Genomic DNA, 57,681 nt, shown 5'->3' with positions numbered 1-57,681 from the left:
GTTTTTCGTCGAATCTAGCTAAAAGATGGCATTACCAATATTCTTTATAATTTCGAATATCATGAGAACTAGGCGATATATCAAAAAATGTAGGTATTCATATTTTTCGTTTTGTCTTCACGCGCTCTGTGAGAATGCCTCAAGTTACGCCGCTACGTAAGCAAAAATTTGCTTCAACTCAAGCACCTTTTTCGGCCTTTTGATCTTTTTGTGTTAAGTGTGAATAAATTATGACAAATATTTCTATAACAATTTTTCTATTTATACGGCATTTTAAATCTATTTCGTGCATTTATTGACATCTGTATTGTACTTACATACACATATGTACTTATATAGTAGCTTTTGTAAAATTTAATTAACGAATGTGTTACAGTGCTTCTCAATTTGTAAACAATTTTTAATTTACTTATTCTACAGAAACTTTATTCTCTCTGAATATACTCTCATATCTACACCCGTATGCGCGTACAATTGAACTTTTTATACACGAGTATGTATTTAAGTATATGACATGTGTAAGTATATCACGCTCCCCACTTGACTCACATGTGGTCCAAAGTTGAAAACCTGCCAACTCAAAATTACTATGCATTTCCCTTTGCTGTTGGTATCGCACGCGCGCTCTTTCTTGCTCTCCCTCTCTTTTTCAATATCTTTCCCGCCTATGGCCTACAATATACTTAGTACAAATTGAATAGCTGATTTGTGTGGTCGGTTGATAGATGTCGGTGAGCTCCTATGATATAACGTCAGTTTTTAGCCATTGGTGCTTTACGTGAAAATGCATAGATCGCATTGTTAGTTTTTTGCAGTGTTTTCCAAACCTTCACCATATTGACATTATTCTTGCGGCTGACAACGATTTCCTTCACCAACCAATCACCGTATTTATTTGTGGCTTATTCCAAGTACATAAATGTGAGCTGTTTGTTTCGTAGTACAAATTCGCATAGGAAAATTTTGAAACTATAATTACAAAGTGGAAAAATGCACAACAATAATAATAATAAAATCTGTGGTTCCGCTAATGGCTTACGGAAGTGTTGTTAGTGATTAGTGGCTCATCGTAAACAAAACGACTAAGATCGTTTGTTGCCTTAAAATAAAAGTTATTTATTTGCGACATCGTCACCACCGGTATTTCTGTACTAATGCAATAACAAATAGCTTTCTAAACTTCGTGGACATTTAAATAGAAACAGAAGAAAGTTTTAAATGGTTATATAAAACTGGTTTATTTGAGAATTATTTATAAACCTTCGCTGACACAAGCAGATTCATTGACTGCATTGCATAAAACTATTTAAAATAAGTCGAACATTACGTTCCCTTTGCTTAACGTTTGGGCGAAACGAAGCGATCAAAAAGTTCAGTGATATTGCAGTGCCTCCTGTTGCCTGCTTGTGTTAAAGGTTGCTCACTTTATAAATACGGAGTAAATACAAAAACAAAAAACCGCTGTGTGGTTCATCGTTATCACTTACAATGTCAGACAAGGTAATTAAAGAAAGAAAATAACAAAAACAAAAATAATAAACCATAAAAAAAGGGGGGGAAAAATACAATAAACCAATAAAATTTCACTTTTGTGTTCAAAGTTGCTGGAAGTGCATGTGTTTTTTGAAATAAATTTTATGTTACATTATTACTGTTTTAGGAAAAAAGTATGTAAATAAATGTACGAATATGTAAGTAAATAATTAATAAACACCCTCTATTGAAAAAAAACAACATTTTCCATACAAGAGCACAATGACCTTCGAAATGTTTCAACCATATCCACAGCTTGAAGAAACTTTACACCTGTTTTTGAAATGGAACGACTAACGCTATAAAATAATTTGCAAAATTGTTGTGTTATGATTAAAAAAAATAATTGAAAGCAATAAAAAATTTCGCTTTTACCAAAATTTGGATATACCAACTATTAAATTTAATGCCAATGCCTCAAATATATATTTTTTGTAATAATTCCTAATCAGTATCTGAACAGAGTTTGGTTTGGGATCCACCACATCACCACCGGGTGAAGCGTTAACTGACAGAAGTTGATCGACATAACCACATCGAAATATGGCAATTTGAAGCACCAAGCTTTAGAAAAAAATTTTCATCTAAAGACAAAATTGTACCCAGTAAGTCATTGTTACTTAGCAGCGATGGCTACAATGTGCACCGCAAAGATCCCAGTGGTGTGGCCTAGTGTTCATAGTAAACCATACCGTGCCACCTTATCGATCGGTCCCAGGGGCAACACTTAAGAATGTAAAAATATTTGACACCTACACAACCTCTGTTACCTTAACAGTGGTGCAAACCGATTGGTAGGTAGTGACTTGAAGTCTCAGTGGAAGTAGTTGTTTTAGCAAACGAGCGTGATCGGTCTAAGGTCTTCGACCCAGTTAGTGTGGCCGTCACTCGTTATTTCCATTCTGTTTTTTAACCTCTATATCCCGAAGCTCACAAAACCACCAGAGGGGGTTTCCTTGACCTCATACGCTGACGATGGATCCGGCAATGACATTGATTAAAATTAAACGGCTATCACTCGAATGTTCTTGCTTCTTCCCTGCGAAGAACTCACTACTTTCCACAGAAAATCCATGGCAACCCTTTCTACCAACTGGGTGAAGGAGATCAAACTCCCACTGAAAGTAAAAGCCGTCAACACACCTATTCCGTTTGAGAATAACCGAATTTTCTGGGTGTAGCTTTATATAGTTTGCTCTCCTTCTTGATGCATACAATTGCGATCGTTATTAGGGTCCGCAAACGCAATAAAGTTTTCAAATCGGTAAATGTTAGCTTTGGAGTAAAGATAAAGAAACGTTGCTGGCGACATTTAAGGTCATCGCCTTAAAGAAGAAATAAGTGATACGCGGGGGATACAGCAGCAAACATGCCAAAATATTGCACTCAGGACAGCGATGGGATGTCGGTCTTCTATCCAAGATTTTCACATTGAGGCTTATAACGAGCATAACGTCATGTTCAGCATGCAGTTCTTGTTAGCTTACCACCGTAGGAGTTACCTCAACAAGCACTTCGTGGAGGTTGAGCCCGACAGCAAGAATCTCCATTGATGGACTGAAGAGATCCGCTTGAACCTTGCAGTATACTCGTATATATGCACAAGCTATCAGCGGCCTTCATCGACAATTCTTCACTACTTTTATGTACTCTTGCTTCCCTAATACCGTTATTGGAGTCCAACCATCACCCATAGTAGACGAAGAGCTTCAGCTGCCTCGTGTGACTCGCATTATCCTGGCACAATCACGTCCTGGATATTGTAGCAGGTTAAACTGCTACTTATTCAGACATACCTAACTTATGCTCGGAATGTGAAGTTACTATGCATCACACTAATTGCTTCTCCACATGTTAAACCTACTCGTTTAACGCATCGTTTGCCTCTGGTTCTACCCTGTCGAAATATCCTATTTCCTGGGCCTGCCGTTGGATGAAATAGGTGAGAATCCCCTAGAACTTCTCTGCGCTAGGTAGAGCTTTGAAAATGAAATATTTTTTTCGAACGCAAAGCAACGAGCCCAGCGGCATGGCTGTCGGAGTAGATACATCCCTTGCAGTAGTTGCAGAAGTAAGCAACCAATCCACTGCTACTTTAAGGGGTCCCGGTGGTCTAGAGCTCGAAAATTTAGGGTATTTTCAGGAATTTGTTTTTACAATAAAAAAAAATGAAAAATGATATTTACATTTTTAGGCTTTTTATTTAACTTCCTTTGCATACAAAAATGAATAAAAAAAATTTAATTTCAATTTGGACGGTGTTTTCCGAAATTTCAGACGATTCGGTTGAATTTTTTTTTTTAACAACACCAGGCCGAAAAAAGTAGTTTTGAGATAATTGAACACCTGAACCGGCCAGAACACCTCAATTTTATTCCGGCGCATACAGCGGCTGTTGTCGCTGTGATGCTCACGGCTACCAAATTCAGCATAGCGTTAAGCGCTAGCGTGGGAGTGGTCCGAAGCTCTCACTGGTTCCAATTACTGGGTCCGGCACTCGAAGTGTAACCAACTTCAGACTGCTCGCGCAGCTGATGCACGGACATCAGCTGTCTGGTAGTTAACTAAATGACAACCCAGAGTATTGTTTACATTTTGGCGAGAGTAAACGCGAAAAAGAAAATCAGTAATGGATTTCAAACGTAATAATGCGATTGCATTATATTTGGTAGGAAAATCACAACCTACTATTGTTCGTGAGCTCGAGCACCTTAAATTAAATAAAGTTTTTGTTTATCGCACCATTACTCCTTACAATGATACTGGTAGCATCGCGAAACGTCGTGGAGGTGGTCATCAAAAGACTGCAACATCACATGAAATAGTTCAAAAAGTGAAGAAGCGACTTGAGCGAAGTCCCCGACGAAGTGCCAATCAAATGGAGAAAGAACTGAAAATATCTGACCGTAGCATCCGCCGCATACTGAAAAATGATCTCAAAGTCAAGTCTTACAAGAGCCAAAATACCCATGATCTCACACTAAAGCAGCAACAAGCCAGACTTGAAAGAGCCAAGGAGTTGTTTCACTTGGACGAAAGTAACAATTTCCGAACATTGTGTTTTTTGACGAGAAAATTTTTCAATTTGAGCACTTCGCCAACTTCCAAAACGATAGGGTTTATTTGACCGACAGTTCATACGAGAATTTAAGATTGGCCACCAGGAGGCAGCACCCGCCACATGTAATGGTTTGGGCCGCTGTAACCGCAAATGGGGCTCTCCAAACGTTTTCATCGAGTCTGGCGTCAAGGTAATGCGAAATATTATCGGGAAAGTACTTTGGAGGTTTCTTTGAAGCCGTGGGCAGACAAACATTTCGGTGGCAGACCATGGACGTTTCAACAGGTCTCGGCATCGTCTCACAAAGCTCAAGTGAACCAAGAATGCCTAAAACACAACGTTCCGAACTTCATAACGTCCACACAATGGCTCTCAAATTCTTCAGACGCGAATTCGATGGATTATTCTCTTTGGGCCATTTTGGAGAGCAATGTCTGAACTAAAAGATTCACCGGTCTCAAGGAGCTGACAAAAGCCATCGTCCGCGAGTGTGCCAAAATTTCCGGAAGTCACATTCGGGCAGCTGCGATTCGTTCCTGGACGAGCAAAAATATATTGATTCTTAATTTGGTATTATTTTCACAGATTTTTTACTTTGATTTGAAAAAAAAAAGTAATTTTCCAAACTAAATTTATGGCCTTTTTAATTGGTTACATTTTGAGTGCCGGAGCCTGTAGTTTGATATTTACTTATAAGAAAATGGTATACTATTCCACTACAATACTATATGTAAATATACATACCTATGTATTGGGTACAAAAAATTTGGTTGAAATCAATCAAGAACTTTATCACAGGTTACAATTATTTTGAAATCTTGCAATTTTTATTTACATCACTATCAATTTCAGAATATTAGAAAAATAAATTGATGATGCGTCCATCGCCATGTCGGTAGTTCAAAGTCCGTTACGCGGCACGCGATGTCAATTAACGTATTGGAGTCAATACATTCTTAGAGAAGAAATTTTATACTTCGGACGCATATGTTTCCATATCTACATTTGTATGTGTTTATGCATACCGTCGCACGGCGATAAAAGTGTATTTGCAAATTTACTAATTTACACACAGATTTTAATTAGCCTGCGGATGGTTTTTAAATCGCGATAAGATTTAAGATTGTTTTTATGATGTTTATTATAATGAGCGCTTTATAAAGAGTAAATAGTAACAGCTCGTGCTATGCTCTAGGGCATGGTATGGTATGGTAAATAAATGTATTCTAGGCATAAAACAGTTGTGGATACAAATAACAATAAAGTATACCATGCAGTAGTTACAAAGTTCATTACTTTGTAATATTGGCAGCATGAATATCTGGCGTGTGGTGAATGATCAAATGAAAATTCCAATGTATAGTTGAGTTTTATTAGACCATAGTGCACTGCGATCTTTGATGTGGTCTATTGTCTATTGTGCTTCACCCGTACCTTTAACTGAAGGCTTCTAATGAATTTGAGTACTTCCTTCAGCTTTCTGTGCCATATTGCCAATTGATCCAGAGTTACACCAACTAGGTGAGTGAGTCTCCGTCGTATCGATCTAGTTTACAGATTTGCTCTAAAACATATTAGTGTGGAGAAAAAGAAATGTATTATTTTTGCGTAAAATTTTTGCGCAAATGCTTTAAAACTGCTTTACGGTCAATCTTTAGCCCCTGGGTGATACTATGACGATTATTTCTGTGATTTTATCGACATTTTCGACATTATCAACATTTTTTAAATCAAAGACTCCTCAACGGAATCGACAAAACCAAAATTGCACGTAATTAGCTGTTGCATTATTGGTACCATAAATACCATTCACAATTTCAGCGGCCTGACTTGCATTTTCGCCTCTATCAAAGAAAAATTGTAAAATGTACCGAATTTGTTGATTTCCATTGTTGGGTGTTTAGCCGAGCTCTTCCCCTTATTTGTGGAATGAGTTTTGATGTTGTTCCACACATACATACATATAAATGTATAGTCATTAGATGATGCTACATATATCGTGCCAAAAAAAAAATCAAATCAAAATCTTTTTTTCGGACATTCGTGATAAATGCAAAAAGAATATTCTGTTTCTACAGTACAGTTCTTATTCACCAAAACTCTTACGTATTATTTGTCGAGTTAAATTTTAGTGAAATAAATAAGAAAAAGTTTTTCTATATTAATAGTGGTCGCCCCGCGGCAAACCTCCGAGTGTATTTCTGCCACGAAAAGGCTCCTCATAAAAACCATTTGCCTTTCGGAGTCGGCTTAAAAACTGTAAGTCACTCCATTTGTGGAACAACATCAAGACGCACACTACAAATAGGAGGATGAGTTCGGTCAAACACCTAACGCGTTGCCAATAGACCTCTTCCATTCGCCATTTCCCCACTCGCTATCTCTACGCTCGATTAACTTAACGAAAAATTCTAATACGAAAGTAACAACAAAGTTATCGAGTAAGATTCGCAGCTAGCGAGTATGGTTATAGCTCTTTAGACTCAGGTATAACTCACATCTTACAAACACATGCAATTTAAGGCAGCGGTGCCAATATATGTTCATTTGTACCAGTTGCTCCATCTATTCGCCACATGCTAAGGCTTGGCGAAAAGAAGAGGCCTTATAAATCACCGATTAATTTATTGTTCGGTAAGTAAGGAAGTGTTCTAAAGCGCGGATCAAAGTTGAAAAGGATTTATGAAATAAAACTTCATTGAGGTATTTCAAATAAACAGTTAATATTATGGAAAAACTTCTTTTGAAAAATTTAAATAGGTTGAAGGACCACAATTAGTACTATAAATACTCTTATTTTTATTGAAGTGATTGAAAAAAATTTTAGTAGTAAAGTAATTTAAAATTGTATGGTATATTAAATATAAAGGATTTTTACAATGTATAATAATTCATTTAATTTCAGACTCTCAAGTATGCGAAATATTCACAATTCCATTTCTCAATTGCCGATTACTGTGTTTTCACGGCGATGCTCTTGTTGTCCACAGGAACGGGTATCTATTTTGGCTACATAAGGTATATAAAATACTAAAAAGTAAATAGTTAAATATATAACTGCGTTTGCTTGTTTCAGAAAGAAGCCAGTTAAACCAATCAGCGGTTTGCAGTTGAATAACCACAAAGAACCAGACTTTGGTTCCACAGCAATGAGTGAGTACTTGTTGGGCTCGAGACGACTGAAAGTATTCCCGGTGGCAATGAGTCTTGTTGCTAGGTTGGTTTGGTATGTTAATTTAGTTTCAATCAAATACTTATGAGATCTTTTCCGATATGAAAAGCTACATTTCCGGTGTCACTATGCTGGGCGTACCATCGGAAATCTACAGTTATGGCACTCAATATTGGCTAATTATTGTGCCGGTTATTTTGATGGCAATTGTAGTATCAAAAGTTTATTTACCTGTCTTCTCGACGCTCAACGTAGGTTCATCGTATGAGGTACATATAGATTTGATATATTTTTAATTTTATTAAAATTATTTTATGTTAGCTAATTTATAAAGATGTCATTTTAAATTACATTTTGCCCCGTTCAATAGAATACATCTTTCCAAACGACTCCAAAAGTATTAGTAAAGAAAATATTTTTTTTTTCTTCTTTATTATTCATAGGTACTATGCTAAACAAGAAACTCATATCAATTATCTTTGTTATAAACAAAATGGCTCAATATAGATTTGAGTTCTGTCATTAGGCGATGGACATTAGTTTTCGTTACGGTATCTACCGCTCTCTGATAATTCATTTTATACTACTACTCATTTTTAATCTCTTTTTTGGCTTTAAGCAAATTTCTTTTAACAATTGCCCAATGTTTTCCAATGGGTCGCAATTATAGAAAGTTTGGTTAGTTGTGATCCTTTTGAACAATATTTTCTCCGTGGTTTTCATATCAGTTCATGGCAAGACGGGTATAATGGCACGATGCTAAAGCGGACCAGAACAGAACTGAGCCTGTATGCTGTTTTATAAATGGCGGCAAACGTTTTTGCAAATACTCCTTCATATAAATTTCTTAATTTATAGTGCCCGTAGTAATGAACGTTTTGCTTTTCATACGACACTGGCAGATGTCTTGCCAAACCAAATATTTTTTAGAGCACTTGCCCAACATTTTTAGCTTAAAGGCACCTGGAACTCCTCCTCACTTCGTTGCAATATAAAACTCAGCGCCCTGAATCCGCTTAAATTCGTCTTTGATGTATGTTTCATCGTCCATAACCACACAACCATATTTATGGATGCATCGACTGTATGAAATCTCTGCTCAAATAGTTTGCGGATTTATTATCCATGAAAAGTCCACTGCCAATGAACTGTCGTCACCCGACTAAAACCCGAAGAAACCAGATCGATCACGTCATGATCACAAACTGAAGGTATGCCTTATTGTTTCGGGTGTGCTTACGATCCGAAGACTTTATATCGACCAGGTTCATTACCGTAAAAGCTTGGCCTCTGAGAGTATTCCCGCGGTGACGATGGGAACACTGTCATTATTGAAACGTCCGTGTATTGAGAAAGTTGGGCTCAGAGAAATGCTCTGAATTCGTGAAGGGGTCACAATAGCTTTTTAAGATTGCGGCGCTAAAGTCCCTTTTAACAATAATAATAATAGCAGTGAGTAAAGGAGAGAAGCGACCGCCGTAGCCGAATGGGTTGGGGCATGACTACCATAGGGATTCAGAAAGAACTTAGGTTCATACCTCGGTGAAACACCAAAATTAAAGTTTTTTCTAATAGCGGTCGCCTCTCGGCAGACAACGGCAAACATCCGAGTGTATCATACTTCTGCCATGAAAAGGCTTCTCATAAGAAATATCTGAAACTGTAGGTCCCTCCATTTGTGGAGCAACATCAAGGCGCCCACCACAAATAGGAGGAGGAGCTCGGCTAAATACCCAAAAAGGGTGTACGCGCCAATTATATATATAATATATATAAAGTAGAGTAATACTGTACTCGGAAGGGAATACTCCCGGAGTACTCAAACAAGGATTCTAGTTCTACTTTTTGCTTACGAAATATTTTAGGTTTTTCTTTTTCATACACACAACTATATACTATGTATGCACATATCTGTATTTAATCGGATGTTTATTTTCTTTATTGATTTTATTCGCTCTTGCTTTCAGTATTTGGAAATGCGTTTCAGTTCCAGTGTACGAAGCATTGCATCATTTATGTTTGTGATGGACGAGGTTTGTCTAATTGATGACGACTTTGTTCGAATTAGTTGCAATTTAAAATCAATTAATTTTTATGTATTTTCCGCAGATATTTTTCTTGCCTATAATTTTGTACGTACCGGCAATAGCATTTAATCAAGGTAAGCTAGCATTTTTATATATTAATTTTCTATTTTAATGAGCTTTAAAAACTCCATTTATTATTATTTTTATTATTCAGCAAACAAAGTAGTGCGAGTTAATTTCCTTTTAAATTTTTATTTTTCAGTCACAGGCGTGAATATATACGTTATAAGTGGAGTCATTTGTGTAGTTTGCGTGATTTACACATTAATTGTAAGTATATGTACTTATATATACTTACACTACTTTTAGATATGTAGTAGATGAAATAATATTTGATAAGTTTGTTCATAGCGATCATTGCACCCACGTGACAAAAATTAAGAAAATGGATTATTAAATGCTCGATTTTGATTAATTTATTAGAGGCATCACCTTTTTTAGATTTAGTAATTTTTGAGGACGTTGAGCACGTTTTGCTTTGAGGTATAATTGCCCGAAAAACGTTATTCAACACCGCTCACCTACTTCGGAAATAAATTTGCCAAATTTCACACTCTTATATTTTGTAACACGCAAAACAATCTGTTGTCTTGGCATACCTTGGGTTTTTCATAATTGAGCAATTTTTGTGTCAACTGATCTAAGTATTTTGGATATTGAATTTATAGAAGATGTAATTTATATCGATTCTACAAATACAACAACTTGGAGGTCTATTGTCAAATTTCACCTGAAGGAAGAATAGGGAAAGAAGATACAATACCTCTTTTTTTCGCCAAGACTTAGAAAGTGACGAATAGATGAAGCAACTGTTATAAATGAACATATGTTGGCAACGCGGGAATAGAGCTGCCTTAAATTACATGTGTTTGTACCAGTCTAATGAGCCATAACCACACTCCTTAGCAGCGAATATTACTCGATAACTTTGTTGTTGCTTTCACGTGCAAATTTTTCGTTAAGTTAATCGAGCATAAAGATAGCGTGATAGCGTGCGGGGAAATGGCAAATAGATGAGGCCTACAAGTTCGATAACACAAAAGTTATTCCTAATTTTTGTAAGTAGGTGTTCGTTACCGCCAAAAAACTATACATACATATCTTAGAAATTGAGAGAGATATGTGACAGTTCGATGCAAGAGGAAATGAGGGTCATTTTGTGCTTAAGACATTTTAGCCAGCAGAATTTATTCAGCCAGTTACAAAATGGCTTCTCGATTAGAGAATCGGGTAGACCTATCGGGTACAATAACTTAAAAATAAACAACTACATATACGTATAAGCCAATATACCTAAAGAAACTGCAATGAATTAAAAAATAATAATAATAACAAGCGGCCGCCGTAGCTGAATGTGTTGGTGCGTGACTACCATTCGGAATTCACAGAGAGAACGTAGGTTCGAATCTCGGTGAAACACAAAAAAAAAAAAAATTAAGAAAAACATTTTTCTAATAGCGGTCGCCCCTCGGCAGGCAATGGCAAACCTCTGTGTGTATTTCTGCCATGAAAAAGCTCCGCACAAACAATATCTGCTTAAAACTGTAGGCCCCTCCATTTTCTGGAACAACATCAACATGCACACCACAAATAGGAGGAGGAGCTCGGCCAAACACCCAAAAAATGGTGTACGCGCCAATTATATATATATAATAATAACAAGAAAATTCCGCTGAAAATCAAACGAAATTTAATTAACAAATGAAAACGAAATTTACTAAAAGAAATATAATATAAAACCCTCGATTTAAAACAAAAATGATTAAAAGTAATTTAAAAAATAAGAAGATAGAAATGGGGGCGTCCATAAATTACGTGAGGTGTTTTTTTCAATTTTCTGACCCTCCCTCCCCCCCTGGTGAGATGTCGTAAGATGATTTTATGCCATGTTCTTTAAAGTCCGGAATTGTCAAACGTCAACCTGAGTGATAGGGCGTTCGGCTCATAGTGGCGCGAAAACAACCGACGGGCTACACTGTACCGCAAATTCAGATTAAATTGAGCTATTTGGTATAAAACAAATATGGTGGTTTGACAGTAGTAATGTATAACGTCGAAGTATGAATGAAATTATTTTCTTTCGAACGAATTAGTGAATGATCTTAATCATACTACGATTACGCTTGAGATTAAATCTTAAGCATGTACAATTTTTTTGTTTCAATCAGAAAAAAAAATTGCGTGATATTTGCCGAAACCCCCCCTCTCTCCAACGTAAGATTAGATGAGATTTGACTCGACCCCCTCCCCCCCTTAAACATCTCACGTAATTTATGGACGCCCCCAATCATAAAAAAATAGAAGCCGCCGGTAGTCTGTACAGCACATTTTTATTCGACTTGATGAAGTAAACTGAACAAATTAAAAAAAAAATGTTTAAGTTTAATCATTTTGAGATTTATTCAATGTTAAAAATAATGGCATCCAATTATTTTATTTTATTATTTCCAGTTATTTTATTTTATTTATTTCTTTGGTTCTTTTTATCACTTTTATAATTTTTTAAATTTAGCTTTTTAAGATTAAAGTTACACTCCAACTACGGATACTCCTTCCCATATGCCTTGCTTTTGATGCCTTGCGGAAATGTTTAGCTCTATTTCTAATTTTAATTCAATAATCTCTATATCAATCTGACCCACCTAAATTAAATTTGTCTCACATGAAAATACAATCTATTGCAAAAATCTATTGAAGAAAAGATCCAAATATTAATATTTTGCGCATTGTTAACGGTACATCCAATAGAAAAGAGAAATTTGGTTCAATTTTGAACAAATTTAAAACTTTCGAATATGTTGGTTATGTTGGAGTATAACCATTAACGATAACAAAAAATTAACGCAAAAAAATTCGCAATGAAAAATCATTGGGAAATTTGTAAAAAAACTCACTGTGCCAAAACTTTTCTCAGTCACGGTATATCCTAATGTACATAGAATGTGTGGTGTAGTTCAAAAACGGACTTTATATGTTTCGGTATTTTATTAAAAAAAATTTGTCAAGCGTGGCACTAAGTTTTAAATTTGTTAGTTAATACTGAGTTGGTTTAGAGACCGACTGCCAATCATACCTACCTACCTAGTTGATAGTAAATATTTTTAGTTCTAGGTTGCAGCAATTATTTATCACATACCTGTAAAAAATATACATTTTCTAAAATTTTGGGATTCATTGAATGTTTTGATTGTAATATTCTTTTTTTGGCATTCCGATCACTTTTATTCAATCATAAAAACTGTATTCTATTTAATTTCAAGTAATCCATTTCAACATCTCCATTTTATAAGTACCTAATATACTATCCTCTTATTGTTAACATTTTTTTATTATTTCTATTTCTGCTGACTGCACTTGAAATAAATAATAAAAATCACAATTAAGTTAAGAATAACAAAGTTAAAAAACTATAACTGGTTTAATATTTAAGTAGAACCAAATTATTTTAGACTATTACAAGCTTCTACAGGCTTATTTATACCAGAATAGGTGTTTTTTAGAGGTATAGGAACTACTCTTAGGACAACTGTCAAATAAAATGTGCAATTATATAAATACCTGTTTTTGGCATGTCTATTCAGTACCATACTCCCACACAGATTTCCATAAAAATGCTTACACATCGATCTGTATATTGGTCTATACTTTTTCGAATTGAATAAATGAGGCTGTGAATTGACCGCTTTGGCCAAGTGGTTTGATTTCTTAGGACTGATTTTTGTCGTGGTCATCAACCCATGAAAATTCACCTCTTCAAACTCAAATTCGGTCGCCCTACGTTACTTATAAATGCCATATATGACATCAATTTTGGACATTAGATATTATTTTTTTGTAGTTTATTTAAAAAGCAAATCGATACCTTTAAAAATACGTAACGGGTGGGCCATATAGCGTTTGCTTTTTGAACCACCTATTTTTTGAGAATGGTAACACAAATGACATGTCAAATGTGTTCTTAATTTACTTAAAGGTTTGACATTTACGAAATGGGACGCTATACGCTTGAACAAAATTGGGAAATATTGAAAACCTATTTCCAAAGTGGTGAGTCTTCTTCTTCTTCCGCGGTTACAGTAAATGGCGAGCGTTACCGTGACATGCTCAACGAGTTTTTGCTTCCAAAAATTGAAGAGGATGACATGGACGACATTTGGTTTCGACAGGACGGTTCAACTTGTCACACTGCCAAAGTTACACTCGAACTTTTGGCTACCGTTTTTGAAAACCGAATAATCAGCCGAAATTCCGATATCAATTGGCCGCCTCGGAGCAGTGATTTAAGCCCGTTGGACTATTTTTGGTGGGGAGCCGTTAAGGACAAATGCTATGCGAACCATCCAGAGACGATTGATGCTTTAAAACACGAAATCGAAGTAGCCATTCATGAAATTGGAGCCCAAACAATCGAAAATTTGCTTAAAAATTGGGTCGATCGAATGGCCTACTGTGAAGCCAGTCGTGGCAGTCATTTGAGCGATATTATTTTTCATTCATAAATGACAATGTTCAATCTTTAAAATAAAAAAAAAATTTGAAAAAATATTGATTAGTTTTTTGTTATAGCCGATTCAAAAAGCAAATTTTACGTGGCCCATCCTATATATATGTATGTCTGTATTGCTCTTTCTTCAAAATTTGATTTTTTATATTTTCCATATTTTTAGGGTGGCATAAAAGCCGTCGTCCACACGGATGCATGGCAAACATTAGTCATGTTCGTGGCGTTATTGGTTGTGGTCATACTGGGAACGATAGCTGCGGGTGGACCTGGACCAGTATTTAAAAATGCCTCCGAAGGTGGACGGCTTATTTTCTTTAAGTAAGTTGAAGATAGTAACTAAGGGTATCGCAGGTTTCACTTTAAGATGATATATGTATGTAGTTTTGCTCGAAACCGCTTGACAGACGGTATCAATGAGTTAGACAAAAGTTCCCTGTTCTTTGTTTTGATTGTAATTTTTGGAATTACAATATCATATTTTCTTTTTCTCTTATTTTAGCATAAATCCATCGTTATATGAAAGACAAACATTTTGGGGTGTTTTGATTGGTGGATTCTTCTATTGGACCGCCTTTAATAGCGTGAACCAGACGATGGTGCAACGTTACATGTCGCTGCCGACATTGAAGAGAGGTCAAACTTCGATTACCATTTTTACCTTGGGTGTTGTGCTATTTCTATCAGTCTGCTGCTTTGCCGGTTTGCTGGTTTTCAATTTTTACCGAAACTGTGATCCATTAACAGCTGGACTTATATCGGTAAATTTCAATCAACCGAATTTAATTGGTACGTACATACTAATATCGAGGTAGTTTAAATTTTTCTTCACCACAGAACGACGATCAGTTACTACCGATATATGTAATGCAAACTGTTGGCCACCTACAAGGCATACCCGGCTTGTTCATTGCTGGCGTTTTCGGTGCAGCTCTAAGTTCACTCTCGGTCGTACTCAATTCAACGGCTTTGGTGTTTCTACAAGACATTGTGCGTGGAAGTTTTAAAGTGAAACTGAGCGAAAGGGCAACAACAGTGCTCGTTAAAAGTGTGATAGTCATCCTGGGCATAGTTGCTATGGCGTTGGTTTGTGTACTTGAAAAGTTGAGTGGTATTCTGAGTGTTGCGACTTCGGTGACTGCCATTGCGGGCGGAACAACTTTTGGTATCTTCACTCTCGGTATGTTGGTGCCATGGAGTAATACGAAGGGAGCTTTAGCAGGCGCTGTGGCAGGAGCACTTATGTCTGGTTGGGTATCGTTTGGATCGCAGGCAGTCATAGCTGCCGGCCGTGTGGGGTTACACAAGTTGGAGGTTTCCGTATCGGAATGTTTAAATAATTCCACTATACCTGAGAAGGATTATGGTGATGAATCGGAGGTATTTCCTCTGTATCGTTTATCCTTTCATTGGATTACTGTGATTGGTGTTTTGTCAACGCTGCTGGTCGGCACTATAGTTTCTTTTCTAACCGGACCTACTGTGGTGAAAAAATTGGATGCTGAACTAATATCTCCCGTTATTCATAGGTAAGTGCCATTGTGGTTTGAAATACACTTTATTATTCAGTATAGTCATTCTGAACGTCAATACACTTGTTCCAACGAAATTCAAATTTTTGAATTCTATCCCTGAAGTGAGAATCTGGAAGGGCTGCAAAATACGCTTCCACCTCATCATTTGATAAAAAACGATTTCTACGCATGAATTTTTGAGGTCTGGAAATAAATGGAAGTCGCTACGGACAAAATCTGGTTAATACAGTGGATGGTCCAACAATTCGAACCTTAATTCATGGATTTCAGGCAGTGTCAAAATGCTCGTGTGACCGGTGCATTGTCCTGATAAAAAAATATTTCTTTTCTTTTGCAAACTGGGTCACGAATTTGTTCCTTTAGCGGGTCTAAAACGTTACATAATATTCAGAACTTATTGTGTTGCCAGTTTGGAAGTAATCCACAAACAAAATTCTTTTCAGATCCCAAAATACTGAAGCTAACACCTTCTTGGTCGATTTCTGAACACGAACTCGTTTCGGAGCCGAAGAACCCGGTTCACACCAGTTTTTAGCTGCTTTTTTTTATTTAGGATCATGCCGATAGACCCAATTCTCATCCATAGTAATGAAATCGCTCAAAATCCCTTTTATCGTTTCGAAAATCAAATGTGTTTTTATTCCATTGTTATCGAATGCGGCACCCATAATACAATTTATTTTTGTAATCTAAGGTTAAAAACATTATCCATACATTTGCAAGAAACAGTGGGCCCTTTGGTAGCCACATTTAAAATTACTTATATTTTAGTGGGCTCTTATTCTTTTGGCCAAGGCTGTACATTAACTATGGATTTCACAATTTGAATTATTTCGTGCGCTAATTTCATCGTCCATAAGTCCACCAAAATCTCTCAATAAATAAATATACCTTTTGCCGGAGTGGTTTAATGGAAAATATTATAAAAAATGAAACACTGAATTGAAGTCCTAAAAAACACCCTATATACGCATATCATATTTCACACATACTATTCATAAAATGTGTTATTCAATGCGATAAAAGTTGTTTATAAAAACTATTATTTCTTTGCACAGATTTTTACCGAAAGAATGCTTCCCCCCACCCAACGCAAATGCTGATATAACGCGGGACCACACCGCGCAGACCTTAACACATCTTTTGGCTAACGGAGAGGCTTCAAGTAACGCGGGCAGATATTAGATTACAAATTTGTCGAGAATTCGAATCCCTTATTTTATTACTTAATAGAATTTTACTTGAGAAAGGCCAAGCAGAGCACAAGCAGATTGGATGAAAACGAAATCTAAATCATAAAAATGTGTACTTTAAGTCCAACTAAATAACAGTTGCATTTGTAGTTAACAAACTATACATACGTATTTACCAGTTAGTATGTAAATGTATTTGTATTTTGTAAGTAGGTCTGTACTTTGTAATTGAAAAAGTTTAGTAAAAATTCCAGCATCGAATTTTGTTATATGTAAATCTACATTTATATTGTAGTAAATGTAACATTTGTATGTATGCATGTAATTTGCAGCTGGAACTCTTATGTACAAAAACTCTATTAACTGTAAAATGTAACATAGTAAAAAGACAAGCATATACATGTGTGTATGTGTGTATGTAGATAACATTTCCAATAGCCAAAAAACACGTGCACAATTCATGAAATGTCCATTAGTTGGTTGATAGCTATTATGTAACACACCTATTATTTTAGTTTGTAAATGTGGTCATTGGATACGAAGGCTGCTTTATGTATATGTTTTGCGCCTGACAATTTTGTTATCGAATTTTTTTTTTTTGTTTTTAAAAATGTTTATAAGCAAAGAATTATTAATTAACATTACATTTTTTCATGGGCTCAAACAATTTTCGAATTTTCCTAAATTTTGAACGCTTCAATAGTTTTTTCGGGCGTCTGAAAACGTTGCAACAAGCAATTTTGCTGTGTGAGAATAAAATGAAGTAATTGAGCCCCAAATCAGGTTGTTGCCTTGTTGTTATTTTAGTAGCATAAATTTTCCCCATAAATGTAGGGGAAATGCTACTGAAGTGGCAGTCGTTGGCTGGTTATAAATGCGAGTCGTTCCGATAACGTAGAACCGTCAGTCGTGGGAACGTTCCAAATCAGGTTCCTTTGGCAGATTACTCCTTAATTTGGTGTTTTTGCTAGTGAGGAGTGTTCGCATTGCCGTTTCGATGTGCTATGGCGTCGACGCTTCTTCGACTTTTTTCTACTGTCACCAAAGGCTTATGGCAAGCAAATGGATGTGCACTAGACTGGGTCCTGTAAAAAAGTTTGCAATTACCCACTAACTTGAAAGCTTACTTTCAGAGAATTTTAGTGCCATAAAAACGTTCGTCCTAAAAACAGCAAAATATCTTGTGAACTCTGTATCTATCACACTTTGGAATCGAGTTATAAATAAAAGAGTTATGCAGAGAACTCCAGTTTGACTGTTTTTAAGGCTCGCCAAGGATAAAAATTTGTATGACCCTAAACTTCTCTTAAAGTAAGCTTTCAAACTAGGAGCGTTAACTGCAAAGTTTTTCCTGCCGCATGGGACTGATCTGGTCTATTGTATTTGGAGTCGAAATTAATGCATAGATAAAAATGAAATCTACTTATCTACTGCTACTACCTGTTCAAGTCACATTGATATATATACATAAATAAGGCTGGTACAGGATTTTTCAATAGGTGCGCTTAAATTTTAACAATGACCATTGTACCAACTTGAGGGAATTTTGCGGGTCTACTTTTTGAGTATTGACATTTATTAACCATGGAGCGCTGCACGATTCAACCACTGGTTAAGTGGCTTCGCAAATAAGCAAAATTGGCATATTTGGACCGATCAAAATTCACGAGAGTTTTATCAGCTGGTTTTCCTTTCCGAAAAAAAACACTTTGCTTTGGTTTTTCGTCCGATGTAGTTGCGTTCGTGTGCCTAATACCGCTCGTCTATTTTTGTGGGGTTTACGTGAAATTTCTGGTCAATGCACATAAAGCACAGACTATTGATTCTCTGAAGACCAACGAAATTCACATTCTTTATGAAATTGGAGATGCTATCCAAAAGTGACCCACTAGAATGCGCCACATACAGCGTAGCCAGGGCAATTCTGGCAAAATCGAGAGCTCTTAACGAAAAGCCTTATATCTGGTATATGCATAAAATGATTGCTCAATATTACATACGATTTGTGACTCCCTTCTATAGTAAAAATAAAACCATCATGTGAACTGTACTATTTTTGTAGCTAATTACTAACTGAATATGTACAATTATCGGCCAATTACGAATGTCTGTGATAATGCTTGGTATCTGCATAAAGGATTTAAAGAAAAACTAGACAATAAAATAGAATTTATTATAAAATTTCAATTACTTTGTTTAATTCAATTTTGATATATAGAGCTTTCCTGTGTAGCGCAATCCATAAGGCTATACGCAGTTGACATGCACACGAACTTAGGTTGTTGTTGTTGTCAATGTAACGTAAGATCTGGCCATTCTACCATAGACTATTTATATTTTATGCATCATACCATGGAGGACACAAGTAAACAGAATTCTAACACCACCTATCTTCAATTTTGGTATGCAACTGAAATGTGAAAAAGCATCTTCCAGAATCGAACACAACTACAACTAGTGGACCAACCAGTCTATAGAGAGGCTGATTCCGAACGGCAAATGTTTTTATGAGGAGCTTTTTTTTACGTTTCCACGTCAGTCGGTTCTACGTTACCGAACGACCCGGATTTATATCCGGCCAAGGACTGTCACTCCAGCAGCATTCCCCGTATGTAAGTATGGAGAATGTTTATGCTGCTACAACAATAACAATAACATGAGGAGCTTTTTCATGGCAGAGGTACACTCGGAGGTTTGTCATTGCCTTCAGAGGGGCGATCGCTATTAGAAAGAAAAATTTTGTATTATTTTACTGCTTCATGTACGAAGATTGAAACCTACGCACTCCCGAATGGTAATTACGCATCAACCCGTTCGGCTACTGCGGCCACATTATGTGAGAATAACGAAGAAGCCGTTCCAAATACCTATATTGGCGATTATTTTTTTGAAGCTTAGGAAATTCGCAAAATGTCTCACTCGAGGGAATGGTTACCTTCTTAAAAAGATCTAAGTGGTTTAAGCAACTTAGTTAGTGGACGGAAATCAAATGCAGGTATCACAACTATCTTGTCTTCGACAAGCAACCTGGCTTACCTAACCTAAACTCCTATTTATCCAGAATCGATACCGATATACTTAAATATGTCCGGCATATGAAGACACCCTACCCGATACTAGCCACCTATTCATTGGTCCCTAACATCCCTCTCCCTTTGGATCTAACCCGTCGAAACAGCATGCTTTCTGAGCCTGCCGTTAGATGAGATAGGCGACGACAACCGATGACTACACCCTACTGACAAGGCTTGATGAGCTCCTGGAGCTTTCTGCCAGTGATTGTCAAATCAACGTAACGCCTTATACCACTACCGAAAACATGTTTGCACTGTAACGCATATCTTTCTTGCGGATAAATGTATTTGATCTACTTACAACTTTGTTTATGGGCATAATAACATCATTTATAATTGGTCCAACTTTCATGCCCACATAGGTCGTTTAACTCATTTCCCCGTGAAGCACAGGTACCGTTTGTGTACTTAAATGTGACGTACAAAATGTATGCGTGTATTATATTTTATTTACAGATTTCTATCGCCTGAATTTCATGGTCTAACCAGGTCTCTTAGGTGCTATTCAAAAAGATTTCACATATAGATTTTCTAAAATAAATTATGTTACTGAAATCCAATAAAACATATATTAATACAATAACAAAAGTGAAATTAGATGAAAGTAAGGTAATATGCATACATATGTACATTAAAAACAAATAAACAACTTAAAACCAACAAATTAAATCTGACGTATGTGTGTTGCATGACTTTGAAAATGCTGCATCGATTTTAATCAAGCTTTAGCGAGTTGGTGGGAATGTGTTTGGATACGCTTGGTTTTTTGAGGAACTTTCGATAAAAATGCCATGTAATTGTTACTAACATTAATATAACAGACGTTATATAAATATCGAAGACATGCTGTTGAGGCAACATATCACATTTTGATACCGAATACGTCGTTGAGCTAAATGAAGCCTATGAAGTGGGGAATATGTATGCAAGTTTAAATAAAATATTAGTAAACTTTTAATATTACACTTTATTTTCATACCAGTAGAAAGCTTGGTTCAATTTTATTCCGCCAACTGAAGGAAGCTACCGTATATTCTTCAATACCAAAACGATTGATACTCAGGCAGTAATGATGGCTGTGACCAGCGAAGGAAACACGCGGCATCAGCAGTGCGCCTATTTGCAAATTTTTAAATAATTGTAATAATTATCTTTGATTAAAAATTGCCCATACCATGACCTGACCATAAAATGCATACTATTCTACATTATTTACCTATAAAATCGGTCGATTTTTTTGAGAGTACCTCCCAATTTTCACGAAACAACTCGATAACTGGTGAGTCATGTTCCCTACAAACGGCATCCGATTTTCGATAGGTGGGAAAATGTTGCATTAATATAGGACGACTATAGGTTTTATGCTTTTTTAATGTATAGGAATCGTTACACTTTTTACTGTTTTGCAGGCATTTTAATTGTGCTGCAATAAAGTGGTTATTACTATTATTTTCTTTTACAAACGTTACAAATTTACCTGATATTCTATTTAAATCGCGAAGAGCAGCATTACAAAAGCCGCAACCATCATTTAACATTGCCATCGAGTTGATCAATACAAAATGATTTCCTTTGATGGTGTACATTTCGACACCGGTATTGTTAAAATAATTCGAAAAGCGATTTATGAAACGATTATCCATTCTGCAAGGAACACACAGATATTGAGGAAATTTAATTTTAGGTAAATTACTTATAATGGAATCCGACGTCATGATTGCCCACAGCACTAATAATGGGCACACCGCTTGGTGTGCTAAATATGCGATGGAAACGTTGCACATATTGATCAAATTGACGATTGTTAACAAAGTCACCTTCATCGAAAAGGTCACCCAAAATAAAAACGACATCGGGGTTAAGCAGCCGCATCGTGGCCTTTAATAAAATTATTTTAAATTTTTATTACGAATGTTTATACGTGTCCATAGTTTACCTGGAAGCTCCGATGCATGTGCCATTCTCTGTATAGTCTATCTAACCAATGACCACGTATTGGACCCACCAAATGCGTATCCGCGATTATCATGGCCTTCAATTCCTCATTTTTATTTTTAACATTTTCCGGCGACAATGTTGCCCACATACAATGCGAAAGCTGAAAAAAATCCGCCAAAAACTCGCAATAAACGAATGCCAAACAGACAATACATGTAATTGTTGTTAGACAATGCATTTCTAGCGTTTTGTTTACATGTGGTTAAAATGATCAGATGCAATTTTTTGTAAACATTGGAAAAACAAGAAAAAAATGCAGCCGTTGAACTTTTCGTTAAAAATTGACGTAAAAAGCGGCAGTCAAACACAAATGAAAAAAAAAATTGTATTTACGAATAGCAGTAAAAGGTAGAATTAAAAGAAAATAGAAAGAGGGCGGATGAAACTGACTCAAACTAAACGGAGTTGGCGTAATTTGGCAGCACTGACTTAACGAAACGCCACTTTTATTGTAACTGACAGTTCAGCAGAATAGCTAACCTCCAACTACGAGCGAATATTCCTAACGAATAAAATACTTCTGCTGGTGAAAGTCCGTAAATTTTTTATAAAAACACCTAATTAAATTGTGTTGAATATTTGGTGCGTATTTTAAAAATGTGTATGAAAATACCACGCTTACAAGTAATCTTGTGTGCGTATTTGCACAATACAATTAAGTGAATTAAATTGATGTATTGGCTTTAGAACGAGGTGGCGTGGAGAAAATGGTGCAATATAATGGCGGTTTGACAGAGAAGAAAGTTGAAGTAGTTTATGGCGCAAAACCGGGGTTTGGGAAATAAATGCAATGAAGTATTTACAAAAGTCAGTTGATCTAGTTTTCAATGAGTGGCGGACCGTGAGTTCCGGATTTAGACCAAGAATAGGCCAAGCAGAGCAGAATAGTTAATAAATGGGTTGAACGCGGAGGCGGAGAAAGGGGGATTTAGTACAGTCGCCGTGATGAGAATAGGCAGCAGTGCGCGTATTTTTTGATGGTATCAGGGATCACGTCCGCTAAAAGCTACCAGACTTGACGCAATATTGTGAAATTTTTATACTTTTTATACTCAGAAATATTTAAAAAAATATGCATAGAATTCAGAAAAATAAATGAATTGAAATTTTAAAATATACATATGTACTTTTGAAGTAATTTTATGTATTCGGAGTGAGGCGCAATTTTATGGATGGGCAGCATTTTAATAGATACCTCTTTTTACCCCTTCCACCGTCAGAAATATTTGTATAAGCAACTCTACTATATGCGCCTATAGTAACTTAAATTTTGTTAAAAAAAAGTATAAAACGAAAATTTATATTAATGCCTTAGATTAAATATTCACGTATGTTTTGTGATATATTCAAATTTTAATTGCAGTTCGCGAAATAGTAAACAATGGCTACAAAATCAAAACGCGCCGGAACTGCCACACCCCAGCCGCAGCCTGGTGGCACCTCAACGCCAGTAATTAGCGGAAGTAATCGCTCTGCTAGCCCATTGAGTCCAACGCGACATTCGCGTCTTCAAGAAAAGGCTGAGTTGCAAAATCTAAACGATCGTTTGGCCTGCTACATCGATCGTGTACGCAATTTGGAAACTGAAAATGCGCGTTTGTCCATCGAGGTTCAAACTACGCGTGATACTGTAACTCGTGAGGCTACTAACATCAAGTCCATGTACGAAAATGAGTTGAGCGATGCGAGACGTTTGCTGGATGAAACTGCACGCGAAAAGGCCAAATTAGAGATTGATACCAAGCGTCTGTGGGAGGAAAATGAGGAGTTGAAAGCAAAATTGGATAAGAAAACTAAAGATTGCTCATTCGCCGAAGGTAAGTGAAAATCGCACATTTACCCAACTACTTGCTTAAAGCCGCTTTTCAAAATGAATGCATGGACCGCTAAATATGAATTTTTTGAATTTTCACACTTAATTATTTAGGTAATGCTCGTATGTACGAGTCACGCGCTGCTGATTTGAGCAATAAATATAATGCCGCCAATGCTGATCGTAAAAAGGCTGTGGATGAATTAAATGAAGCACTTAAAGAGCTAGAGCGGTTGCGCAAACAATTGGACGAAGCGCGCAAACTACTGGAGGATGAAACATTGGCACGCGTTGACTTGGAGAATAACATACAAAGCTTACGCGAAGAATTGACATTTAAAGATCAGATTCACATACAGGAAATGAATGAAACGCGCTCGCGCCGTCAAGTGGAAATAAGTGAAATCGATGGACGTTTGACCGAACAATACGAAGCCAAATTACAACAATCTTTGCAAGAATTGCGTGACCAATATGAAGGTCAAATGCGTGCCAATCGTGATGAGATCGAATTGTTGTACGAACAAAAGATTAAGAACTTGCAGTCGGCAGCTAATCGTAATTCGAATGCTGCCGCGAATGCAATCGAAGAACTGCGAACTACACGTACACGCATTGATGGGCTCAATGCACGCATTGGCGAACTAGAGTCGACAAACAACGCATTGACCGCACGCATACGTGAGCTGGAGCAGTTTTTGGATCGTGAACGTGCACGTCATAGCGCGGATATTGCGAATTTGGACGCGGAATTGCAGCGCTTACGCGACGAAATGGCACAACAGTTGCAGGAATACCAAGACTTAATGGATATCAAGGTAAGCATAGGGTTTTGTTTTTTCATATTTCGACATTTAGCAGACTTTTTTATTATCTTAGGTTTCGTTGGACTTGGAAATCGCGGCCTATGACAAATTGCTGTGCGGTGAGGAGTCACGTCTAAATATCACACCACATACGTCCACTGCTTCAGGGTCTTTTAGTCAAAGTTTACGCGGCACACGCGCCACACCAATACGTAAAACACCATCACGTGGCGCTTCTTCAGTGCCGCTAAAACGAAAACGCACCGTTGTCGATGAGTCGGAGGATCTGAGTCAATCGGAATACTTTGTCACTGGCAGCGCCAAGGGCGACATTGAAATTTCCGAAGTTAGTTCGGAGGGCAAATTCGTAAAATTGCACAACAAAGGAAACAAGGAGGTACAAATCGGCGGTTGGCAATTGATACGCACTGCTGGCGGCAATGAAACATCCTTTAAATTCCATCGCTCTGTTAAAATTGATGCAGGCGCGGTGGTGACTGTCTGGTCTTCCGATGCTGGTGCTACACACGAGCCACCATCTAACATAGTGATGAAGACACAAAAGTGGTTTGTTGGTGACAATATGAAGACATCGCTTTTCAATGGAGACGGCGAAGAAGTAGCTGGCTCGGAACGTGTTAAACGTACAATTGTAACTCATTCGTCGCGTCATCGCTCCTATGGCGGTCGGTTAGGCGTATCCACGGTGGATGGTGCTGGGAATGAAGAACTTTACCACCAACAAGGCGATCCACAGCAAGGCGATGAGAAATGTCGTCTGATGTAAACGTGTAGGTTGAGGAGAAATTCAACACTAAATGTTAAATCACTACAAAGGATTACTATAGTTTTCATAATCTTTAATTGTAATATCGTAAATTGAAAGCAAACTATGGTTTTAAGCAATGCTTCAAAAGAGTGTAGACCAAGAAACGTCAAACAATCACCACGATAACGGCAACAACCTCACTATCACCCAACATACCAACTACTAATACTTACTTACATACATATACCTAAATACATTCGGGCTGCATACATACCGTATTACCTTACAAATGACATCGCAGATTTTGTTCGTTATCGCTTAAAATTTTTTCTCTACTTGCCATTTGTTTAGAACTTACATACATATAGTTTAGTTTCTGATATAATTCCTATCATACCTATTTTAATATTATATTTTATGCGACTGTTAACAACAAAATGGGTTTTAGTTCAATTGAGCTAATTAAAACTCATTTTTATATTTAAATTACATTTAAACATTGTAGTATTCATCTAAAAGTTCTAACTAACAAAATAAGAGTAAAACGCCTACAATACAATCAAAAGCGTAAAGAAAAAAAAAACTTGCTGAGTAAAGAAACAAATTTTTAGCAATCGAGAACAAAAATGGGGTTTAACGGTCGCAAATGTTTGGAATGAATCATACGATTATCAAAGAGTACAAGGAAAGCGTTTGCGCTTTCCTGCCATAATTAACAGTATACATTTAGTTTTTTTCTTGCTTAAACATGTACAAATTTATGGTTTCAGTTTCTGGAAGTTTAGAACTTTGAGGTACAAATAAAAATAGACACAAAAAGACTCGAAAAATTCGTATATTTCTTGTGGCAAATAAAAAAACAAAGTTGGAAAGAGACAGAAACAACATAATAATAATAATAATAAGACTTAATTTGGAAATATTTAAAAAGGCATTTTAAGGTTGAAATGGAATTAATGTAATAATTTGGTTATTTAAATATTACAATTTAATGGAGCCTGATATATGTAGCTGAAAAGGTTAAGTTGGAGCAATACATTTTTTTTAACATTTTAGTCCTTATCTTATTGTTAAAATTCTTTTCTGCAGTCGAAGATCCAAAGAGTGAGCAGCTCTCATGAGAGTGATCAACGTAAAGGTCAACCGCCTCAGCTCCTTTTAAACTTTGCTATAAATATCACCCCCCATTGACATTGATTCGAAAAGTAATACTTTGACGCATATCGACGGCGGAAAAATTGAGTACTTTTAATCGGACCGGCATATCAAACATGAATAAGCATTCACCGTTCGCGCAGCGACGGACTGTGTCGAACAAATGTCAAAATGTAACTACTCTGTATTTTCTTTTATTAGGCAAACCAATTTTTTTAAATTAAAGTTAAAATAAAATTTAGAGTTACGTACATAAAAGACTACATTTGAAACTCTTGCTCACTAATATATATATATACATAAATGTCGTTCACTTCTATATCAACCAAACTACCGATTTCCGAAGATGTACAAATAAAAGACGTGATCGAACGCCCATAAAAAGTGAAGAAAACGGTTTGCACTTTCATTTCGAAAGTTTTACACGATTTTGGCTATTTTCAAACAGTTAAATATTTTGTTGTTTCACAGACAACTTTTATACTAAATATTACGTCTATGTTTTAGAATTAATCGAACATAATTTAATTGTATTCAATTTAAATAAATTTATTTGCCTTTATGGCCATTCACTACTTATGTAAATGAGTTCGACTTGTATTTTTAATGATAAATTTATACAAATTTTTTAACGAATAAATTTCTGTTTTTCTTTGTGTTCGCAAAAAGTTCTGAATAAATATTTTAAAGAGAAAATATAAAAGTTGTGGTTCTGAGTTACGAATATTTGGGTTTAGTATAGTACAATAATTGTACAAGTGTCACATTAAAGCTAGAACTCCATATGAATCGCTGAATAAAGCGTTCCAGACGCTGAAAGTCTGTGCCTGAAATGCTTGGTGTGGTGTTCCAGCTTATTACCGCTTGTTTGTGAAAGGATGGTTAGGTGAGTGAGCTTGACGGGGTATGTGAAAGGGTCGTGCCGAGTGCCTTCACGTGCTGGACAAATGTTTTGTGTCAGTTGTTGTTGTTGTAGCAGAATAAATATTCCCCATACATGCACGGGAAATACTGCTGGAGTGACAATACAATCTGGTAACGTAGAACAGATTGTCGTGGAAATGATTTTTGTATCGGCCGCAAAGTTTTGTTCATTTGTGGACATTGAGGTTATGTCACGGAGAATTATGGGAGTGCATAACCTATAGAAATTGTGCGAATCTACTATTGAAATGGCAAAAATTTTGCATCCAGAGCAACGGACATTGACAGCTATAATACATGCTGAAGCCAACAAGCGCAAAGGTAATAAACCTGTCAATAACCACTCTTATAATTACAGGAAAACGGAAAGTAGGAAGAGTAATTCTACTACTAAAATTTGTTCCCAGAACTACTACAGGATGTCTTCCCGTGCTCCCAGAATACCATTTACATTGTAAAGCATGCGTGAAGCATAAAATATTCAGAACCAAGTACTTTTGCTACTCCACTACTACCGAGTCACCCCAGCAAACGCTGTGATCTTTTCGAAAAATAAAAAAATGAAGGTCTAATTGCATTATGGACATTGGAGCAGATTAATGTTTTATTATTCTTTAGTCACTCACGTTCATCTTCTAAGTGTCATTAGATTTGAAAGCACCACCCCAAAGTTAGATTGAAGTGGTTGTCCTGCGGGACACACTCAGGCTCTTGGCACATTGTGATGCCGTGTAGGGAGCTTGCTCCTATATCTCCTATAACCAGTGTGTTCTTTTCAAGAATTTTAGAATATATGTACCTAATTTTTGCAGAACGGAGGTCTTCCAATTCATTAAAAAATTGTCTACCTAGAGTGCTAAACCTACGTCTGGATAGAGCAGGACAATCCTCCTCCTCATCTAGACAACTTCTATATGTCAGTGTTTGCACACCCATCCTTTGGGCGTGCCTACCTATTAGGCACTGCTACGTGATGACTGAAATTAGTATGCTAAGACTCTGCTTATTTTGGCTTAGCAGAGATTCTGTGCGTTTAGCATTGAGTCGAGGACAATAGTCGGGCGATTTTGCAGGTGGCTTCATTACGCCATCTTTCGGACGCTGATCTTACGATTTCTTCAAGGATAAGTAGCTCACATGCTTGTAAGGGAATAACCCTCCATGAGGTCACATCCCAACGTGGTTCTCAAGCTGTCAGCAAAGCTGTAAATCATTGAATTTCACTATGATAAGTTTAATATTTAAGAAAAAGTCAGTGCCTTGCCTTACATAATTTTCAATTACTTTATTAGTTTGCGTTTCGCCGCTTTTGTTTCTTTACAACAGCAAGGGCTCAGTAGTGATGAAATGTTAGAAATAAAATTAACTATATGCACATACATACAGATACATACATACATATATCAACTTTTTTTAAGGATTCGGAAAAATATATTTTGTCACACCGTATAAAAATTATCTATTCAGAGAGTTCAACATCATTTTCGAAAATGGAAATTCTGTCATAAATTTGAAAACTAAATTTAAAAATAGCCATATTTTTGAATAACAAAATTAACGCAAACATATAAATATCTATACAATTAAAAATCTAATGGATTTAAATTAAAAAGTTATTAAATGAAAGTAAAAACAATAGTTACATTAGAAAAACTGATGTGCAACATTTTTGAAGAGCAGTGGTGCAAAATATACCACAGTATTGAAAACAGCTGAGTGATGTTAGTAAGTGTCGTTTTATTTCTATATCAATTGAAAACAATCATCAATCAATATATTGATATGTCGAAGAATTCAGATACTCAACCTAGATGATAGCAGTGGTACAAATACAAAACGCAAATGTAATTTGTTTTTGCAATTTGGTGGATTGAATGCCATAATCTCAATCCCAATGCATAGCACGAAAATATCAGTAAAACACTCTTCTTCTTCTTATATTCTGACAGGCACCCTCGGTGTATGTTTGACAGGCAGTCAATTATGTGATGGGATGATTGCTTGGATTTTCTGCTTGAGCGTATTGGCAGGGTTGGTATACCAAATTAGACTTTTTATGGTAACATTAAAAACCATAGAATGCCCACAAAAAAAAAAAAATAATAATATCTTTGACTTGAAAAACTCACAAAAACAAATATTTTGTATATTGGGTTGGCAACTAAGTAATTGCGGATTTTTTTTTAGAAAATTAAGAACAATTTTTTCATGGAACTAAATAACTTTATTCTTTAATGTATTGCCCATTTTTTGAACATAGCCAAGTTGTTGTAAGCGATTTTCAATGCATGTATGTGATACATGAAGCTTCTTCGCAAACTCACGTGTTGTACTGTGACGATCCGAATCGATTATTGCTTTGATTAGGGCGTCATCAACTTCAACTGGACTGCCGTTCTTTTAAGGCTTCGTCACCATAAGCAGCACATAACTTTTTATGAGCTTGAAATGCGGTTTTCCCTTTGCGGAAATAAAAAAAGCAAAATATGACGTAAATGTTCCTTTTGATTTTCCATTTTTCAACGAACGCCAACGAAAACTACGCAACCGATCAAATTTTTTACTGATTGACAGCCGAATTACCAATTACCAAATAACAAAATGTGTTTTACATTTGTACTACGTCTGCAAACCTAAAAACTCAATTGTAGCCATCTATGAGTGAAATCCGCAATTACTTAGTTGCTAACCCAATATTTAATAATGATTCTTTATTGAGAGATATTTGGATTTTTACGTAATTTTTTGGACTTTTTGGTACAGCTTTATATGCACGTTAATCATTTTTTATGCAGCCATATTACATAGAAGAGCGTTTTGGAATCAGGTGATTTCACCTGTGGATATTTTTCGACAACCAGCTGAGAATGTTTTTACTTATAAATCTGTACAATGGTCGAATGTACACAAACAACCAAAACAACAACAAAAAAAAAAACAGACCTGTTTGACATTCAAACCACCTCAAAATCACTTTATATGAATTCGCCTTGTATTTAACCTTCTTTGGAGATGGCGTTTATGTAGGTCCGTTACTTTTGCTTCTTTATTTTGCCACCCAGCTGTTCAAACGAGTGCGTCATAATATCAATGTGTTGTGTGAAGTGCATTGGGAGCGGTGCGTTTTAAATTATAAATTGGAACCATTAAATTATGTTTGTAAATCTTATCAAAATAAGCTACAGAATTTTTCTATTATTTCTATTATCTATTTTTCCTTTAAAGTGTTCACCACATTTGCTTAGGCCACTTAAAGTGCTCCAGTATTTACTGGTAATTAGAGAAACCGGAAAATTGTTTTATTTGCTTATGAATACCTCGTTGAATTGCCCAATGTGTCTATTTCTATGAAACAAATACTTTAATAAGAAAATTAAGCCGAAAATTATATAAATTATGAAAGTGCTTACCTAGTAAAAATCTGGTATCGCTTTTAATTTCCTTTTATATACTGATTTTGTTGATGGCCATAATACAGAAATGTTGAAACAAAGTTTAAAAAAAACCTAATTACACTTCCATTCCATATATTCTTTTATACTTGTCTCTTTTTAATCTAACAAATTAAAATGTATGCAATGCTTTTTATTTATATTTAAATATCGCATAAAAGCTTTACAACTCGCCAATACAATGTTTGCCATTGGGTTTGTTCGGTTAATTTTTCAGAAAATATTTAGTTGTGTTCGATAACAAAATTTGCCATCAATCCAAATCAAGAGCCAATTTCTCTCAATGAGCAGAACAAGCAAAAAGGTTAACGAACGTAGGACTTGCCAATAGTTGCCAAAACCAGTATAAGAGATATCAGCCAGAGAACGTTAAATATAGAGAATTCTCACGAGCTACGAATAGTGTGAATTGTCAAAAATGAAGTCTAACCGCCGCCGGGGTGTGGTGAAACTTTTAACAGAGATGTTTTACGGCGATTTCTCCTTTAGCATATTGGCCCTGCACAGTTTTTGGCCTCTGTAGGAAATCAAATTGACGAATAGCCGACGGCATTTTGCAAAGTATTTGCTTGTGCATTTTTATGTTCCCTTGATAAACGAAAATTTATTCAATTTGTATTTTCAGACAAAGGTGATGAAGAAAAAATGATTGAATATTTATTATATGCGCCAACATTTCAAATCAAAGTAACTTTAATAATTTGATTTAATTTAAAAAAAAATACATTATAAAACGACCTCTCACATTTTGGTATGTGCGTTTTAGTAAATTTAAAACTAAACAAATTTGATGAAAATTTTTACTAATAATTTGAGTCGAAATTAATTCATAGCATACAAGTGTTTTGGTATATCGACATATGTATTTACATTTGAATATGCATTTATTTGTTCCTTTGGCAAACCAAATTTTTTTCAATTTACATTTTTTTACAGGGAATAATAATATACATACATTTGTATGTATGCATTTTGTAGATAGTATGAAACTTTAAAATAAATAAAGGAAAACTTCAATGAAACGTATTTGCATATATGGGACAACTAAGTTCAATTGCATCTTTATTAAATATAGTGTTGCACGCATATGTGTGCACTGAAGCAACATGACCTACCTCACGAGCATCGCTTTATATTTCATGTAAATAACCTAATGATCAAATTCCTGCCTCACAAATGCTAAAACAAATTTCTTTTGAATATTCATGTACATATTTGTATGTGCGTATGTACACTTGGTGCCCATATCCCTTCAAACAAATCAAAAAATTCTGTATACAAAACGCTTTATTACCAGGCACACAGGAAGATGTCATATGCAAATACAGTCGAACTTCTCTACAGTGAACTTCCATATAATGAAGCTCTCCTTATAATGAACTGGTTTCGAAGACACTGCTTTTTCGTTCTACTTTCGGTGTATTTTTGTCTCCTTATAATGAATTTCTATATAGTGAAGTTTTCTATATAATGAACAAATTTTACAACTGGAAATTCAAGCGTCCTAAGTTTTTGTCTCCATATAGTGAATTTTTTCAAAAGTTTTCTGTTGCAAAAAATTACAGTTAGATGTGGAAATTAAAACAGAAAGAGCTGAGCTATTACAGTTTTATTCAGTGATTGAAGTTAAAATGATGCATCGAAGCAGCATTTCGCTTGAAAAAAAGTTATTAATGATTAACAAAGTTAATGAAGGAAAGAAAAAAAAAAGATATTGCCAATGAATTCGGAGTTCTTCCCAGCACTTTATCAAATATTTTAAAAAATAAGGAAGTGATTTTAAAAAATGCGGAGGATTTGGCAGTAAATACCAAACGCAAAAGACTTCGACCTTGCCATTTTGAGGATATTGTCGAAGCAATGCTGAAATGGTTACTCGTTGCACGTGGTAAGAATCTCCCTTTATCTGGACCATTATTGAAGCAAAAGGCCAAAGATTTTGCGGAAGCACTTGGACACCACGAATTTGAGGCAAGTACAGGTTGGTTAGACAAGTTCAAAAGTCGGCATGGCGTTATTCAAAAGACATTATGTGGGGAAAGTGCTGACACCAACATAGAAAACCGTGATGAATGGGTGACGAACGTCTTACCGAAATTAATTGAAAATTACAACATTAACGACATTTTTAATGCCGACGAGACTGCTTTGTTTTTCAAATGCTTGCCAACTAAAACACTGGCATTCAAAAATGAAAAATGCTTTGGTGGGAAGCAATATGACTGGATCAGAAAAGCTAAAATTGCTGGTAATCGGAAAGGCCAAAAATCCGAGGTACTTCAAGGGAATAAAATCTTTAGGTGTCGATTATGAGTTTAACAAAAAAGCATGGATGACCAGTGAGATTTTTACGAAATGGATTGTAAAACTCGACAAAAAATTTTGTGATCAAAACAGAAAGGTGTTGTTTTTTGTTGATAACTGCACTGCCCACCCTAAAGATGTAAGAGACAAGTTGAGAAACATTCATCTCGCTTATTTTCCTCCCAACATGACTTCGTTACTGCAACCAATGGACCAAGGCATTATCTACAACATGAAACAACATTACAGAAAACGAATTTTAACGAATATATTGACTCAAGTGGATGAGGGAAATTCTGTTATGGCCATAGACTTGCTGCAAGCAGTTCGAAATCTTAGCAATATATGGAATGTCTATGTTAAACCAGAAACAGTTGCCAACTGTTTTAAAAAGGCTGGATTTTCAAAAGATGTTATGCAGATTCCATTTGAGCATTGGGATGAAGAGGACCTTCTTTTAATATCGGATTAGGCCGCTTTACAGTCTTCATTTAAAAAAGTAGCAAATATCGAAGCATCGTTTGATGACTACGTAAATGTTGATAATGGTGTGCAGACTTGGGACAAACCATCCGAAGAAGATATTCTCAACAACATTTTTGAAAGTCGCGGAGTTCCAGCTGAACCTGGTAAGCATTTATCTTTTTATAGTCAAACAAAAATTTAATATGTAAATATTATTTCAGATAACGATGAACACGATTTGACCGTTGAAGAATTGGCAGAAACTGAGGAGGCATTACCTACGTTGATACAAGCTGCTTCATCCATTAGCGTAATTAGAGCCTTTGTGGAAATGAGGAGTGACGTGCCGATTAATGTTTTCAACTCTCTACATGATTTGGAAGCTTTTATTGAAAATGAAAAATGGAAGACTGTAATTCAAACCAAACTCACTGATTATTTTAAATAAAATTACATAAAAAATCAATGTTTCTTTATAATGAAGTTTCTATATAGTGAAGTGATTTTCAGGTCCCGTGCGAATTCACTATATGGAAGTTCGACTCTATAAATATGTACATATGTGAATTGAATTCAAGCAAAACAATGCTTATTAATATACACATATGCATGTGCATACAACCGCACACACAGGGCACTTACTTTATTCGTTCAAAGCTAAAATTCTATGCCTAGCGACTACAAGAACAAAATGCAGTCATAGACGCAGGCGTAGCGGCCATCATTCTAGTTGCCATAGCGCTGAACAGCTTCAACTATTGTACTGTGCAACAAAAACTCATCATCAAAAATTCATTGATAAATTCGAGCTCATAGTTCTAAGAGCAAGTACTTTCATTCATAAAACGAGCCGCCCATATGCCAATTTTCTCGACAATTCGAAAATAGTCAATATTGGAATATTTCGCGTAGAATTATTTGCCAATATTTGATAAATCTTCAATTTTTGTCAAGTCGAGTGCCCGCGGCATCGTACATATGTATGCATCAATATATGTATGTAAATATGTCTTTCAAATGCTCGACAGCCGCAGCTGCTGCGCGTCAAGTGCGCGCATGAGCACAGTAAGTTGCAGAAGAAAACAAGCAGCTTAAAAAAAAAATATGATTCGAATATTTTAATGCTAAGAGAAAATTTGGAAACAATTATAACAAAAATAAAAACATAGCATAAAAACATCATGTTTTAACTTGACTTCACCAAAATTTCAAAAAAAAAAATTAATAATTGCAAAAGTTATCGCTGTTTGTGTGAAGCCCGTTTCTCCAGAAGTCCCTTGCGGTGAACATCACAAGTCCTTGCAGATTCATCTAAAACCAATCGGATGAGAAAAATTATTTTTATTGATAGATAATCTCGAGCCGGATCGAAGCTTTTTTTTTTCAAAATGAACAAAATGGCGGCCTCAGAAAATTTTTTCCAGATTTTAGAAAAAAAAACCAACAGTTAATTGTTAAAAAAAATCGAAATTTTTGAAAAAAAAAAAAATCCTTCGATCAGGCACAAGTTTTTTATGTTTTTCAAAACCTGTATAAATTTTATTGAAATCTACGTAGCGGTTTTTAAGTTACAGTGTTCACCAGTTTGAAAAACCAGTTTTGAGAAAAACGCATTTAAAGTTTTGCTATCGGCTCCGGAGCGGCCGAGCGCCCTTTGTTAATTGTTGAATAACTTGAAAAGTATTTGTCAGATTCACTTCAAATTTTTACACAATATTTTTAAAACATCATACTTTAAGAAAATGCAAAAAAAAAAAATCGATTTTTTGAAAATTCTGACTACCCCTAACCCCTTAACGTTCTCTGTATCAGCTAAGATATCAAGAGATATTCGCAGCAAATGCTTCCTGAATTGGAACTCGGTACATACTTAGTTTATGCCTATTAATAATGCAACATTTTTTGTTTCACACGTTTCGACTTAGCTATCAAACCCAAATATTAAGGAAATTTTATTTGCAATTAATTTATGCCTATTAAAGTATATTTTCCATTTTCTTGGCGTTTTAATTTTCATACAACGCTAATTCTAGCGCTTAAAGTAGAAGTTGGCAACTACAAGCAAGCCTTTCTTAACACAAAAAAAATTGCAGAAGTAGGACAGCTGCTAATTTCGGTTGGCATATGCTTAAGAACCAGCTGTTCGAAGCACAGAAAGAAAATTTTTGGCAAGTTTATTTTATTTTCAGTTTTAATAAAACAAAATGAGTGCATCATTAAAGAAAAAACAGTGAAATATTACAGAGTATAGTATTTGTACGTAAATTTGAAGTATGTATGTATGTATGTATGTACATTATTACACTTGTGTTTCTATTTAAAGTAAGAATCACCTGCTGAAGAAACTAAATGGAATTGAGTTGGCAATTAGAGAAGGTGGGTTCAGCTTCCTTTTGATTCTTTATAAACAGTGTTTTATTAACTAAATATCTACTCAAGCGCTATTTAGCACTACTGAGTCGATTACATTGTTTTTGTGGTTTGATGGCCACGAAGAATGCGGTTTTCGGGACGTTGGTGACAGATTTGATGTGACCATCGCTACAGTTTCTGGAATAGTTTATCGGATAACGATGTTTTTCAGCGCTTTGAGATCGCAATACGTACAGCGGTTGAATGATAAGAAAAGCCTGTAGAACAGAATAACGAGAAACTCTTGAAACAATAAATAGAAGAGAAAGCTGCAATATGTAGAGATATCCAAAGACGCCAAAGGCTTTAAAATATTAATAATTTCATAGACTTTTGTTTACGAACATGACTATTCTTGCAAATGGTACAATTCACAATTTTTTACGCACAGTTAATTTTAAATGAATGAATTTTTTAATTCATATATTTAACTATTAAAGCTGGTAATATCATAAACTAATTTTGGCACAAATTTAAAAATTTCATTTCACTTTTAATTTGTCCAACAAATGGCGCCAATTATTTTTAAATGCCAAAACATGACGTATTCATACAAGGTGATGCCAGCAAGCAGCTGATATTTTTTTCTCGATTTGGTGGTTTACTTGCAAATTTCGACTAGTTTTCGTTGCTTTACTTTCTCGGTTTCACGCTCTCTTTGTACGTGAAATTCTACTCATCGACAATCTGTTGTCGACAATCAGCTGTAAAAAGATATGAAACGCGTCTCTTATCTTTTACAGCCATGTGTTTTGTCATTCGACAAGAATTGACAGCGCCCAGTAACGTGGCGAACAGTCCCTGATCCAAGGCACTTCAATAAGATACATGATGCAAAGAATAATGAGATGGCGCCCATCGTGGTCCCGTTACTTTGCGCTCACCGAATTTGACAACTAGTTACGTGATTTTAGCTCCAGTATGGCCAGATTACCATTTTCGTAACTTGATTTAGCATTTTTTTTTGTTATTTTTATTATTTTTTGTCTCGGAGTTTTAGTTCTTTCTTCATGACATTTTTCTAGCTGTTCTAATTAAAATGTCATGTTTATAATTTTGTAAAATATACATTTTTTAATAATTATTTAAATAATTCACTCAGTTTTATTTAGCTTTACTTTTTTTTAACATCTGGTGGCATTGCCCGCGATTGCCGGTGTTGTTCGTGTTCTTCTGCTTTCGGCAGTCAAATCTCTCTCTCGCTACTGCAGAGTTGCCTAGCTTTGGATATAAAAACGCACTAAATGCCCATTTAAAGAAAATAAATCACGAAATTTTTATTGTGTTACTTAAAGAACTTTGTATGCGTGATAAATTGTCTGTAGAATGTGCGTTTTTTTTAAATAAATGTGTTATGCTTATGTACAATTTAATTTATGAGTTTTTTTTGTTAAGCGAAATTCTTTTGTTAAGGAAACGACTTTTTTGCTATATTTGAAGTTATGTAACTAGATAAGGTACTCTTTTTGTAAAAATGTCAGTATGGTTTCTTTAGTATTTTCTGGTATTTTGTTGGTTATTTTTACTATGAATACACCTCTTGATGCTCTATGTCTCACTAAGGATTGATGACCGGAAGAAACGATTACACCTCTATGGTTTCAATTCGCATTCAATAAATTCAAAGGCTTTTTAAAATGTGTAAAAAGGTTTTCAATCTTAAGAAGAGTTGAGAGAGGGGCATTTAATATTTTTGCATAGCCTTAAATGGAGCCAAAAATTAAATTTGCACTTTCAAATTATCAAATTTTATAAGAGTAAAACACTTTTCATTAGCACTAAAATCTTCTCAGAGTGGCCTTTTTTAAACTTCTTTTGTATAATAATACAGTTTTTTTTCAACTTAAGTCTCGGTAGCCTTAAATTAAAAACAAAAAGAAACAAACACCAAACTTAAAAATTGTCGCATTTTCGGTATAAAAAAGCACTAAATTTATTGCGAAGAGCAAATGGTTGGCAATACTGCACAACTCTGCAAACGTGACGTCACGTACGCTCTGATGGGCGCAATCTTCTTTCTATCATTCTTGAATAAGATAGCAGCATTAGCGCAAGAACAATAATTTCAAGTACTTTGTTGTTGCTTGAACTCTCTAGATAACAGAGTAAATGGTCAACAAAATTTGACAGTTAAGAGAACATATAAAATCTCAAAACCAGTCAAATCAGCTGCTCCACTGCTGCTACTCTGTTGGTGTGCTCTGGATTGGTTAATTAGCGCCAGTTCTACACAATAAGGTTTCAGAATATAATTTGTGCTCATGTTGAGCACAACTGTAGTTACAAGTACAGTCTGTGTAAATAGGTATAAATAAATATTGTTTTTTTTTTATCTTCATTGTTTTCTTTGTTTTTCAACTCGGAGGTGATTTGAGTGATTGTGATTCAATTTGGAAGTAGTAAAGTTTTAAGTCAGGATTTGTGTGTTAGGAACCTACCAGAATTTGCATTGCCGTTTTTGTAGCATTTTTATTATCAAAAAGTACGTACATAAATACTTATCTAAAATATATACAAGTATGAGTGCATTAATAGCATTGAAATACCTTCTTTTTATTAAAAAATTGACTTTAAACAATTTAAATAAAGTTCACTTAGCACGCTGCGACAATTGCAATTGTTTTTAAATGCCCAAGTGGCGACATAGATTTGGTGAAGTGAATTAAATTTATTCTTAAGTTTATATGTGTATATGCAAACACCATGTGTGGATATGTATGTGTGTTATTTCGCTAAAATTTGCTTGATTTTGACTTTCCATATCGAAAAAGGTCAATTACCTTGGCGATGTTTGCTCTACGAATATACTCGTCAAATTATACATATGTACACAGACACTCGGATATATGCATATGAATATAACCCTGCAGTCAAACTTACTAGTTCTGCAGTACTTTACTATCATACTAGTTGGCTTTGCAGCTGAAATAGTTCGTAACACAGTCGTCACATTTCTCCTTTACAACTTCGACAATATTAAAAGTGAACATAGTCACTGAGCCGAAAATAGGTCCCGTCCGACCTCCCAAAGAAATTCACGTTCGTATAATATCGGCAAATGTGAAACGATGCATGATAAAATGACAAACTTTATGCCAACTTTACATTGGTAGCTTTGACAGCTGTTGAAAAATAACAATTAGAAAAACTAGCATTGCTGTCTGGTAAACTTTTGAATAAAAAAAGTATACCCCAATTTGGAAATCAGCAGTTTTGAACGAGGTGAAAAAGTAAATAAAAATTAATATAATTACTAGAGCCCCCGATTTATTTGTAAATTTGCAACAGTCCGGGCGAATGAGCAACGCACTTTTTGAAAGTTTTATAAATTCTTCATACGCAGTGCAAACATCGAAATGCTGACAAATAAAATTGACAATTTTTGTTCGGCTGCTCAAATTATTCAGATGCTCGAAAATTTGGAACAAACATTTGAGCAGTTGAGCAACAGACGAGATAGTGCTGGCTACCCGGCTATATAGAGCTCCAATACATACACATATTGCTATTTAAAAATAGAGCAGAAATAAAAATTACAAAAATAGATACATTTTTGTTTTGCACAGCTCTAATTGGTAATTTTGCAACTGGTACATTTCGAGTCACTCTCGAACTAGTATGACTTTTCCTTCAAATACCTTCATTCAAAATTGAATGATTGCTGAGTAGTAGTTTGGTTTATCACCGCAGTGTAATCTCTTATATACATTCATACACCGATTTGCGTATGTATGCGTGATATTAAGAATGTTTTGTTTGCATTCGAAACAGTGCGAATAAGTACTTACATACATAAATTTATACATATGTATAACATTTTTTTAGTTATCTTTCATTGACTAAAGGCAGTCTATCCGCCTCCAACCACTTGTGGCTGACTTGTTCGGGTTTCATTATTGCTTTGCATTGGCCGGGGCCGGTTATTCACTGCAGTTTGAAAATTTGTATCTGCTTTGGAAGAGAGCGCTAATGTATATGTGTTTGTATGTTTATATTTATATAGTCAGAAAAAGCTTAAGAGTTTTGTGTTCATATGAGGTTGGAGAATTAAGAGTAGCGGGAACAGTGCTCTCTTTTGATTTACGAAAAGTATTCAGAAATCTCTTTAGTGGCGTATAAGCACGTGATTAAACGCACACTGGGGCAAAAGTTGATTTTTTTGTCATAAATTCGAAAAATGTAGATTGCTCTCTAGTAAAAGGTGAGGCATCTGTTTTCTGACTTGCTTTCTTTTTAAGATTAAGTTGAACGTTATACCGGCAGCTCTCCATTTGGGCATTCTGTACATGTGCTCCAGCCATCTGATTCGTTGACTTTTTATAAAGGGTATTGCGTTTCCATTTTGAATCAGTGCACCGAATTCATGTTTGTATCCGATATGTTCCGTCACCTCGACGAAAGGGACCATATATTTTTCGCAGTATCTTTCTTTTAAGCCTCAGTATTTGGTCCCTGTCTGTTGTTTTAAGTACCCATACTTCGCCGCTGTATGGTAGTATGGGTTATATATTACCATCTTTTGAGCTTATCGAGACTTGAATAATTTTATGTGTGCAAAGAATGCCTTATTTGCCGCACTTACTCGCTCATTTATTGCCACGGGAGTGTCAGAATTACTGCTGATAAAGAAACCTAAGTATTTAAATTTGTCAACCTTCTGAATGCATTCACCATCGAAGGTGGAAGGTTTATTTCTTTTAATTAAGCAAAAACCAATGCAAAATTTTAAACCGTGTTTTTATGGCATTCTTAAAAGGAAACTAGTCATTGGCCCAACTTTTTTACATTGATGTGTCGTCATTTATGGATTTAAATGATGCATTTTCTAAGCAGTTTCAATATGTCGAATAAAAAACGACGCCGAACATGATGTATTCCAAGGATGATAGGCTACCAGGTTTGCTATTTAGCTATGTATGGTGTAAAAGAAAATTGTGAGGGGAACTTGGGATTCGGCAGCCGAATTTTGCACGCTCTTTTCACATGTATTGACACACTCGTCCAATAAGTCGCTGTTCAGATGGCAACGAAGTATTGTAATTGATTGATTTTGTATCGTATATCAGTAACACAATCTGAATTTTTTGTAAACAAACAGTTTCGTGACGCAGGTGACGACAGCGCATCAGCTGACTCTGTCAAATTCGCTCAGAGCCGAATAGTGGTCTGTTACGTAGCACTTTTCTAAACATCTTTTTAACGTGAGTATTCACACACTTATTTTTTTGACATGACCCCGGTTACGTCAGCCAATCAGCTTATGCTTTCAAAGCCGGCTATATGTCTGATATTGGAAACACCTTCTGTTTTTTTTTTTTACTATGGATATGTTCCACGGTAGTCGCGTTTACACAATCACTAAGACCCTATTGGACTACCACAGGTTTTTGATGTTTCCAAAGTAATTTGAGTTGAGTGTCTGTTAAGCTGTACAGTTAAATAACCTTTTAGACATTGTAAAAATGTGCGTGAGTGTTAATATTTGTTTTTTATCTTCTCAGTAATTTAAGATGAGGCTAGTGATCTTAGATTCAGCGGACTCAGTTGGTGTTTGGGCCGCCAAATATGTAATGAAACGCATACAGGATTTTAAACCCGGTCCTAATAAGTGAGTATATTCTAAAATATTAAGTAAATTACAAAGTGAATTAAGTGACTAGAAAGTGACTGCAGAAAAAAAAAACACTTCGTTGCTTTATATTATTGTTATTATGACATTCTCGTAATTTACAATTAAATATTATAAATTAGAACTTAGTCTATTCACAAATTTGTTTTGATTTGATTGTCATAGACTATAATTTCCAAAATTATTAATACGAAGTTCATCTAAGACGAGCTTACGTAAATAAATGGCCATATTTTTTCCGCTTTTTTGTCTTGTGTTTATATTCATTCCATATCTACAATATAATCAAATTATCTGTGGCTGGAGAGAAATTGAAGCAATATTTTTAACAGATTAAAAACTGCACTGTGCGTTCGTTACTTATCGAAGGTCAAACTTTTTGCCGCCAGTTTCGCACACTCGGTTTGGTTGCGACTGTCACTCTCTTATTTTTCCCAAAGGTGCATTGAAATCAAAAACGATTCGTTATTCACGAACTATCTGCAATGTAAACTCGCCCTTATATATACCTCTCAGTGCTCTTTTTATTCGATAATCAATAAATTACTTAATTATATTTTCTATTTTAGATACTTTGTTCTGGGTCTACCGACTGGCAGCACGCCACTTGGCATGTACAAGAAACTTATCGAATTCCATAAAGCCGGAAAAGTGTCTTTTGAATATGTGAAGACTTTCAATATGGACGAATATGTGGGTACGTATAACATGATTCCTATTGATGCTATGTAATAGGAAACGCCTAGGCTAACTAGGTGAAAACCTCAAATCCTTTCCCCAAACCCAATTTCTCAACTTGCTGTTATTCGGCCAATAATCAAAAAATGTTTTTTTGGTTTAATTCTGTTAAATATTTAAATAATTTAGTAGTGAATTCATGGCAAAGTTTAAGGACAAAATTAGGAGAAACGCATTTTTATCCATTAATTTAATTTTTGAAGTGAAACTTCTTAGGCGTCGATGGTCGAGCGGGAATGGAGAGTAAAATTTCAAGGCCATGCAACGTTTTGGGCATTTTCGTTCCGTGAGAGAGAAAAAAGATATAACGTAGAGGAAAAGGAGCGAGAGAGCTATACCTTATATATATCTTAGATACACTTTAGGCTAATATTTAAATTGTGTAAAAACACAGTCTGAATTAGGTTTTTAATTTTATTTATTGACGTGATAACGTCTTATAATTCGATTTAGCCGATTGCACGCACGAAAAAATGTGGCGTTATCTTGCTCAATCGTCGTTATCTTGCTCATGCGTCGTTATGCGCATATGTATATAAATTCACATATTTGTATTTGCATATGCCTTCTTCCTGTGTGCATGGTAATGAACCATTTCTCTGTTGAGATTAGGACGATGATAGGAAAAGTAGGAAATGAAAGGGGGGTGTTGTTGACTTATTAACGTCTGATGCACAATCGAAATTGAACATATCTTTCATGGATTTGATAAATGTTTCGTTATTTTTCACGTTTGTGTAAATGTAACTTGATCATTTCCATTGCGATTCCATTTACCTCCTTCTCTATATCCATACAAAATATTTATCAAACTAATAAAATTAAAATTTTGTTTTGAAAATTGCAACCATTACATCAGTATTTTCTTATGACGTTGTCACGTTAAACTATCGTCAGTAAACCGACTTTACAGACAACCTCTTTTTTAACACACTTTTATTAGGTCGGGTTGTATGTATGTATGTATGTATGTATGTATGTAACGGAATCTTTGAGCTTAATTTTCACTGGCTTCTAAAAATCTGATCGACTTGGAATTTTGCACACCTATCAAGGACCGATGACAATGCAATAATTTGATAAAAGTTTTCCATTATCCTTATTAGGATTGCCAGGATTAATATTTTCTTTTTTTACCTGTGGGCAAAAAGTAAGGTGAATTTGGTTGTAAAATGAAAAATCTTTATTTATTCTTGTAAATCAATTTCATCCCCTTCAAAACAATGCCCTCTCGATGAAATACACTTATGCCAACGATTTTTCCAATCCCCGAAACATGCCAAATAGTCCATTTCCGGTATAGCCATCAGCACCTTCTTCGATTCAGCTTTTATCTCCTCAATCGACTCGAAACGCGTTCCCCGGAGTGGTCTCTTGAGTTTTGGGAATAGCCAGAAGTCACACGGAGCCAAATCAGGCGAATACGGTGGTTGCGGAACGATATGCGTGGAATTTTGGGCGAAATGGTCACGAAGAACGAGTGCAGTGTGAGATGGTGCATTATCGTGATGCAAAAACCAAGAGTTGTTGGCCCATAATTCTGGTCTTTTTAGACGAATTGCTTCACGTACACGACGCATAACGCTCAAATAATATTCCTTATTAACAGTTTGGGCAGGTAGAAGGAATTCATAGTGCACCACACCACGAAAATCGAAAAAAACTGGCCAATGGAGTGGGGTAGCCGTTTCTCAGGCTCCCTCCACGAAATAAGTTCTTCATCCCGATTACTTCTTTATCACGGCCGATAACTGCATAGCTTTAGACTCACAGTCGATAAGAAAGGAATTAAATATAACACGAATATATCGAATCATTAATTCACTGACTGCAATGATAACAATAATTTTCATTCATAATAAAAAATAGTTAAAAAAAAAAAACTAAAAAACACGCGTTTTTGCTAATCGAACTAAAAAGTAGAAAATAAAAAATACAATAGTTTAAAAAAACTAAAAAACACGCTTTTATTGCCAATCGAACTAAAAAGTATAAAATAAATTTTAATGACAAAGAGACCCATAATGAAGTAATAGCAAATCGAACGATCAGTCATAGTCAACTACCTCAGAAAGAATTAAAACAAAAATTAAGATACAAATAGAGTAATTCAAATTAGAGTTAAAATCGTGTGATGCATTTTGCTTCACTTTCATAACCTTCTGTACATAGGTAGTTGCCAATAGAATGATTGTAATATTTACTATATCAAGCATCCCACGCTTTTAACTCTAATTTGAATTACTCTATTTGTATCTTAATTTTTGTTATAATTCTGTTCTGAGGTAGTTGACTATGACTGATCGTTCGATTTGCTATTACTTCATTATGGGTCTCTTTGTCATTAAAATTTATTTTATACTTTTTAGTTCGATTGGCAATAAAAGCGTGTTTTTTAGTTTTTTTATTTATTATTTATTTAGTCTATAAATACAAGCTTCTTACAGTCTAATTGCAGCGCTAAGTAGAACAACTACCGAACATGATTTTAGGTATAAAATAGAATATAAAGTAATTAAAAATACACTTTTCGGTGAAGAAAAATTTAGAGGTTTGTGGTTTTCGTGAAATTAGAAATACCTATATAAATTAATTCAAAAAAAAAAAAAAAAATGCATAGAAGTGCCAAAAACTTCACAGCCAAAGAGAAGGTAGCTCTTGTGGACTTAGTTGAGGAGCACAAAAGGAAGCTCAATACTTTTATTGTGGTATCCCTTGCGTTTTGTACGATATGTCATTTGTTGTTGTTGTTGTTATAGTAGTTCATCAAGCGCTGTCTTGATTTGTAGCCACCGATCGTCATCGTTTATCTCATGTAACGGTAGGAAACATGAGGTTTCGACGGGTTGGGTCCAAAGGAAAGGGGTATTAGGGGAATGGTTAGTTCTGTGCAGGCTACCTTCACATGCCGGACATATATTGCGTATGTCGGGGTCGATTCTAGATAGGTAGGACTTTAACTGCTACGACATGTCAGTCGCACGCAGTGGACACATCCTGGCGGGCTTAGTATGCATAAAAGAGTGGGGAGAAAATTAAAATGTGCTTAAAATGCTGATACATTTTAACACGAAGTTGAGAAACTGGCCCTCATTTAAACTTCAAATTATCTCAACTTCACTTATACTTAAATAAATACTTTATATTGCTTATACCTTAATAAATTCTATACTATTTTTCTAAGGCATTCCTCGCGATCATCCCGAAAGCTATCACTACTTCATGTGGCATCATTTCTTTAAACATATCAATATCGATCCGAAGAATGTGCATATTTTGGATGGTAACGCGCAGGATTTATTTGCCGAATGCCAGCAATTCGAGGGGATGATTAAGGAAGCGGGAGGCATTGAACTATTCGTTGGCGGTATTGGACCTGACGGACATATCGCCTTCAATGAACCGGGCAGTTCGTTAGTGTCACGCACACGCGTGAAAACATTGGCACAGGATACATTGGAGGCGAATGCACGTTTCTTCGACAACGATATAAGTAAAGTGCCCAAGCAGGCATTGACAGTGGGTGTGGGTACGGTGATGGATGCGAAAGAGGTGATGATATTGATCACGGGCACACATAAAGCGTTCGCTTTGTACAAAGCGATAGAGGAGGGCGTAAATCATATGTGGACTGTAAGTGCCTTTCAGCAGCATCCCAACACACTGATGCTTTGTGATGAGGATGCTACTTTGGAGTTGCGTGTCAAGACGGTGAAATATTTTAAGGTAACGAAATGTAATTGCATCTATTTTTGTTCAGTTACTTTATGTTAATTTTTATTTAAATTTGAAATTATGTATTTCCATATGCTGGTGTTGTAGAATGAATCCCCGTCACTGATCTCAGCCATTTTTAGTGCTTAATTTAACACGAGTGCAAATCCTATTCCTATGTATTATATTTGAGAAATCTTAGAAGATGGAAAATTTCTTGGTGATGGCGCTATTTCTAGACCTATTGGTGTTTGGTAATACTAGAAATGAAATGGCATGTTTTTATTTAAGGAATTGTATGAATTGTAAAATATACAGTTGGTGGTAAATTATATATCGGGTGTTTTTTTAGCTGCATGAGAACTATCGATATCGATAACTATGATTTGACGGCTGAGAACGGCAAACTGTGTTGACATTTTTGTAATCCAATAAGGTTTTGCAAGTCATCATGGATCGCTTAACGCCAAACCAACGCTTTCGAATTGTGGAAATGTAAAATAAAAAAAGGAAAATAATTCTGTTCGCGAAGTTCATAAAGTACTTTGTTCCCTTTACGGTGCTGACGGCATCATCGGTCCTTATTTCTTTCAAAATGAGGAAAGAGCTGCCGTTACGGCGAATGACGATCGCAATCGAGCCATGCTGACTGAATTTTTGTTTCCAAAAATTAATCAGCTAAACAGCGACGACATTTGGTTCCAACAAGACGGCGCAACTTGACAAACGGTGCGCTTTACAATCGACTTATAGGGTTAGGGGTAGCCAGAGGCCCGAAAAAATGATGATTTTCAATAATTTTTTTTGCTGTCAATTCGTTTATTTTACAAAAATAAAAACATAGCATTAATACATCATGTTTCGACTTGACTTTAGCAAAATTTAAAAAAAAGTTATAATTAATAATTATAAAAGTTATCGCTGTTTGTGTCGAGCCCGTTTCTCTAGAAGTCCCTTGCGGTGATCACCACAAGCCCTTCGAGATTCATCTAAAATCAATCGGATAAGAGGAATTAGTTTTATTAATAGATAATAATTATTATAATAGATAATCGAAGCTTTTTTTTTCTAAATTAACAATATGGCGGCCTCAGGAAATATTTTTCCGATTTTCGAGAAAAAAACCGACAATTAATTGTTTAAAAAAAAAATACCCTCACCCTTTATTGTAATATTCCAGTCAAAAACTGGACTGATCGAGTGGACCATGTAACTCGTAGCCGCGGCGGACATATGCCGGTTATCATATTGAAAAAATAAATTCCATGGAATTATCTACCAGATTATAATAAAAAAATGCATGCGAACAATACTTCTGTTTTGTATTATCATTTTAAGTTCCCAAGCTCTTAAAAAACACCCGATATATACAATTATTTCTAAAATTATTATTAAAACTCCTTTATTGCTTTGTACAAATTAGTAAATTTTTCCGAAATTGAAAATAACAATTAGTTGCTTGGCGTTTAGGCTCTTTGTTCCGATTTTTTTTTTTTACTTTTTGTCAAATATTTGCCATTTTTACTTATATTTGCGATTTATATATATTTTCGAAACCCCAGGGCATACTCAGAGATGTACATGAAAAAATGATTGGAGAAGAAGCTGATGCAAACGAATAATGAATTGACCGAATTTATAACGAAAATTATGTGCACTGGTCTAAAGCGTACGTATTTTTTAAAACCTTAGCATTTTTTTCCTGCTCTTTGCTGGTTCTATAACTGCCTAAGTGGTTTTAATCTAATCCAATAAAGCTCGTCAGTCATTTCTTTTGTTTTCTGCTAACTGATTTTAATTAGAACCACCAAGTGAAGTGAAGTCTTCTTCTGTTTGATTATTCGAACCCATTGCACAGCCGTACACAAGGCGAATTCATACAAGAGGGTGGCACTAGAGCAGGAACAATATTTACATGTATTTTGTTTTTGCAATATAGTATTTTTAATGCCAAAGTTGATATCAGCATACAAACAGACAAAGCAACTGCAAAGAAATAGGTCACTTGATATTTAAAAGCCCAAATCGCAAGAAAAAATAACTAATCAACTACTCTACAGATATCACCAGATCATAGTGATCTATTTTTTGTTGTTTTGTTTGTCTGTTTACATTTTGACTGAAATCTTGGAATTCAAACCACTAAATGGAAAAGAAAAAAAGAAAAAAAACATGTATGTAGATTTTTTTTTTGTATACTGCTATCAACTTCTTTGGAATCAACTTTATCTTAAATCTTTAATTTTAAAATTTACTCACTTTTTCTCATTTTTCGAATGGTTACCGGAGGGCCCAGCCAAAAAGTATTTAACAAATGTGTCAAACAGTGCTCTCAAAGGAAATATCTGTAATGTGAAAAACTATATGTAAAAACACTTGTAACACATTTTAATTCTTTTTGAAAGAGACCCGCACTGAGTCCAATGGGAATAGAATACAGAAGATAGCGCCTTCCGAAAACCGTTACTTTATTTTTCGCGATTTTGACAACGTGTCTGATGCCGCAGCGAATGCGGAAGGCGCAATTTTGTATTTCTTCATTCTTGCCTTACGTCCAGCCCAAGGCACTTGAACAGGTAGTAGCAGTAGAGGAAAAAAAACGCAGTTTATTTTGGTTTTGTTTTTGATCCCTAGTACTCGTATATATATCATAATCTATAAACATAAATTGACAGTTTAGAGCAATTTAAATATAATTTGGCAATTTAGGGACAAAAAATGGAAAAAAACCGAAGCACTTGCTTTACTGCTAATGTCTATTCAATTTGCCTCGCTTTAGCAGTAAAAATTTCGCCAAGCAATACATGGATTAGTTATAGATTTGAACACTGCCTACCACTTCCCGTGCCAGCATTGGACAAATTTGGCACGTACATAATTTGGCGAGCGCCACTGGGAGCATGAAACATCAAATGATTTTTTATCTCTTGGCAGGCAATGGAAGATCTCCGAGGGCACTTTTACCATGAAAAAACTTGTTATAAAAACCATCTGCCATTCGAAGTGACATAAAACTACAGGTTCTGCCATTTGTTAAATTCAATAGAGAGGGCGCTTCGATTTTGACGATTTCAATTCATTTTTTCCATTATTTTGATGCCACGATAGGTTTTAAGGCCAGTATTGCTGTAGCAATTTGTTATCACTTCCGGAAGCTTTGACAAAACTTTACCAAAGAAATTCCGGTTAATTTGTATTCTTCTCTTTGGTTGGCGCGATAACCGCTTAAGCGATTTTGGTGGAGTTTAACAAAGCGCGCCAGCCGTTTCTTTCTCGTGCTAACAGGCACTAGTTGGACACACAAAGTGAAGCCAAGTCCTTACCTTTCCAACGCAGAGGGGCCTTCCTCTTAAATTAGACCCTGAACAATTGTTGACACCAATTTTTTATTTCTTTCTTTTTGCTATTAAAATGTATGAAGTTTTATATTGAAAAAATATCTATAATTAGACGTTTTCATCTTATTTCTTACAGGGCCTGATGGAAGTGCATTGCAAATTGGTGGAAGGTGTCGAATAAATTACAAGGTTTCGATTTTATTTTGTATGTACTTTGGATACAATTCAACCCAGGGAATTAAAATTTAGTTAGTATGAAATTAATGTTCATATTGCATTTTTTGTAATAAAAAAAAGAAAAAGTAATAATTTTGTAAGACAAGAATATAATTTAATAACAAACAAATTAACATGCAGCATCCATTTTAGTAAGCCTGGAGATGGCTAATTTGGCACTAAAGCACTTAGAACTAAGAAACTCATAACGAATGGTTGAAGTGCTAAATAATACAGCTCGAGTTATGTTTCTTGAGCAACGATGATACTCATTTCTGCATAGTTGGGTCGATATATGAACTGAAAAATTTGTTGTATTTGGAAAAGAAAATAAATCCAACTCAGATACATCAAAGGCAAATCAATCCACAATGAAGCTAAGCCGTCGATAGAAATATGGCTAGAAAATAATAACGTTTTGAGATTTAAGTTGGAAGCCTTGCATGTAATAACTATGAGGCTACTACAGGGTGGGCCATATAGCGTTTGCTTTTTGAACCACCTATTTTTTTGAGAATGGTAACACAAATGACATGTCAAATGTATTCATAATTTACTTAAAGGTTAGACATTTACGAAATGGGAAGCTATACGCTTGAACAAAATTGGGAAATGTTGAAAACCTATTTCCAAAGTGGTGAGTCTTCTTCTTCTTCCGCGGTTACAGTAAATGGCGAGCGTTACCGTGACATGCTCAACGAGTTTTTGTTTCCAAAAATTGAAGAAGATGACATGGACGACATTTGGTTTCAACAGGACGGTGCAACTTGTCACACTGCCAAAGTTACACTCGAACTTTTGGCTACCGTTTTTGAATTCCGATATCAATTGGCCGCCTCGGAGCTGTGATTTAAGCCCGTTGGACTTTTTTTTGTGGGGTGCCGTTAAGGACAAATGCTATGCGAACCATCCAGAGACGGTTGATGCTTTAAAACACGAAATCGAAGTTGCCATTCATGAAATTGGAGCCCAAACTATCGAAAATGTGCTTAAAAATTGGGTTGATCGAATGGCCTACTGTAAAGCCAGTCGTGGCGGTCATTTGAACGATATTATTTTTCCTTCATAAATGACAATGTTCAATCTTCAAAATAAAAAAAAAGTTTGAAAAAATGTTTATTAGTTTTTTTTATAGCCGATTCAAAAATCAAATTTTACATGGCCCACCCTATATAAAATGTGGATGGTAGTGTACGTAACTACGAATATCCCACCGTTTGTGCGTATATTTTACTATACCCGTCCTATGAGATTGCGGTTGAGAGATGGCAACATCCGAACTTGGAGTAGTCGAAAAAAATACCGTGATTTTATGGAAGATTTAGAGGTCTGCACGTTGGGGATGTCAATAATAAATTTATGGGTTTGCTATTAAGACGAGCGTATTGGCCATAGGCGACTGGATTTGTGTATGACTACCATTTGGAAGGGCCTAGGTTCGAAACCCATCGTAGACATATGAGGCACCAAATTGTAGAATAAGTTTTTTTAATAGCGGTAGCCCCTCGGCAGGCATTGGCAAACTTCTGAGTGTATTTCTGCCATTAAAAAGCGGCTCATACAAATTATCTACCTTTTGGAGGCATCATAAAATTGTAAGTCCTTTAATTTGTGTAGCAAAATTAAGACCCTTGCCATAAATTGGCGGTGGGACTGAGTCAAACACCTTAAAAAGCCCAAGCCTTGACACGCATATGTATAAAGCCTCCTTAGCTGGAAAGTAAACGTCAAAGAACGGGTAAGGAAAGCAGAAATTGCTTTATATGCCTGGTTGTATAAGGCGGCTATGCGAATTTTAGCTCATGATTCGGCAGTTTGGTGGAAAGCTCTAGAGAGAGATTACAATACCAAACTACTCGGTAAAACACAAAGATCAACCTGTGCAATAACGGTAGGTGCAATCAGATCATGTCCTGGGGAGGCTCTCAATGCACTGAGGCACTATGTCAATAGAACTACATATTAAGAAGACGGCAACCATGAGCGCATTTAGGTTGAATGAAGCGGGTCGCTGGAAAGAAAAAATTTATGATCATGCCCGTCTATTATTGCGAGAAGCTCAGTTAACCTCAAAGAGGACTGATTACATCGTTCCGACGGTAACATTTAATAGGAATTTTGCCACTATCTTTCCATCTAAGGAGAAATGGAATAAGGGATTCTCACTAAACAATTTCGACACTACAGTCTATACAGGTGGCTCTAAAATGAATTGTGGTATTGGAGCTGTTATATATTCTCAGATACTTAAAATTGAAAAATCTGTGTGTCTCCCTAATATCAGCAGTGTCTTGCAGGTGGAAGTAGTGGCAATTGGGGAAGCTTGTAGGCTACTAATCGCAGATTTCCCTTTTAAGGGAAATATCGCTATTCTTTCGGATAGCCAAGCTACAATCCAAGCACTGGATTCAGCTAAAACAATCTCTAAGTTGGTGGAACAAAGTAGGAATACCCTTATCACCTTGAGTGAAAACCATAAAGTTACCTTAGCTTGGGTCCAGGGACATCGGAGCATTGAAGGTAATGAAAAAGTAGATGAACTGGCAAGAGGGGGATCTGCTAGGAATAACGTTCTAACAGAGTCGGGATCCACACCATTAAGTACAGTCAAGAATACAATCTCCCTAAAATACCTCGGTATCGCGGATTGTAGATGGAAAGACCAGACAAAATGCAAAATTAGCAGAACGTTATGGCCCACCTACAACCTTAAGCAATCGTCATCATTGATAAACATGAACGAGGGACGTCTGCAGACTAACGCCAGTCATAACTGGATTTTGGTCTGTCTGAGAACAAGCAGCCAAGATGGGCATCCCTCACAACACATACTGTCATAGTTGAGAAACAACCGGAGAAAAAGCAAACAATCTTCAATTTTCTCTTTCAATGCTCTGCCTTTTGGAAGTACAGAATGTTACCCTGGGCAAACCGCTGTTCGAGAGACTCGAACAACTTACTTAAACCGCACAGACTGGATATAGTCTTGCTGTAAATAACTGTTAAAGGAGTTGGTATGGAGGATGTGGCAAAAAAAATGATGCGGAAGCGCTATTTGGATTCTGGTTGAATCACCACTCTAACAAACCAACCAACCAGCATGCCTAAAAGAAAATAACTGCGTGATGCTTACACGGCATGTTTCGAATTGTTTTCAAGCTTATTTTAATAAGCTTATTTAAAGTGTTTTCAGTTCTAATAAGGAACATTTTGTTTAATTATTTGCTAAATCAATAACAAAAAATATTTGCGTGGATAGAAAAAAAACTTTAATACCGAATTTCGTAGTGAGAGCAAATTTTGGCATTCATACGTAACACCGCTAAACAAGCCGCCCATTTTGTCTTAATCCAACTTTCCCTAAAAAATACCGTGATTTTTGCTCTAGTAACTAACCATTTAAGTCAAATTTAAAACATTTTCTACTTCCTACATCCTGCCATCCAACCGTTATTTACTCTTGGTAATCCAATACGCTTTTACTCAGCTGTTAATGTTGCCTACTTCCTGTGGCGACCTGTGCAAAGTGCAATGCACCCAAGAAAGGGGTAACGAGGTGTATTGCGATTAATTTTGTTTACCAACATTGCATCATTTCACCTGATTCGCCGCGGTGCACAAGTGAGTTGGAATAGGTTGAGCAAAACAAAAGCGCCAAAAGAGAAAGAGAGAGAAAAAAAATAATGTTAATGTTGTTGGAAACGCGCCGTATTGTTTGACTATTAAATAATTAAATGGTAAATCTTAGCGGATGGCAACGTGAACGATATGCAAGTATGTGTAGGTATGTGCGTACACGTATTTATAGCAAGATAGGTTGATGTCGCGCCTTTTTTCAGACAACTTTGCAGCTTTTTGGACAGGAGTTCAATCTGCCATTGGCCGAAATAAAAATGAGATACAGGGGCGATAGTAGAACGGGATTGATTGCTTAACAGAGAAATCAGACAAACGGATTACGAAATGGGGAAATGGGGTTTTGGACATTCGTTAAACAAGTACGTACATATGTGGGTAATTACAATTACATGCAGTTCGGTAGTTCCGTTACTCGTAAGTAGACGAAAAGCGATTTAAATCGGAATATTATCAAAATCATTTGTTTTTTGTTTTGTTACGTTGCAGTTGAAGGGTTGATTTTTAACATCGAATGCTAAGTGCATACAGGTGTTTACATTTACATATTAACTTGCAGAGCTATCCAATGTGAACTCCCTTTTTATCTACCCAATTATGCACAAATTACACTTTCAATAAACAATTTTTTATCCAATTTGAGTTTACGCGCTGAAATCTATATCCTTCCCCTTTTATAAATACACCACCCTCAATTAAATTATTTACTTACCACTTTTGTTAATTAATTTCTCTTTAATATATAAATGAGTTGATAAACTTGCATTCCTTGTCAAATAATTTGTAACCTAATTAATAATATCAGAGCAATAAGTACTTTTTTTGTTTATTTCACAATAATTTCCCACTTGGTGCATATTTGATGATGAATTCGACCCAAAACTGTCGAAAACTACAAATATGTAAGTGCATATAAACCTATGAAGGCACTTGGAAATATGAATTGATACCCTGCAGGGAAAATTTATAATATTGTGAGAAATGGCATATCTCAATTTTTCTTTATTTTCACAATATTCTTTTAATACTATTTTTAAAATTCCGAAATAGTGTGATAGAGCATATAGAGACCAGATAGCAGTGATAGTTTTTCGAAATGTCAAGTTTCAACTACTGTCAATATAACAATGACGTCCTGCTGTCAAAATATTCAGTAAGGTGAGCCATTTCGTCATGCATCAAAAAATCATCTCTTTAGATGACTTCTACTTTTGGCTCAGCGACTATGTTAACAAAAATTGCCGTTATTGGAGTGAACACAACCGACAAATATTTGGCCACGAATTAATGCTTCCACCACTCTTTGGTGCAGTTTATGACATATCATTGGATATTGTTTCTTTTGAAATGAGGTAAGAGTCACCGTTGACATTCATGGTATAGAGCGATTTTAACCGATTGTGTATAGTCAGTGCTCAACAGCATTGATATACCCGAGCTGTGGTTCCAACAAGGCAGTGCTATTAAATACATACATATATGCCATACGAGCGAGGTACGCTCGAAGTTATGAAGGAGAAATTTGAGCCCTGGGTCTTCTCACTTTGAGCATTCATCAATTGGCCACCGCGATTATGCGATGACATCTTATCGGAACAACACACGGTGGCCCTGAGTTTGATTTCCATTCACTAACTAAATTGCTTAAACCACTTAGATAATTTTAAGAAGGTAATTAGTCTCTCCAGTGAGACATTTTTGCAAATTTCCCAGATCCTCAAAGAAATAATCGCCAAAATATTTGGCACGGCTTCTTTGAAGAACAGGACATTCACAGGGGAGGTGTTGTACCGACTCAATTTCTTCTTCATCTGAACAACTCCTGCAGAAGCCATTGTGAGGTACACCCATTCTACTGGCTAGGGTGCAGGGAAGTGACCCGTTATTGAACCTGTGAGGACGCTGGTAGTTGATCTGTTGAATCCAAGCAGACATTTTGCCCTTTTAAGATTCAGTTTTGGCCAGAGCGCTTCGAAGACCTTGCAGTTAGTAGTCTGAGACCACCTTCTGTTGGTTTCCGCGATTAGCTTCTGTCAATCGGAGTGTGTCGCTCATTCAGAGGAATGCTAATGTCCGCTACTACTTGCTGAAAGTCAAGATCAGAGCCTGTTTTTGCACACTCATCCGATTTTTCAATTCCCTCCACTTCTGAGTGGCCGAGGACCCAACCTTTGTAAGCACTCCTTTAACACATCTTGAATTGATAGGCGCTGAAGCCGGTGCCTTGATCGCTGCTTGACTATCAATAAAAATGGTAAGGTTTGTCGGACTTGCCATCTATTAGTCTGATCGTTTTTGCTGCTTTATCTAAAGTGTAGATCTCGGGAAGACGCTACACCGGTCTGGGAGTCTAAAGAAGCAAAATTGGTCCAATAGTTAGAAGCACATTTAAAGACTGACTTTAAATGTGTACGGATCATACATAGAAATGCGAGGAGTAGCTTCTTACAAATTCAATTGCATCATGCGAAGTGGAAATAGTCTAATTTAAATAACAAACTATGTGCTGATGTTAAGTTCACACCGAGATTTCAGCAGCTTAGAAAAGGTATGAGACACTTTTTTATATTAAGGAAGAGCCGATTATAAAGGGTGATCAATTTAGAGGTATCGGATTTTAAATTGAAATAAAACAATGATTAAAGATAATATCTTTCAAATGTTGGCCGCAACTGCACTCTGACTCGGCCATCCGTATACACTAATTCTGAATGACTCGGTGGAGGACTTCGGCCGGTATCTCGTGAATAACTTTAGTAATGTAAGCTTCCAATGCCTCAATCGAAGCTGGTTTATCCACAAAGCATTTAGGCTTTACATACACCCCCAAATAAAAGTCCAAAGGTGTTATATCACACGATCTTGGTGGCCAATCCACTGGTCCGAGATGAGAGATAAATGGCCCGCGAAACGACGACGCAGTAAATCCACTGCTTCATCGGCTGTATGGCAAGTAACGCCGTCTTGTTGGAACCAAATGCTGTGGAGATAACGGACTCCAATTTTCGGTATCTAAAAGTCGTTTATCATGGCGCGATAGCGTTGGCCATTCACTGTTATATTAGCGTCAACCTCGTCTTTGACCATAAGTGGGCCTGAGCGTGCGATGCGTAATGCAATTGAACGATTTGTAAACGTTGTTGACGCGTAAGTCTTGCATGATGTCAATGAATACTGAAAAAAAATATGTATTTAGTTTGAAAGTAGTCGTGATATAGAAAAAGTACCTATTGGAAAAAGTATCTTCAGGATGACTTGTCACAAAGGCAAGATTGCCTCCATTTCGAGCTTAATTCCCTAATCCTAAATTTAAAAAGAAGATTAGGACTAAAAGATAGTCTTAGATCAGCTCAGTGTTATCGATTATTTTCCAATTACTTTTGTGTGAATGAAATGTGAATATCACAAATTTTCATAGACCCTCTCTACTTCAAACAATACAACGAAGAATGTAAAGCATCCTGTTGCTTTAAGTTTGAAAGCAGATTTTTAGACTTCTGTTTGAATCTAAAACATCGTCTAGCTATATTATACAACTACTTAGCATTGCTTGCACTCTACTGTACTTATGACTGATAGAGGACCCCAACATTGCAGTTAAGTGTTAAGTTAAATTAAATAAGTATTCGGGATAGCCGGCCACTCTCCGTAATCACCTATGGGAATAGGCGGCAATGAGTAGGTGGACTAATGGGTTGTTTTTCAACCGTCCTACCTACCGCAAATGCGTCTCGCCTCACACTTATGTTTAAGCGAATACGAGTACGCATATGTAATTACCACTTACAGCTGAATTCTTTTCGTGTGTGCGTTTATATAAACATTCAGGAACTAATTGCCCATAAGCGTTAATTTTACATGGTAAAAAAGGCGACTAAATACGCTCTTTTATTATTGTTTAGTGGGTAAGAATTTATGGCTAAGAATATGTTTTGTGTGAATATTTATTTTTAATTAATGCACATGAACTAGTACTCCATTTCTTACTCACCCTTGGCCTCGCACGGCACCACTACGGTAATTGAAAACAAAACTGCCAGCATGACCTGAATTCCCGAACAACTCAAATGCAGAACTATTACCTTTTACTAGTGCCTGCTCGCTTGTTATGGTGCGCTTCATGAATGAACTCCGCGCGGATGCTCTGAAAGTCGTG

At 35.8% G+C, this 57,681-nt stretch overlaps 4 protein-coding genes and 1 long non-coding RNA gene across 12 annotated transcripts; 3 read left to right on the top strand and 2 right to left on the bottom strand.

The window, feature by feature from the left end:
- The first annotated feature begins 698 nt into the window (after positions 1–698).
- On the top strand, positions 699–19,269 carry LOC128864568 (sodium-coupled monocarboxylate transporter 2). Of its 2 annotated transcripts, none has more exons than XM_054104294.1 (11): positions 699–1,500; positions 7,500–7,612; positions 7,671–7,811; positions 7,876–8,035; positions 9,734–9,799; positions 9,876–9,927; positions 10,056–10,123; positions 14,521–14,675; positions 14,857–15,115; positions 15,192–15,883; positions 16,948–19,269. In XM_054104294.1, exons 1-11 carry the CDS (start codon positions 1,489–1,491, stop codon positions 17,072–17,074), a joined length of 1,845 nt encoding a protein of 614 aa, XP_053960269.1. In that variant the 5' UTR covers positions 699–1,488; the 3' UTR covers positions 17,075–19,269. The 2 variants fall into 2 exon arrangements, with proteins under 2 accessions (XP_053960269.1, XP_053960270.1); XM_054104295.1 differs by lacking the exon at positions 699–1,500 and adding an exon at positions 1,592–1,691.
- Positions 19,270–20,587: 1,318 nt separating this feature from the next.
- Positions 20,588–22,482, bottom strand: LOC128864569 (metallophosphoesterase 1 homolog). The gene is made up of 6 exons (XM_054104296.1): positions 22,093–22,482; positions 21,850–22,034; positions 21,634–21,800; positions 21,373–21,579; positions 21,136–21,272; positions 20,588–21,059 (listed from the first exon to the last, which is right to left on the bottom strand). Exons 1-6 carry the CDS (start codon positions 22,330–22,332, stop codon positions 20,871–20,873), a joined length of 1,125 nt encoding a protein of 374 aa, XP_053960271.1. The 5' UTR covers positions 22,333–22,482; the 3' UTR covers positions 20,588–20,870.
- Positions 22,483–22,603: 121 nt separating this feature from the next.
- Positions 22,604–26,861, top strand: LOC128864567 (lamin Dm0). Its single transcript, XM_054104293.1, has 4 exons — positions 22,604–22,736; positions 23,518–23,971; positions 24,082–24,785; positions 24,847–26,861. Exons 2-4 carry the CDS (start codon positions 23,536–23,538, stop codon positions 25,558–25,560), a joined length of 1,854 nt encoding a protein of 617 aa, XP_053960268.1. The 5' UTR covers positions 22,604–22,736; positions 23,518–23,535; the 3' UTR covers positions 25,561–26,861.
- Positions 26,862–29,243: 2,382 nt separating this feature from the next.
- LOC128863540 (glucosamine-6-phosphate isomerase) lies at positions 29,244–50,013 on the top strand. 7 transcript variants are annotated; one of them, XM_054102753.1, is made up of 6 exons: positions 29,244–29,346; positions 41,756–41,862; positions 42,453–42,580; positions 45,806–46,347; positions 47,898–48,004; positions 49,810–50,013. In XM_054102753.1, exons 2-5 carry the CDS (start codon positions 41,765–41,767, stop codon positions 47,955–47,957), a joined length of 828 nt encoding a protein of 275 aa, XP_053958728.1. In that variant the 5' UTR covers positions 29,244–29,346; positions 41,756–41,764; the 3' UTR covers positions 47,958–48,004; positions 49,810–50,013. The 7 variants fall into 7 exon arrangements, 6 of the variants coding, with proteins under 6 accessions (XP_053958728.1, XP_053958729.1, XP_053958730.1 ...); XM_054102754.1 differs by lacking the exon at positions 29,244–29,346 and adding an exon at positions 35,985–36,098; XM_054102755.1 differs by lacking the exon at positions 29,244–29,346 and adding an exon at positions 36,192–36,218.
- LOC128863541 (uncharacterized) lies at positions 29,282–31,371 on the bottom strand. The gene is made up of 3 exons (XR_008454613.1): positions 31,032–31,371; positions 29,429–30,966; positions 29,282–29,364 (listed from the first exon to the last, which is right to left on the bottom strand). It is a non-coding gene; the product is annotated as an uncharacterized LOC128863541 (long non-coding RNA).
- Positions 50,014–57,681: the final 7,668 nt, after the last annotated feature.

The sequence above is a fragment of the Anastrepha ludens genome, chromosome 5 (assembly GCF_028408465.1).
Source record: "Anastrepha ludens isolate Willacy chromosome 5, idAnaLude1.1, whole genome shotgun sequence".
NCBI lineage: Eukaryota > Metazoa > Arthropoda > Insecta > Diptera > Tephritidae > Anastrepha > Anastrepha ludens.
This window is presented reverse-complemented; position numbering and strand designations above follow the sequence as displayed.

Coding starts and splice junctions, on each gene's coding strand:
- LOC128864569 (XM_054104296.1), bottom strand. CDS start 22,332: ATGCATTGTCTAACAACAATTACATGTATTGTCTGTTTGGCATTCGTT. Junction 21,801..21,849: donor GACGTCGGATTCCATTATAA/GTAATTTACCTA, acceptor TGTTCCTTGCAG/AATGGATAATCGTTTCATAA. Junction 21,580..21,633: donor CGATTTAAATAGAATATCAG/GTAAATTTGTAA, acceptor ACTTTATTGCAG/CACAATTAAAATGCCTGCAA.
- LOC128863540 (XM_054102753.1), top strand. CDS start 41,765: ATGAGGCTAGTGATCTTAGATTCAGCGGACTCAGTTGGTGTTTGGGCC. Junction 41,863..42,452: donor TTTAAACCCGGTCCTAATAA/GTGAGTATATTC, acceptor TTTCTATTTTAG/ATACTTTGTTCTGGGTCTAC. Junction 42,581..45,805: donor CAATATGGACGAATATGTGG/GTACGTATAACA, acceptor TATTTTTCTAAG/GCATTCCTCGCGATCATCCC.
- LOC128864568 (XM_054104294.1), top strand. Junction 7,812..7,875: donor GCAATGAGTCTTGTTGCTAG/GTTGGTTTGGTA, acceptor CGATATGAAAAG/CTACATTTCCGGTGTCACTA. Junction 15,884..16,947: donor ATATCTCCCGTTATTCATAG/GTAAGTGCCATT, acceptor TTCTTTGCACAG/ATTTTTACCGAAAGAATGCT.
- LOC128864567 (XM_054104293.1), top strand. CDS start 23,536: ATGGCTACAAAATCAAAACGCGCCGGAACTGCCACACCCCAGCCGCAG. Junction 23,972..24,081: donor AGATTGCTCATTCGCCGAAG/GTAAGTGAAAAT, acceptor TTAATTATTTAG/GTAATGCTCGTATGTACGAG. Junction 24,786..24,846: donor AAGACTTAATGGATATCAAG/GTAAGCATAGGG, acceptor TTATTATCTTAG/GTTTCGTTGGACTTGGAAAT.